The sequence below is a fragment of the Aristolochia californica genome, unplaced genomic scaffold (assembly GCF_029961685.1).
Source record: "Aristolochia californica isolate CCGP_79_NKW_82.1479 unplaced genomic scaffold, dmAriCali1.0.hap1 SCAF_11, whole genome shotgun sequence".
NCBI lineage: Eukaryota > Viridiplantae > Streptophyta > Magnoliopsida > Piperales > Aristolochiaceae > Aristolochia > Aristolochia californica.
Genome location: NW_027181782.1, coordinates 2,445,907 through 2,517,182, shown reverse-complemented (window position 1 = coordinate 2,517,182; position 71,276 = coordinate 2,445,907). Strand labels below are relative to the sequence as shown.

General features: G+C 37.6%; 6 protein-coding genes across 7 annotated transcripts in view; 3 read left to right on the top strand and 3 right to left on the bottom strand.

The window, feature by feature from the left end:
* Positions 1-5,425: 5,425 nt before the first annotated feature.
* Positions 5,426-11,277, top strand: LOC137944368 (mitochondrial import inner membrane translocase subunit PAM16 like 2-like). Of its 2 annotated transcripts, none has more exons than XM_068790031.1 (5): positions 5,426-5,612; positions 6,617-6,687; positions 8,779-8,866; positions 10,212-10,345; positions 10,974-11,277. In XM_068790031.1, the coding sequence occupies exons 2-5, from the start codon at positions 6,685-6,687 to the stop codon at positions 11,094-11,096; spliced, it is 348 nt and encodes a 115-aa protein (XP_068646132.1). In that variant the 5' UTR covers positions 5,426-5,612; positions 6,617-6,684; the 3' UTR covers positions 11,097-11,277. The 2 variants fall into 2 exon arrangements, with proteins under 2 accessions (XP_068646132.1, XP_068646131.1); XM_068790030.1 differs by lacking the exon at positions 5,426-5,612 and adding an exon at positions 5,626-6,311.
* Positions 11,278-14,600: 3,323 nt separating this feature from the next.
* LOC137944111 (calmodulin-binding receptor-like cytoplasmic kinase 2) lies at positions 14,601-27,190 on the bottom strand. The gene is made up of 6 exons (XM_068789643.1): positions 26,834-27,190; positions 25,475-25,734; positions 25,199-25,367; positions 23,548-23,637; positions 22,443-22,741; positions 14,601-15,333 (listed from the first exon to the last, which is right to left on the bottom strand). Exons 1-6 carry the CDS (start codon positions 27,141-27,143, stop codon positions 15,088-15,090), a joined length of 1,374 nt encoding a protein of 457 aa, XP_068645744.1. The 5' UTR covers positions 27,144-27,190; the 3' UTR covers positions 14,601-15,087.
* A 22,791-nt stretch (positions 27,191-49,981) lies between these two features.
* Positions 49,982-58,845, bottom strand: LOC137944110 (calmodulin-binding receptor-like cytoplasmic kinase 2). Its single transcript, XM_068789642.1, has 6 exons — positions 58,490-58,845; positions 57,605-57,840; positions 57,334-57,502; positions 56,321-56,410; positions 51,103-51,401; positions 49,982-50,569 (listed from the first exon to the last, which is right to left on the bottom strand). The coding sequence occupies exons 1-6, from the start codon at positions 58,830-58,832 to the stop codon at positions 50,306-50,308; spliced, it is 1,401 nt and encodes a 466-aa protein (XP_068645743.1). The 5' UTR covers positions 58,833-58,845; the 3' UTR covers positions 49,982-50,305.
* Positions 58,846-61,275: 2,430 nt separating this feature from the next.
* On the bottom strand, positions 61,276-61,719 carry LOC137944545 (uncharacterized). The gene has a single exon (XM_068790229.1). It carries the CDS (start codon positions 61,717-61,719, stop codon positions 61,276-61,278), a length of 444 nt encoding a protein of 147 aa, XP_068646330.1.
* Positions 61,720-63,591: 1,872 nt separating this feature from the next.
* Positions 63,592-67,259, top strand: LOC137944371 (ribosomal RNA-processing protein 8). The gene is made up of 9 exons (XM_068790034.1): positions 63,592-63,963; positions 64,486-64,547; positions 64,772-64,823; positions 64,955-65,069; positions 65,180-65,274; positions 66,399-66,505; positions 66,603-66,717; positions 66,797-66,841; positions 66,941-67,259. Exons 1-9 carry the CDS (start codon positions 63,667-63,669, stop codon positions 67,010-67,012), a joined length of 960 nt encoding a protein of 319 aa, XP_068646135.1. The 5' UTR covers positions 63,592-63,666; the 3' UTR covers positions 67,013-67,259.
* Positions 67,260-69,604: 2,345 nt separating this feature from the next.
* Positions 69,605-71,276, top strand: part of LOC137944121 (serine/threonine-protein kinase STY13-like) — a 4,720-nt gene continuing 3,048 nt past the window's right edge. The window contains exons 1-4 of the mRNA XM_068789654.1: positions 69,605-69,748; positions 69,955-70,647; positions 70,766-70,898; positions 71,033-71,228. Of these exons, the coding sequence (XP_068645755.1) occupies positions 70,502-70,647; positions 70,766-70,898; positions 71,033-71,228 (475 nt within the window). The 5' untranslated portion in view covers positions 69,605-69,748; positions 69,955-70,501. The remainder of the gene's footprint in view (positions 69,749-69,954; positions 70,648-70,765; positions 70,899-71,032; positions 71,229-71,276) is intronic.

Genomic DNA, 71,276 nt, shown 5'->3' with positions numbered 1-71,276 from the left:
TCACCATGGCTGGACGTAAGCACTTCCGTTTACATTCTGAATATGAATTTCATGATGTACCAGCCAAGTGTGTAGCTTTAACCATAACCATAATTTAAGGTTTAAAAGAATTATCCACAACAATGTCTGTTCTCTACCCACTAATGAAGCAACCGTAGTTGTGAACTTTGGTGATCTTTCCCCCTTCATTGAGGCCCCATGGAGGTTTTCATATTCCTTGTGCTCAAAGTATGTACAAAAAGTGGTTACAAGCTTCTAATTTGGCTCATCTTTATCCTCCTTGTGAATGTAATACATTGTATAGCTTCTCCTTTCAAATAGAAGCTAACTAACCGCACATGTTGTTCTTCGCGGGTGTACTAAAAGAATTATTTTTTAATAGAATATTTCAACTATTGAACACATGCATAATTGCATTTGTCTGACTACGAAACACATGCATAATCTGCTATATCCAATATATAAGCTATCTTTGATGGTAGAAAAAGAAAGTCTAGAAGTTGTGGTTATCAATTGTGAATGCAATGGAAACTGCAATGAGTGAGATAGGTCAATCAAAGTTATGAACCATAAATCATTTGACTTTAACACCACTTATTTGTTCATCATTTTGAGCCAAATAGATTTGATCCTAGAATGTCATAGCATTATGTGTATGACATTTAGTATGTATTGATTAGCAAGTAATTTGGTTGTTGATGTTTTGAATCAAGTTTATTGTCATCTCTTTTCATTCTTTTTTCTTTTTGTTCCTCCATCCTCTTCGCTCGGTTCTTGTCACTGGGTTTCAGCACTTTACCCTTCTGATTCCCTTTTCAAGTTTCCTTGTGTTGCCTAATCAAATAACTACAAGGATTCTTTTCATGCTTTTTTCTTGGTCATGCTTCTTTCTTTTGGGCTAGGTGACTTCTCAACGGTTAAAAATATAGGATAAAATTTTGAGTATTGGATATGCAAGATAAATTAAGGAACTCAAGTAAAAAAGCACACACCACAAGGAGGCAAATATTTTTTGTTTTCATTGTTCCCCTAGTGGTAATTAACCTGTGCTCGAGAAAATTTCACTAAGAAGTTCTATTAGCTGAAATTATACGTAAAGAGATTTTAGCTCTCTTTAAGTCAAGTGTAATACAATATTACACAACCCAAATTTCTCCTAAAGAGATTGAATACAATTAGATTCTAGCTATAATGGACAATTTCCCTTCTAGACTTAATGGCTCTAGAAAAACCTCTTTGTTTGAAAGTGAAAATACCAATAGGAAATAGAAAACTTAAACAGAGAGATATCCCCTCCTAGAGTGTCTCCAAGCTTATAGTATTTTAGGCACAAAGATGAAATGATTTTTGAGTTCAGAGATCAAAGAATGCCAAGTGAATGCAAGAGGTTTGAAGAAATTTGAGCGGAAAATAAATTTTCTCTTGCAAATGCATAAGATTAGGATAATACACTTGAAAATGATTTTTGAGTGAGAAGGTACCCTTGTGTCAGTTGAGGAAATACGTCACTATCTCCATGCATAAAATCAACGATGCACTTATGTCCTTGATGTGAATCTCGTATGAGCTTTTGACTTGTTGTCCGTAAAACTCATAAATTACATTTTGAATCTTTTGAGGATAACTATTCTCACGATCCATTGGTCATTTCTCTTTTACGTATTGTCTCAGTCGGTGTCTCTAGGAGTGAGTTGAGCTCACTCATTGTCATTGAGATATCACTCTCTTGACATAAGAGTTGAATGACAAATTCCTTTCCTTCTGCTTCCACAAGGTTGAGGTTGGAGTAGAAAACTTCTAACATATTTAGAAAATTTTCCTCATCTATGTTGAGAATGTGCTCAAATGGACTGAAAATCTCCTCAAATTGAGGGAAATCCCTTCGACAAAAGCACAAATTCAATGTCTAAGGCACCACTATGCTACATTTAGCAAACAATTCCATATATCTGCTTCCTGAAACCTTTGTTTGAACATGCTCCTTCCAATTGGGATTTTGGGGAGGGTCACTCTATAATTCATATCATGTATTCAGCTTGGTCCTCACCATGGTAAATTTAAGGTTGGAAAATCACAAAAGATGAAGGATAAACTGAAGATAAGAGTTTACCCATGATGAAAAATGGTAGAGAAAGTGTTTGGGCACTTTGGAGAACCAAATCCACCAAGGATCACACTAAAACCACAGATTTTAGGCTAAGGCCAAGGAAGAATTTGAGGGTTTAAAACTATGATTAGAAATGATTTCAAAAGATAGAAATGAAGCCCGAATGACTTTAAAAACCCTCAATGTCAATATTGATCCATCAAGTAAAGGGGGTTGATCCATCATCCCAAGAATGGTCAATCAATCCAAAAAATAGTTGATCGATCAATTAGGGCATGATCAATAATGCATCTTAAATGGCTGACTTGGTCAAATGAAGATATTTTTTTTATTTTTTTTATTTTTTTAAAGTTAGTATAACTTAGATTGACCTAGCAGAATTGGGTTGTCTTTGTATCATATTTTTTATGAAGTAGTTCCACCACTTTTGGACGTCTACACATTTTTTCCCTTAGTTTAGTCATTGTAATTTATATAATAGTAAAAGGAATAAACTATTAGTCTTCTCTTTGTTCTCTATCTTTTACCGCATTGTGTTTTTATCTCTTTTGTTCACATGGTATCAGAACCATGTTACAAGCAATATTTATGCTCTCACTGTTAAGTACCTAGCCAATACTACCCAAAAGACTAGCTTGTTAGGAGCGGAAGACATAAGTACTTAACCCAAGATCATAACATCACACCCACCTTCACGAGCCGACGTCCACGGTGGCTCACTTGCGACGGCCCACTCCAGCGACACTGGCCTGACCCACCTTTTTGTGACCCTACCAATAATTTTAATTGAGCCTCTAGCGATAATGGCCCAACCCACCATTTGTGACCCGACCAGTAATTTTAATCCAACCTCTAGCAACACTGGCCCGACCCACCTTTTGTGACCCTACTAGTAATTTTAATCCAGCCTCTAGGTCGCCCCCTCCGCTAAGTTTGCTCATGTCGGGATTCAAACTTGCGACGTGAGCGCCTGCTTTGATACCAAATGTTACGCAACTAGCCAATACTATCCAAAAGACCAGCCTGTTAGGAGCGGAAGACATAGGTACTTAACCTAGGACCATAACACTCACTCTCTTTGAAAACCTGAGAGGAATACTAGTTGAGAAATCGACTAGTATTATCAACTTTTGCTATTATTATGGATTCAAGTAGTAGAAATCCTACTCCATTTGGGATAGAGAAGCTTGTTGGTAAAAATTACCAATACTAGCCTATGTATATAGAATCTTATCTTCAAGTTGAAGATCTATGGTATCTTGTGGCTGGAGTTGACTAAAAAATTCCAGTCGACACTTTGGAGAATATTGAACCGCATAAAAAGTTCAAGAACAAGTGCGAGAAAAATCTCTTTGCACTAATACCATAAATCTATAAGGAACATATTGACTATGTTTGTGACAAAACTACGCCATCTGAAGTATGGGAGACACTTGTAGATGTTCATTGATTTTGGCATCGTGAGCTCTTATTCTTCTTCTTGGAATTAGAAGGAATCCCAACACCTTTACAAGATATGCCTTCTTTCTCAAAATTTCGGTGTTCCTTTACTTTATTAGCTTTAGATGGATACTTGTTGTGAAAGTTCATACCAGAACCAGAGAAACAAATGTAGCATATTCTACATAGGTCCTCCATGAGAAAAGAAAAATAAGTAGGAAAAACACACCCAAATGACAAATTCAACACTCAAATAGCTGGGTCAAATGTTGAAGAACAGATATAAAAGAGTCTTACATGACTCTCACAATAAGAAGTCTCACAACACCAAAATTAATATGGTGGAGTCTTACATGAGTTTCACAGGAGGATGTTTCATAGAAGAGTCTCAGTTAAACGTGTTTTAGTTATGTTAGTCTTCTAATTATGTTTAGTTATTCAAATGTTTTAGGACTTAATCTTTTAGTGTTTAACTTTGGGTGTAACTGGGATAAGGGTAATTTAATTGTAATTGGATTCTACTTATTCCTTTTGTTATAAATGGAGGTTCATTGTACTCAAATTATAACAAGTCAATAAAGTTTTTTTCTTTTTCCAAAAATTGTATAAGAGTGGGTTTTGTAAGTTGACTCGGTCAACCCACAGAGATAATGTGATCCTTTTATGATCTATCATCTCTAGTAGTTTAAGTTTGTATTCTATATTTTTTATTTCATGTCCCAGTACTTGTTGTTTTCTTGGTGTTCACACCTCTATACTGAACTTTTCATATTTCTAAATTATATATTTATGAAAAAGTATTTGAGTCTACTTTTCCTCAAAAATAATTTTGTCAGTCGGAGTTTTCTGCAAAGAAAAATTGTTAGATTGCAAGAGAGGTTCGAATAGTAGTAGAAAACTTCAAATTTTAAGGCGTTTATGCCATTAAGAACGATACTTTATATGCATAATTATATGTCAAAAGATAGATATGTATATTTATTTTCTTACCTATTAAACCAATTCTCAATCTGAGTTTTCTATAAAGATATATTAATATCGGAAGAGTTAATGGTCATATTTGTCAAAGAAGAAAGAGTACTTAGTTTGGCCAGATTATAATGTTCAAAACCTATCAAATTTTTTAAGTATATGTTATAAAAAATATTATACTTGAATGAAAAGTATCGACGTCTAGTTTCATAAGGAGAAAATTCATATCAATTTGATCTATATGTAAGAAGATATTGGCATTGCAGTCAGCAACTATTAAGCTAATAAATGAAGAAAATAAAGAGGTTATTCTCCGTTGTAACATAATCATTGTTTTAAAATAATAAATATGACCAACAAAATCTATTAACTTTGTTGTAACATAATCATTGTTTTAATATATTAACTAATTTTATAATATAATAATTAATTTTAAAATTATTAATATAAAAGTAAAGCTCACTTACCCAAGGTGAGGGAAGAGCACTGTCCTTCAATTTTTTAAAATTTTAAATATTTTTAATAATAAATTCATAATTTTTTATTTCCTATTAAAACCTATTGACATATAAGTAGCTAAAAGGACCACCTTGATAAATTACCCTTCTAAGTATTTGAGGATTTGGGGAAAATTATATCCAAAAAACCATTTACATGGTCAGACACTCAAGACTCGTACCCACCCAGGGCCATGGCCATGGTCTAGTCCCTCGAAACTAATGGAGATTCCTGACCTCTCTCGAACTTCCAACAATAACGGACCGACCTGTGTGGGCCTTAAGAGTCGGGACCAAAAAGGCGGTGTGTCATGGTTGACAGACCCGGCCTGCCAAGCTCTGCCACGTTCAAAACCTCGCCCGGGTTTTCCTCTCAGACCTCCTACATTTCTCATCCTCCTCACCGGACTCTCTACTAAGGCAGGGAAACAGTGAAAGAGTAAAAGAAAAAATACAGAGACGCCGCGGCGAAGGAAAATAGGGGGAGCAGAGCATCTTTGCATCTGCCGAGAGGGAGCTTCGGCGAGTTTTGCCGTCGTCTCTATCGTTGTCACGGTTTCCGAACGCTGACCATCCCCGGAATCCGGCCAGAAGAGGTGGAGTTTTTCTTTTTCTTTCTTTTTTTCCGTACTCAGGCAGGAGAGCTTTCTCCGCTTCCTTCTCTGTCTGAGATGGAGGGGGAGGAAGGCCTGAGAGTGTGTCTGTGCGAGAGACTGAGAGTACCCAGTTCTCACTGCTAGAAGATGGGCGGGGCGTGGAGGGTCGAGTTGGTATTTTGAACCCGATCCGTCTCTATTGTAGTAAACCAAGCTGAAGTGGACCCACAAAGTTCGCGTGTCCGTTCACGAGAATTTCTTCCTCGCTCGGTCAGGCCTTCTCCCTCTTAACCTTCTTCGCCCATTCGTCTCGACTTGTCCCCTTCTTCGCGGCGCCGTGCCGTCTTTCCTTCCTAAGAGCTTTTCTTCTCTTCCTCCGAAGATTGGAAAATAGGGCGGTCAGGTCTTCTGTATAGCCCTCTAACCTACTTCGCCCATTCGTCTCGACCTGTCCCCTTCTTCACGGTGCCTTGCCGTCATCTTTCCTTCCTAAGAGCTTTTCTTCTCTTTCTCCGAAGATTAGAAAACAGGGCGGTCAGGCCTTCTGTATAGCCCTCTAACCTACTTCGCCCATTCGTCTCGACCTGTCCCCTTCTTCACGGCGCATTGCCGTCAACTTTCCTTCCTAAAAGCTTTTCTTCTCTTGTTTCGAAGATTAGAAAAACTGAAATCCTTGCCTTGCCGAAAGATTGGAGACAGGTATTTGCTTCTTACAGAAATAACCCGTCTGATATTTGATTATTGTAATGAGGAAGTTGAGATTTTTTATCCATAAGGGGAGTAGAGAAAAGAAAGGATTGTGGGTTGGGGCGGGCGTGTGAGATTCATTTTGTTACGTAAGGCAATTGAAGTTTTGTTACAGCTATCAGAATGGTTTGAGTTGGCTCGAGGTTTGGGTTAAGCAAATTAGTGCCTCTCCGCCGTTGCTAGCTTTAGTTCTTTTTGTTTTCTCCCTGTGCGCACATTTGTTTCTAATCTAATCTGATAGTATTCGTCACGAGCAGGAAATTATCTTCTGGGAGATCAAAGTCGATCTCTACATCAAATTCTCTGAGGAATAGGGGGCCTAAATATGGTACGTTACCGTCTATCCTCCTAATCATATGGTTTTGATTTTTTTTGTTCTCGTCGTATCAATATGTAACTTCTGTTTGGTACTAGTTGATTTTTGTTGGGTACTTCTTCATTGTTGTTCTCTCTGGAGTGGTTTGTGGTTGAGTAGTTTCTTTTTCTTTTTGGTTTTTATCCTGCTCATGCCTTCTTTCTACTTGAAATTTCGGTCAGTTTTTTTTTTTTTTTTTAAAGATTTTAATAAGGCATCGATTTGAATGCACTGGTGGAGATTTGATTCTTTTTGGTTAACATATGCTCTTTGACTTTTAATGTACTTGGCGTTTTTTGGTTCTTTTGTGCTACTTGTTTACTACTGGCGAAGATTTTCAGGAACCAAATTAAAGCGCCCCCCCCCCCCCCCCCCCCCCCCCATTTTTTCTTTCTTGAGAAGGATGAGAGTTAAGTATGCGGTGGTTATTTTTTGTCAGTAAGGACTTTGTTCTGACATGTTTATTATCTGTAGGAAGTTGTTGCTTTCCATTTCCACATGTCTAATAACTTTTGTCCTTTACTTGGTCTTTGGGTGAAAATTTTGGTTCTGTTTGTTTGTTTGGTTGGCAAAGAATATCCTCCTCCTTGGAGATTTATTCGTATTTTTATGAGATTGAGTATTTGTGTAGATCATTGATTGAACCTTGGGCATATGTCCCTAGAAGTGCTAACCATGTGCCAGAAAATTAACAAGAAGTAGTGTCTAGGCAACAACTTGTTGTGTGCAGTACTTTACCTCTAGTATTATTTGCTTCTTGTTTCATATGATGTATGTTATTTGTCTTTGGCTTGTATCTCTCCTTCAGGTGTTCATGTCCTTTCCTCGTCTTAATTTAATATCATTTTCAGGAATTCAAAACATAAATAAATAAATAAGTGGGTTCCTAGTAGTAAGCATGTTCAGGTAGGTTTGAATTGAAAAATTCTTTATAAACGTTATTCTCCGTTGCCTTTTCCTGCATATTTCACCTTTTTTGTAAAACAATGTCTAAAGGAAATAAAAGGGCTTCATTTGGCAGTTAGGAGAAAATCTGGTCAAACTATTGTCATGGACCTCATGGTTCTTTCTGCTCCTATACGAACTACTAACTCATCTGTCATCTTGGCTGTGATGTGTGCCCAGTGCTTTTTTCTACTATAGCTACATTTGTGTTGTTTGATGTCTGCTTCATTTTTCTTTGATTTGTGTAATAGTTGTTTGGGTGATTTTCAAACAGAACTTTGAAGCCTTTGTCTTTTCTTGTTGCATCAAATCTTTGACCGTGAAATTTTTTCATAATTTTGTAGTTCCTTTTCTATATCAGCTGCATAAATCTGTATTCTATATTGTAGTCTGGCATAGACTTGATCCATTATTAGATGGACTTTTCAAGTTTTTTTTGCAGCTTCCATTCATATAATTTTATGCTTTCCTCTAGTCCTTTCTGGACCATTGTGCACATTGGTATAACTTTTCTCATGGGTGTTCTATTTAGGCCAATGTGCAAATATCCCAACCTTATCTACTGGTCCTCTTCTCTCCACATTTCCTCCCCTCCCGCCTGGGCCAATCCCACAGACACATACACATGGAGGCTGATGCCACTCCTAAGCTTGTTTTCTTGTGTTGTTGCAATGTTTTATTTGTGTACTATCATCTTTCTATTGAGATTCTCATTTGCTAGTAGTATGAAGAGGGTTAACTGAGGAAGATCATGTGATCTGTCCTTCATTTCTCTGTTATCAGTAGATTTACTGCTAGTTTCCATTTAAGTGACAGTGATTAGTTCTCAAAGATCTGCATCTTAATATTCCTACATTTGCATTATTTGTTAAGATTGATGATTTTTTTGGATCTATATCAAATATCATGGCTTAATGTTGTTTGACCGTCTGGATTCATAAATGATTATAGTTCTGAAGCCTTTTTGCACTTCCATTTCAAGTGGAAGTTTCTCCTTTTTTATTTCCAATTCTTGTCATAGTACCAAGCACCTTTTGAATTTCTATAGTTAACATATGTAGTTGATGGATATGTTTTAGATATCTAAGTATTCCTTCTCTGTGGTGCTTATTGGTGCAGGCTGGAAAGATACTTGCAAACTTAATTATAATGGGCTCTGGTATAATGGCTAGAGCTGTGGTTCAAGCATATCGACAAGCACTTGCAAGTAAGTTTTAAGTTCCACCTGATTACTGTCTTCTTCAATTATGCAACAAAATGCTGTAAGTCAAAATGATATGGAAGAAATACCCCTATCTGGTACCTTTAAGTGCCTCATAGCTTTAATATTTATGGTGCTATTAAGTGCCTCAAACCTTTAATTATCTGGTGCCTATGAGTGTCTCATATATGCTGGTTTATGGGACTGCCAAAGTTGTTATGTGAGCGTTGCTAAAGCTTTCTCATAACTGTGTGATGAAGTTTTGGAATTTAAGCAACCATTAGAAGTAATCATTGAGGCACTGACTTGTTAACAACGTAACTGAAATTCAAGTAAACAGAATTCATATAGGATTTTGAAAAACAGATTGGTAGTTTCCTGCCCTGTCCCAATTTTTTATATGCTAGTAAAAACTTTGAATTAAAAGTTGAGGATAAATAAAAGGGGGTAAAACTTTATTTGACTTTTTATTTGCTAAAAACGTGACTATGTTTAACTCATTTTTTTATGTATTTTATATTTATTTTTTAAATATTGATTGGCTTATATTGTTGGAGGAAAATGATACAAAGAGGACCTCAGCCAGTAAGGGGAAAGAAGGAACCCATAACTAGAGATGGGCTACATACTCCCTTCTTTGCTAGGACATCAGATTCATTATTTGCAGTGTGAGCAGGGATTTTGGGGGGGGGGGGGGGGGGGGGGTGATGTTTTTTCTTTTTATCCAAAACTAATTACAATGGCTGAGCAAAGTGTATAGCTTAAGGACCTCAAGTAAAACTCTAGATTCTGCTTCAGCAGAGTAACTAATGCCAAATAGGGCCTCAAAAAGCAAGAAGAGTGGATCTGGATGGCCCTGGGTTTTCTTTTGAGTTACCGCCAAAAACAACCAAGGGACTCTGGCAATAGATGCTTCCCATGGGTGCTGGCCACTTACCAGTGGTTTCCAAGAGGATGATAGAGACTTTATCTGTTTTATTTGGAATCTTATATAAAAGAAGAAAAATACAAAGTGGAGGGAACGGAGCCTCAAGTCTTAGGAATCTTGGTAGGTGGTTGGTCTATAATATTGCACACACTTACACAGAAAGACAATGACACAGAGGAAGTTTGGGAATCTTGGTCAGTGTTCGAGAGATCGAGAGAGGGAGGGAGGGAGAACATGTTCATATAGAAATCGGCAGAATCGTTTTTTAAAAATTTGTCTTTGAAATGTTCAATATAATTGGTAGATGTATCAGATATATTTCAACTGTTTCTTGTGAGTTCAATTCATGGTGAAGGATTGTGTGAAGCTCGTTTGCGTCACAGATATGCATGGTTTGACGTGATTATGTGTTTTAAAACTCAGATGCATCAAAAAATGGTGTTGCTCAAGAAGCGGTACAAAATGCTATTCGAAGGGGAAGCAAAGGCATGACAGAGCAAGAAGCGAGACAGATTTTAGGTATAACTGAAGAGTCAACCTGGGAGGAGATCTTGAAGGTCAGTTTTGTTTCTGTACTTTATTGCTCCTAAATGTGTTTACTATTATTAAGGGGTAATCTATTAACTTGTCCATTCTAAGCAAAGAGGCTGTAAAAGGGCGCGGAGATACTATCTGCATCCATATCATTTTAAGTGGTTGTTTATTTTGTTGACTATGGCCAGACTCATCATGGATGCCTTTCATGTGACTTTTGTTTTATGTTGTTTTGGAATATTGAACTCAAACTCTTACTGTTTAACGAAGTTCCATACACATTACATTTGTGATTGGGCTTTTCTTTAATTATTTTACTTTTGATAGCTTTATTGAATAATAGGTTATTAGGATATCGACACGGTAATATATTTTACCAAGTATTTATCATACTCAAAATCCTGGATTAGCAAGAATATAGCCGGACCATGTTGTATTTCAGCGGTCACCCCGCTGGAAAATGGACTCCTTTGTCAAGCCTCTGGCATCCTTTCTTTTACTTAAGCTACCAATGAGGAAGCATGACCATGTCCTGAATATGTCAATTGAAGTTTGATTTGGAGTTAAAAGTCTGGTTGTCTTACATCCTTTTCAATTAATCCAATGTTTTACTGCTAAAAGCCTGACTGTTTTATGTTCTTAAATATGCAGAAGTATGATACATTGTTTGAGAGAAACACGAAGAATGGGAGCTTCTACCTTCAATCGAAAGTACATAGGGCCAAGGAGTGTCTAGAAAATGTTTATCAAGTGAAAGGTGAAGGAACAGGTTAAGGAGATCTAGCATTTACCACTAACACCAGAGTACGATGCCTATTTTCTACCCCTGTAAAATTAATCAGCTTATTGTCATTGATGGTTGGTTTTAGCTTGTTTCTCTGAATAAATTAAAATTGCAGCACATTTATGCTATTTTTTTTTTGAGATACAAGCATGAGGTTCAACTGTTTCTTAAGTTCTTGTGGTATGCAGAAGGGACTCTATGGGGAAGAGACAGTTTTGTTTGCTTCAGATAATCCTGTACAATAATAGTATTGACTGATCACTAGATCGTCCAGGGTATATTTAAGTGCCCATAAACATAATTTGAGAAGCCTGTATGATACTGAATTGTTTTTCTGCCTCACAAACCTCCTATCTTATTATGGCTCTGAAACTGATTAAGTCTGGTTTGGTGAAGCAACTGCCTAGAAAAGCTAATGTACATGACAGAAAAACTGAAGGCTATGGATCACTGGGTACTTTAGGGGGGGTTAGTGTCCCAAAGTGGATTCTTGAAGATCAAGTCATGTCCAACATGAAGATCATGTTATGTCATGTACATGAAGATCAGGTAAGAATTTGTGTTAGTGTTGACGACTTCATGTGCACTGGAAAACAGTTTCCAGTGTTAGTGCCCCAACATGAGAAAAACATAAAAAACAAGAGAATTTCTAAACCTTTACAGTGCACTTAATTACAATATAATCCTAAACCCCAAATTAGGTAAAACAACCATTATTACTACACGAATAAATTATTTAATGTATAATTAAATATACTAATATATTTATTAATTGAATTAGATATTTTATTGTACATTAATATGGTAATTACATGAGCCAATGAAATAACTACATGATTAATTACAAATAATAAATAAATAACATTATAAATAACAAAAACAAAAGTAATACGTTGAGTTATTAATTTATTAATAACATATGATATATTTTAACCTAAAAATGAATAATTTAAGAGAAAAAAATGATCTAATCATAACTTTAACACACTATATATTTGTACATAACATATTTTATGTATTAGTAATTATTAATATATTATCACAAAATTTAAAACTATTGGTTTAATTAACTATAGCAATCGGATAGTTATGCCAAAAATAATTTATCAAATATTTATTTTAACAATATTTTAATTATGACTATTAAATCACTATTTTAATATAGTAACTGTAAAATAAATATATTAAATAAATAAAAATAATTAATTATAAATAAAAACAATTAATTATAAATAAAAATAATTATTTATAAATAAAAATAATTAAACCATTGTCATCTTCCTCAGCTGCGAGCCAAAGGGCAACGACGATGGCGACGGCGGGCAACGACGATGGCGACGGGGACGGGCTAGTAGGCAACGGCGACGGCCGGCGACGGAACGAGAGAGGGCTGCGGCAACACCGAGAGAGGGCTCCGGAACGAGAGAGGGCTGTGGCAACACCGAGAGAGGGCTGTGGAAATGAAACGGCAGAGAGGGTGTGCGGCAGAGAGTCCCCCGAGAGACAGCCCCGCTCGCCGAGAGAGAGCCCGCACGAGAGTCATGTAGATGATTCTCAAAATCGGGCGGAAACATGACTCTCGTGCGGGCGGAAAGTTCCGCCCGTTACTTTTGAGACATGAACTCGTGATTCATGTATATTCATGTACATGACATGAATTTTGGCGCCCCCTAACGACATCAGGATATGAACTGCGTAATGCGCATGAAGATCATGTCCTGACTCACGTGCACTAACCCCCCCCCCCCCCCCCCCTTAATGCTTAAAATCATTAAAGAAAGTTATTGGAAAGGTCCCAAAATTTTCTTGCTGCATTTTGACTGCTGCGTACGCTCAATTCTCAAATCTCTCTTTATATACATCAACCCAGAACTCCCTTCTCCTATTTCGTAAGATTTGGAAAACTTTCAGGTGGTTTTTAAGATTTTCATCAATGGCAATTTTCTTTTTAATGATGTAACAGCTGCATTAGCATCGACAGAGAACCTCAGAGCTCCCTTCTTCCGTACTAGTCTGCGTTGCATCAGAAAATTGATAATCTTCGTGAGTCCTAACTCGAGCTGAATCCAGTTGTACATGGTTCAGCTTAAACTGTTGGAGGAAAGCCTGTGGGCAGAAGAGAACAGTGAAGTTCATTCCTTTCGTTAATTCTGCTGATGTTTCGATTTAGTCCGTCATCAATCAGATTTTCTGGGGCAAAAGTAAACAATCAAATCGTGAGAAAAAAAAATAAAAAAACATAAAGAATACCAGAATCCGCTCAACCTGGCCCCTTCTTGACGATTTTGATCATCCGAGGTTTAAAGCAGGCGCCGATCAGTCGATCAAGTATTCCATTCGGTCTTCGTACAGACAAATGCTGGCGGGAAGCATCGCATTCGCACCCTTCAGTTCTTGGCGAGACTACCGATGAGTCCGGAGTCCTGGGCCGGCCCTCGTAAATTTCCTGCGAGCTGGAGTCCGGGTGGGGAAGGCCGGGAGGGGTGGAAGCGCCTGAGGTCGTGAAATCCAAACTGGCTGTACTCGTCAGGCAACCTTCGTGTAGCTCTCGGGCGTTGGGACACTGCGTATTGGGAGAGCTTCTCCATCTCCAACATCGTTGAGACATGGCCGATTACAGATTCCATTAAAGCAACTCCAGTGGGAAATTTCTTTTAAAAAAGAAGCTGCACGTCGCACTGATCACTGACTCCCGAGACGAAAATCCAACAAACGACAACCCAAAAAAGAAAAGACTGCTTTCCAGGATGACAATTGACAAGACAAACATGTCCGAAGGCTCCAGATACGTAGACCTCTTCCTTTTCTTGATTATTTGGGGGTCTTAATTTTGCATCTAATTGAATTTTGAATGGTTTGATAAGTCCAAAAGATGTCCGAACTGTATTATTCAAACAGGATTAAAATCTGATTGCGATGCATTAAAGAGAATTAATTTTGGGGTCTTAATTATGTTGCAGAACAAGGGTTATGGTGATTGAGAGAATAGTTTTGCATTAATTTAGATTTTGAAAGATCTTGGGTTTGTTAACTAGAATCACTAATAATTTGACAAAAAATAGACTTCAATTAACAATAAATAATCAACTAAAAGAACAAAACATTGTTAACACAAGTAAGAGAGAGTATTTCTCATTCCTTTGAAGAAACTACAAGAATATTTCACATTCCCTGCAAATAGACAATGAAAGGAACAAAACAATGTAGCAGAATTAAGAGTATATTTCACATTACTTCCACAAAGACGACGAGAAGAATATTCAAATACTTTCTCCATTTCAACTATCTTAGGATAAGTTTAGTTTTTCCTTCCTCCCATTTTCATAGTAGTCCAATTTCAAGTTCAGAACAATCCAAGAAAATCACAAATGTTTGAGCACCCTTCTAAGAGGGAATTGTGTTTGAACTTTGTAGTTTCTCAATCAAATATGAGCACCATCAAGTAGCCTTAAAAAGTTAAAAAAAAGAGATCAATAATCTTAATCTGACAATCGTAATTAGAAAAATATTTTGTATGGTCATGTAAAAACAAAGTCAACTTCTTTTTTTTTTTTGGCTACCAAACTGGTCCCCAAGCAAGTTATAACCAACCCTTTACACTTCCATTTTTGTTCTCAGACACAAACAAGACAGAGCGCCTTCCTGGTTGAACACTCACAGGCTGCATTATTTGACTTCTCCAGAACTACGTCTTCAAGAATGATGTTCCAATTTGAACATAAATACTCATTTATAAGTTTACACTAAAAATATAGAATACAACCATACATAAGCATGGATCACCTTAACAAACCTCCCGTCATTTCCAGCTCATGACACAGCCTTTGCCTGATTCAAATCGTGATGGTCCTGGTAAGCAAATTCCAGAGCTTCCACTGCATCGAATGTTGCAGTGAATGAGAGTATGATTTCCACTTGAACATTGCGGAATGAATTTCCTTAATACAAGCATTCCTCCTTCAGGAATTCACTAATGGAGTCCTACCATCCATGGCTGAGAGCTTCCTGTACTCCTTGCGTATATTCCATATGATACCTGTACTCCTTGCGTATATTCCATAAGATACCTGCACATCTCCACATGGTTGGACGGCCTTGGCTGGTCGGAGACAAGCATTGTTGGGCTAGCTCAAGAATCTTATCCAGTGCCAAATTAGCAGCAGCATTCCTTGTTAAGCTTGGATCTAAAACTTGAATTGCATTGCCTTCGGCAAAGTTCTTCATTGCCTGTAGTAACAACACAAGGTCTTTCTAGAGTGAAATGGTAGAAAGTCTCAGTAACATATCCAAGTGACAAAAGAACATTAATTAGATAAGCACTTCTTTCCTGGACAAAGAACGGTTAGAAAATTTACTGAAGAGCAATTCTATCCTATTCTATGTGTTTAGTTTTATCTCTAGTCCAAGTTTCTTGTAATTTGAATATGTAAGGAGATATATAGGTTTAAGTATTTTTAAGTGACTAGGGACATTTTTGTAATTGTTTTTCAGGATTCTATAAAAGCTCTGGAGGTCAAACTCGACCCCCACAGAGAGACATTCCAGAACTCAGATTTCTTTCTCTTTTTTCTCTCTCCTTCTCCAAAACGCTAATGTTCACTCTTTTTCGTGGTATCAGAGCAGTAGGTCCTGGTTAAAGTCTTCTAGCTCTCTCCAGACCTTTCATCAAAGCCTGCCACTTCAGGACAAAGGATTTCCCAAAATCTGCCTCGACTGGTTGGTAAAAATCTGAATTTTTTCCTTCCTATCGTGCCATAACCCTAGGGTTGATGGCTTCTACTGTCTGTTGAGTGGTCCTGAACTACTGACTGATTGTTGATTGAGAAATATCACTTTTTTGGACTGTGCGAGCCCAGCACTGTCCTTTGGCCTGTGTCATCTCCTGGTTTGCCTGCATCAGTCCTGATTTGTGATATGTTACATGAATTTGTGTACTTAAGTTCTTAATCCTGGAATTATACATTAAAAGAGTGTTCTTTACTTGAATTCTCTCATTTTCCTTGTTGAGCAGCCTGTTACTGGACTGCACTGCCTGCATCATCACTAGGTTAGGTGAAGTCAGCCTTGAAAAGGATAAAATTTGTGATTTCTGCCAGAGGATTACCTATAGCAGAAAGAATTGTGTGTTAGGGTGAGTTGGGTCTTCCGATTTTCAAAAACCCTAATTTTTCCCTACAAGGTGGGGCCCACAACACTTGTGCACATCGACTTGTGTGCTGTTTTTCAGACTATTTAGAGATCATAATGGCTTATTCAGGTGAAATTTTTACTCCAAGGGAATCTGTAAGTTCAAAAGGAAGGGATACCATTGTGATAACTACTAAGAGTGAATAGTCAGAATTACTTAAGCTGGTCACGATAAGTTCTTCTATATTTGAAGGGTAAGAAAAAGACAAAATTCATTAGAGATGACCCTCCTATCCTGTTGAATGAAGACTGGGAAGCTAAAGATAGATTATGACCAGGATACTTAACGGTTTCAGCTTGACTTGAGAAATCGGGTTATGAATTGTGGAACTGCTAAGGAAATATGAAATTCCTTAGAATTTGTTTATGCACAAGAGAGTAACTTGTCCCGTGTTTTTGAATTATATGCCAAGATGTTTAGCCTCAGGAGAGGTCAGCGGTCTGTCACTACATACTACAATGAGCTTGTCAGTATATTACAAGAGATCAGTATTTTCCATCCTATCACCATGAGTGAAAGGGAAATAAGGAAACAAAATCAACAAGTTCACATTGCTAAGTTCTTGGATGGGTTAGGACCTAAATTTGATTCTATTAGGGCTCAATTATTGGCATCAAAGGATGTTCAATCACTGTCCACAGTATATAGCCGTTTTGCGTGCAGAGAAAGCTGTTGTAGCACCAGGAAATGCTGATGTGACCAACACCCCAACATCAGCCCTAAACTCGCAGGGTCCTTAGAATCATCTAAGGGCAGAATTGGAAACATTCTGATGTTTGGGGACCTTGTCAGTGCCTAGTATTTATGGTTTTAAGTATTTTGTGTCTTATATAGATGATTATAGTTGATGTACTTGGGTGTATCTCCTACAGGGAGAATTTAATGTGATGTGTTCAAACATTTTTATAGTGAAATAAAAATTCAGTTCAATACTTATGTTCGCACTAATAATGGCCTTGAATTTATGAATCAAAAACTTGATTTCTTCTATAAAAATCATGGCATTACACACCTGTCTGTGTGTTTTTACGCCACAACAGAATGGCATAGCTGAACATAAAAACTGCATTTGTTATAAGTGGCTCGTACTATGCATCTTCATATGCATGTACCAAAATCATACCGGGGTGATGCTTTCCTAACTGCCTACTTCCTTATTAATCGAATGCCTTCTTCTGTTATTGATGGAAAAATTCCTATCCAGACATTACTACCATCTATCACCTTGTTTTCGATCACCCCTTGAGTCTTCGGATGTATTTATTTTGCATACGTATTTGGGGCCTCTAGAGACAAGTTGTCACTTCGTGCTGTCAAGTGTATTTTTTTGGGCTACTCACGTAGGATAGGCCTTGGACCCAACTTTACATGGTATCAGAACAGGTATGTGGGCTTACACCTAAAACTATCCACCTGTAAAGCCATAAAAGAGGGCTTACACCTAAATTGTCCACTAGTAGAACCACAAAAAGAGAGCCTACACCTAAATTATCCACTTGTAAAGCCATAAAATAGGGCTTACACGTGAGGGGGAGTGTTAAGGAATAGTCCCACTTGGATTAGTGAGTACAAAAATCTTGAGTTTATTAGTTGAAAAAGAGGTTTTCTAAGTCAGCTAGTCATTTTGGGATGGGCATTTTTGGCTCGTATTCCAAGGCAACAAAGCTGCCCCTCTTCCAGAAATCCATTTTCTCCCCAAATCACCTATTTTTCAATTATTTTTTGGGCTACTCACGCACATAGAAAGGATATAATGCTATTGTCCATCTACTAAAAAAATGTTTATCTCTACTGATGTGACCTTTTTTTAAGATACTCCTTTCTTCTCTTCATCTTCCATTGAGGTCCCCCCCACCTGTCTCTATGCCTGAAGTTGTTGCCCCAGTTCCTGTGGATGATATCCCTAGTCCACTTCTTGATGTTACTGCGGAGAAGCCATTACAGGTATATCATAGACGAAAAGCTAATTAAGATGAACTGTTTCCCTCACTCCCGTTGGACCAAGAACTCCCCGTTGTCTATGGATCCTGAGGTAAGTGACCTACACCTGCCAATTGCTTTTTGGAAAGTCTTTTGGACTCTGAAGCCATTTTGGCATCAAATCTCCTTACTAGCCTCTCCAAGGTAAAACCCTGGACAACCTCGCCTGATACACTTATCTGGATCCGTTGCCCCAAAGGATCCTTTTCCATTGCCTCGGCTTATGAATTCCTCAGCAACCCCAACCCGCCTCAACCTTCACCCTGTGGCCATTGCTTGGACCCTACTTGCCCCTCCCCGTGCAAAATTCTTTATTTGGAGCGCCTGCGGAAACAAAACTCTCACCTTTGATTCCCTTATTCGGTGCGGAACCTCTGTCCAGGACCCTTCTTGCCCCTTTTGCCAAAATACTCCCGAAACTGCCACCCATGTCCTCCTCCTCTGCCACTTTGCCATGCTATCTGGACTACCTCCTCAATAAAACCGGTCTCTAGTATTGCTCCTCCCAATATTTATCATCCACTATTCTATTAGTTACTAGTGCTAGACTCCCAAAGCTCGGAAAACTGCTCATATCTTGTTGTGTAGGTCATATCCTATGGGCCTTATGGAAGGAAAGAAATAGTCAGAGATTCAAATTCAAATCTTCCCCTATTGAAATGATGATAAATAAGATTGTTGGGCAAGTTTCAACCTGGCTCATGACTCGAAGGAATTCAATACCCTCAACGGCTCTAATCTTAGAGGGAACTGGCAGGTGGTAGCTGGAATGATGCATCTCTCTCGTCCTCCGGTAATGGCAACATGGGCTCCTCCACTGGCGGGCCACTACAAGTTAAATTTTGATGGCAGCGCCTTTGGTTGTCCCGGTCCTGCTAGGTTTGGCGGAGTAATCCATGACGAAAATTGTCGTCTCCTTTTCTCCTTCACCGGGCCACTGGGAGTATCCAACTCTACCACTGCAGAACTCTCCGGATTACTCAATGGGCTTCGGGTCTTCCAAGACCATCTCGTGGGCCCCTCCTTATTGAGGACAACTCTAAGATTGTCATTGACTGGTGTGCAAAGTCAACCTCTCCTCCCTGGTGGTATTGGGATATTTATTTTGAAATATGTAATTTAACTTCTCTTTTGAACTGTATGTGGAACCACATCCCTAGGTCTGCCAATCATTTGGCAGACACTCAGGCTAAGCTGGGTGTTTTACTCCAACACCTTATTGTGTAGGAAGGTCCGCTTAGTTAGGTTTGTATACTTTCTCCCTCTTTTATAATAGTTTATGCATCCTTCTTAAAAAAAAAAAAAATTGCTCTTTTGAAAGGTGTTAGAAAAGGTACACGTTATCCATTGTCTCACTTTGTATCATTAGAATCTCTTTCTGACCGCTACAAATAATTTGTTTTGTCCCTGTCATCCTGTATTGTTCCTTCATCTGTGCAGGATGCTCTTTCCTTCCTTCAGTAGAAAAAAGCTATGGATGTTGAGATAGAGACACTATTGGATAGAGGCACCTAGCAGTTATGTGATCTACTTGTTGGCGCCATGATTGTGAGTTGTAAATGGGTATACACAATGAAGTATAAACCATACGGTTCTGTTGAAAGGTACACGGCTAGACTGGTTGCCAAAGGCTACAACCAAACATACGGGATTGATGTCTTCAAAACTTTTTCCCCTATAGCACAACTATCTTCGGTTCAGATTTTAATGTCTATTGTTGTTAGCCAAGGGTGGCCACTGTATCAACTAGATATTAAAAATGCTTTCATGTATGGTGATCTGACTGAGGAGATATATATGGAGCAACCTCCTGGGTATATTGCTCAGGGGGAGAATGATAAGGTATGTCGACTGAAGAAAGCTATATATGGTCTCAAACAAAACCTGGGGGCATGGTTTGAGAAGTTTAGTCAAGTGGTCATGTCAATTGGCTTTGTTAGGAGTCATTGTGACCATTCAATGTTTGTAATGAAAAGGTCGTTTGGCATTGTTGTGATACTGGTATATGTGGACGACATCATTTTATCTGGCAATGATGTCCAAGGCATTAAAAAGACAAAAAGCCATCTGACACAACACTTTTAGACTAAAGACTTGAGCTCTTTAAAATACTTTTTCGGCATTGAAGTACATCGAAACAAGGCAGATCTGGTACTGACTCAAAGGAAATATGACACCAACATATTACATGAATATGGACTATTGGGTGCTAAGCCGGTGGAGATTCCTATAGAGGTTGGACACATCCTTCATCATGAACAAAGTGATGAACTCCGAGACAACACAATGTATCATCGGCTGGTTGGAAAACTCATATATGCTACGGTCACCCGTCCTAACATGTCCTTTGCTGTGAGTGTTGTTAGTCAGTTCATGGAGTGTCTTTGCAAGATTCATCTGGAAGCTGCCCAACGGATCTTGAGATATCTGAAAGGGGCACCTGGAAAGGGACTATTCTTTAAACCTCACAATCACATGAAGATAGAGGCCTTCTCAGATGCTGACTTTGCTAGATCTAAACTTTGACCAAAAAATATACTACCGGATACTGCGTCTTCCTCGGAGGTAGTCTGATTAACTGGAAAAGTAAGAAACAGAAAGTTGTAGTTTATTTTAAAGCTGAAGCTGAGTATCGAGCCATAGCTCATACAATCAGTGAATTAATGTGGGTAAGGTCCGTGGTCAGAGAATTGAAACTACACCAAGAAGGGCTGATGACTATGTACTGTAACAATCAAGTTACCATATTCATTGCAAGAAACCCCGTGTTTCATGAACAGACGAAACACATTGAAGTTGGCTGTCATTTCATTCGAGATGTTGTGATGAAAAATGAAGTTATCACCCCCTACGTGCGGTTTGGTGATCAGATTGGCAACATGTTTACTAAGGCACTAGGCCAACGTAAATTCAATGTGTTTTGCAACAAGCTAGGCCTTATGGATATATATGCTCCAACATGAGGGGGAGTGTTAGAAAATCTATTGAAGGATAATTTCGTCATTTTACGCTTCCTACAAAGTCCAACAGCTACACTATCCTATTTTGTGTTTAGTTTTATCTCTAGTTCAAGTTTCATGTAATTTGAATACGTATGTAAGGAGATATAAGGGTTTAAGTGCTTTTAAGTGACTGGGTGCATTTTTGTAATTGTTTTTCAAGACTCCACAAAAGCCCTGGGGGTCAAACTCGACCCCACACAAAGACATTCCAGAACTCTCTCCTTCTCGAAAACCCTAAATTTCACTCTTTTTCAGCTTGATTGGTGATGAATTGATACTAGTGGGTGGAGCCAACCATCATGAATATCAACCTCAAGTCTCATATGAATGGACAAAATTCATATTAGCCTTGTAGAGGCAAAGTCAATGTGACGTAGCACAGTGGAGGAATTCAAGGAATAATGAAGTTGAAAACTCCGTTCAGAGTGCAGCAATCTAGAGTCCTGCAATCAACTAGAAAACTACAATTTGAACTATAGTTTAATGGGCAATCACTTTAGGTGTTACTTAGTTTAGGGGACTATGACTCCAAACTAAATTAAGAAATTGCAACTTGCAATGGACTTTCTAATTGAAGCTTTTTAATCAATATAGCAAATTTCCCTCAATTAAAACTTACAACTAAATCGAGTTACTAATTTTCTGAACATTTATTTTTATAACAATGAGAAAAAAGGATTCGTTAATAAAATTTCTGGGGGAGAAAAAAAAGGTAGTGGTAACTTCTATTTAAGATTCTCTATTTTAGAAACTTGAGCCTCCTTCCTTTTTTCCATAAACACTAGTAATCTTGGGATGATCTTGTGTCTGTAAGTATGCTTATGTTACGTCTACAACATCACAATGCTCTCAAGACTGAAACACTGCAACACTATGCCTCAAGACCTAGCCTTCACATGGCTCATTTGTATGGAAATTGCACTATATATTTGCACGCTGTTGTAAGTTTGTCTCTAGGCACAACCAGTTCATTGTGATCAGTGTCTAAGGAACTTGAACAAATGATAGGTGAGAACTGTTTTTCAAGTACAGAGTATTCATGTGGTGATCAAGATCACGTATATGCTCATGATAACAGGGGAAAGTATGCATGAATTTTTTCCTTCATCAATAAATGACAGTCATGGAAATTGAATGATTTAGGAAAGAAAAGAAAGAAAACACACCCATCTTACTGTTACGAATTCGTTTGCTTGTTTTTTTGGTTCAATTGGCCTTCTCCCAGAAATCAATTCCACTAGCAAGACCCCAAAAGAATATATGTCACTTTTCTCAGTCAGTTGGTAAGTTCTAAGATAATCTGGATCCAAATAGCCAGCTGTTCCTTTCACAAGACTTGCAATATAGGTTGCCCCTGTATATGTTTCTGCTGAGCAAGCAGACCAAAAATCAGCAACTTTGGCTCGGAACTTTTCTGTAAGAAGTATGTTTGAAGACTTAATGTCCCCATGGATAATAGGATCATCTGCAGCCAAAGACATCGTACCATGAATAAGCTTCTTAACTGAGGTTTTTTTCCTGAGATAAGAAACCACTCTAGAAATTACGTGCAATCAAACAGCCGAAATTTCTCAAGTGCTTCCAGGGTACTCACCAAAAAGGAACAAAGTAATTCCAGAGGAGAAAATACACAATTGTAATGGGTTATAGCTAGTCAAGCTGGTGGCATAAAATGAATTTGTGATTATAAACTTTAGCTCATCCAATCGAAGTCATGAAAACAAGAATGGACCAACATTCTACCTCGTATGCTAATTACCCAAACCACAATTACAGTACCAACTGGAAATTCGGTTACTAATATTCCAAGTAACTTGTTAAAGTTGGGTCAGTTCCTCCCAAATGATTAGCCGAAATCAAGAATTGTTTTCTTAACCAACAAATATAGGATCTTTAAAAGGCCAAACAAACGTAGGACTATTTTCCAACACACAACAACTCTACTACAGACAACTAGTCTAAGATGTAGATCAGGTAAGTATACTCTAGGGGGCTTTCTATCCTCCAACACTCTAACATCCAGGCCTAAACAGACAACTAACTTATGATGAGGAGCATATAAACACTAGGCCCTGTATAGAACACACACAAAGGCTACATAGCAACAAACATAGACTTGGATTGCCTCAGATTCCATGTTAAAACTAGGTTAGTTCCTTCCAAAATAACTAGTTGAGGTCTCTTCCCAACCGATAAGCATGGGATCTTTTCAAGCTCAATCTTGTGAAGGACTAATCTCCCGCACACAATAGCTCTTACTTAATTATTTACCTTTATACATATGGAGATATGTGATAGCATGAGCCACATCTACTGCAACATCTAGCCGATTGGCAAGGTTGAGAATTGTTCCACGTAAACCTGCATCAAAACCACAATGGAGAGCTAGTATTTAGTCTTGTTATTCTCAAATACTAGGGCCTCAGACAAAACATTCAAACTCAATTTATTACAGAATAAAAACAGAGCTAAAGAGAGGTGATTACTAATGCCAAAACTTATCAACAAATGCCAATCTCCCCACTTCGAAATCTAGCTAAAGAATGATTATTGTGACATGTTACAGGCTTTATTTTATTTGTCACCTTGAAATAAACTATTTTTAAAACATTATTGACTTGCCTCTTTCACCAACAAGTGGCTGTATGTTTAGACTGCTCACCCAGCTAACATGTACAAGATTTACCACTACTAGGCAATTCCAACAATTTCCACCAATCGGATGACCCATGAGAGTATAATCGTTCCAAATTAGAGTATGGTTTACTATCCCAAAAGTTCCAGAAGCCCAGAAAAGGCTTCTGACTTGTGTCTAGGTCATGTCTTTCAAAGGGCCTCAGTCAAGTTGATAAATGTGCTACTCATAAATTAACAAAAATATGAGTATTCTCCATGCTTTTTTTGTACAAAGAAGTATTTTTCATCTTGGTGTCACAGCCTAGGTGACTCTAGATGGCATAATCTGTGCTATCCGTAAAAGACCCCCCCCCCCCCCCTCCACCATATTCGTGAAATGGAAAGATAATAACAACTTTAAGTCAACATCACTTAGTCCATAGTGAAATCTCGAGATTAAAGATGGTAGAAGAGTAGGAAAGATAGAGAAGAAGAGCTTTGTTACTGACCCCAAAGAGAGCATTCTCAATAGATGTTCTAATTAACATCTGACCCTGTTTTAATAATAACTTCGTGAGTTGTAATGAAAAGACAAGAACACCCCTCTTCCTTCTAGACGTCAGAAAACATAAAATATCTACTGTTGAGTACACAAAAGATAGAAGAATTTCTCCTCCTCAACTTATGCCTACTAGGAAAAGCATAAGGCACCAACCATATAATCAAAATTATAGTTTTACCCTTGCACTTTCTAACACACATTCATTGGTGACCACTGACCACCTACAAAACTTAAAAGTAAAAAGCATCACCAGCAGATGTTGGTGACAGCTTGCCCCCATAGCGAGATGATCTTACCTTCTAGCTCATGATTAACCTTGATGTATTTTTTTTTGTTTTTCACAAAAAAAGTTAAGTAAAAAGAATTACCAACAAGATGTTGGTGACAAATTCCCTCCTTAGCAAGATGATCCTAAATTCTGGCTTATGATAAGCCTTGTCGTTCTTCTGTTTAACAAAATTCTTTGCCATATAAAAAAAATTACTAAGATGAAACATGTTCTTTTATAAACCCTGTTACATGACCTGAAAAACAGCCAAAGTGGAATTAAATTATTTATTTCAAGAGATCTAAACAAAAGAATTTTTATACTTTTCAAAATAATATATTTATATTTTTACCAGATAAAATAATATTTGTTTGTCAACCTCATGCAAAAAATATCTTAATCAAAATTAAATAATACTAATGAGAAAAAAAAACAAAAACAAGGAATGAACGCAAAGAGCAAACTGAAGAAGTTACCATCTAAATGCTCTCTGAGGGTGCCATTTGGGACATACTCTACAACAATAATTTTCTCATCTTCATGCTCCAAGTAACCAAGAAACTTAACCAAATTTAAATGCTTGATACGAGCAAGAGTCTGGACCTCACTCTGGAATTCCACATTCTGATGCTCATCATATGCAGCCTGATGCAGATACAGTAAAACTCTAGTTAATTATAGCTGGCTTCATTTACAGTTGAACAAATAGTCCTAACTGATGAAAGACATGAATCATTATAAACTTTCAAAACCTTCTTGGCACGTTTAATTGCTACATATGTTCCATCATTGAGCTTGACTTTATACACTGCTCCAGAACTACCTTGGCCGATTTTGTACGACAGAGAAAAGTTTCCTGTGGCTTTATAAACTCCATCAACCGTGAATCTAAAACTACTCTTTGCTGGATAGTCTGGCAAGAACCAGGGTGTCTGGATAGAATTGTATGAACCAGGGTTAGTACCTCCATCTGTATGCGTCCTTCCTTTGCTCCTAAAAGTTGCAGATGCAACTGACACAAATAAATGAAATGTACAGATCAGAGCTCTAGCTCATCAATTAACCCATGCTTCCAGAGAAAGAAAGTCAACATAGTTTCCCATAACAAAGTGTTCTAGTCATATTCTGCAACGACATGGCTTTCTCTTCAAATTTAAAATGACTACAATAAGTTTTAATCTCCTCCATCTGGTGTTTAATCTGAAAATAGGATCAGTCAGTTTTTAAAATCAATGGATCAAACTAGGAAAATGTAGACAAATTTCAACAGTGAACCACAACCATGTATCTGAAAATTGATCACCTATTTGAGCCTTTGATTGTGTAACCCAAATTATCTCAACTTGCAAACCACTGGATTAATTTTTAAACCCCTAAAGTTGCAAAATTCATCAATCTTAATATGATTAAATGTTTATATTTCATGCTGTTGTATAATGCATTACCCAAGGAGAGTATTTTAGTCTTTTTGCCTTAGAGCATAAGTGTATTGAAGCTTACTTCTCCCTTCGAGTCATTTAGTTAAGAGTCGCATGTACTGGTTTTATAATGTTAAGAGTGCTTCGGGATATGTAACAAGAGAGAAGAGCATTATGGTCTGTTTGTAATTTTTCTACTTAAGCTAATACAATCTGGTTAGGGATCATGGTTATAACAGAAAGGGTAGGAAGATTGATAGCTCATCTGAGAGAGCAGCCTAATCATTCTGACTCAGCAAATTACGAACCTGCTGAAACATCTTGAAATTATAGAACTGCCAGCACAGAGAGAGAGATTATGGATGGTTATAGCAAGGGTAAAATCTCGACTAACTTGCTGGAAACTGGAGGCGGACTTGTCTACATATTAGCACAGAAGTTGGGGAGCAGGAATTTCATTAGGTGAAACGAGCTTTTATCTTGTTTGTTCACTGAAATCCTGAATATCTGAACCTTATAAAAAGACTTCAGATTTGCGTGAAGCAGGTAGATGCTTCAAAGTTTGTTTCTATTAAGCACATAACTCAAACCCAAAGGACCCATTACACTTCGTCATTAATCAGAAATTCCGAGGAAAAATCAAACAAACGAATATGAGGAAAAAAAAAAAAACCGATCAAAAAGAAAAAATACCAGGATAAGCTCTAACGTCCGGCGAGCAATTCACTGTGTCCACATTTTCGATCTTCCAAGGTTTAAAGCATGCGCCCATAAGTCGGTGAAGTATTCCTTTTGGCCTTCGTACAGACAAATTCTCCCGTGATGCATCGCACCCATCAGCTACCACCGGAGTCCTCTGACGCCCTTCGTAAACTTCCTGGCAACTGAGGGAAGTGCCGGAATCGCCATAGCTTCTGGATAAATCGGAACTGCCTGTTTCTGTCTGCCAACCTTCGTAATTCTCTCGATAGTTGGGTATGCGTACGGTGAGAGGCTTCGCCATTTTCGCCACCGGCGATGCAACACAACTGACTCACGCGAAGCGACCCCATTATACGCGTTTGGGCAGGGTCCCACTGGAACTTTCCTTGGCAGGTTCCTAAAGAATGTACGTAGAGTGAGACTCTGTGGTCGCTGCAAAAGAACCTACGTCTCTCTCCTTCACCCTTCTTCTCCGAAAAACACTTGCTGACTTCTGTCCCGAGGGAAGTCGATGTTAGATAGAATTCATTTTACCCAGACCACAAAAACTGTTGACTGATGACATAAAAAATCCAAGAAAATATTGACTAAAAACTTTGGTTATCATAGAAAACATAAAATATTACTTGTTGACTTTACATCTAATCTGACCTAAGGGAACACAACAAAATTGATAGCTAAGATAAATACAAAAGGGAAACAATATATAAACTCACAAGGAAGAGCCTGCTGACCTCAAATCAAGAGATGAAGCCAACCATATCAATAGTCAAATAGTATTTTCTATGTTATCGTACTATACGCACAGTCGTATCGTTTCACGAACCGTCTCATCTGTACGTCTACGCATATGAAATCCCAAGTTGCGGCTCAATGACTCGTGGGAAATTTTCTGGACTTAGGTCTATAATTCAAGCGTTTTTTTTTCTAGCAAGAGTACCCCATTTACAATATAAAAGACCAAAAACAAGAACATTCTAAACCCTGATTCGTCCCATGTATCTAAAAACTTTTATGTAAATTCTAGTATTTGAACTCTGAACCTAAAGTCTTAACTCCTGTATTTTGCGTAATTAAAACTAGGGGTGGCATCGAGCCGAGCCGAGCCCGAACTTGCCTATGTTCGAGCCGAGCCTAAAATTGTTATCGAGCTCGAGTCCAAAATTTTAACCGAGTTCAAGCTGAGAGCTAACGTACGTTTAATTTTTTTTAAAAAAAATATATCAAATAAATTATATATAAAATTATGCATACATTTTACATAAAATTAGGCATGACCTCTACATAAAATTAGGCATAACCTATATATATAATACATGTATAAGATTGGACATAACCTCTTCTTAAAATTCAATATAATCTATATATATAATACCTGTATAAAATTCGGCATGACCTCTACTTAAAATTGGGCATAATCAATATAAATAATACTTGTATAAACACTCCATATAATTGTCTATACATTCCATAAACACTTCATAAAATAGTCTAAACACTCCATACACTGCATAACATTATAAATAAACTCCATACAATAATCAAATACAACAAAATTAAATGAAATATCACTATCAATTTACAATCACCCAAATAAAAACTATAAATCCATTATAAATTTACAAACTATAGTTGTTTCTCTTCATGCTAGAAAATAATATACGTCCCTACATGAGCAAAATCTCCACCTATGACAAAAACAAAAAAATAAAATTAGTTATTGTCAGATAAAAAAATACTCTTCCACTACTAGTTACTTAATGTCGTTAAAAATATTAAAATTACCATGATGAGAGAAACATGAAAAATCATGTAGCTGGTAGCATTATCTCTACACTCTTCTTCTCAGGCTGTAATCATAAAATAAAATTTTAATAAATAAAACTAAAAAATATACTAAAAAATATCATAATAAATAATTGATCAAAAAAATTCACCTTTTGATTTTACTTTACACCGTGAAGAACCCGAACCCAATCACTGCCACAAATCAAAGCTTGAACTGTACTTGGTGCCAAGGAAGAACGATATGAGTCTATTACTCTACCACCAACACTAAATGTAGACTCTGAAACTACTATAGATATGGGAATTACAAGGACGTTTGCTGCCATTTTAGATAATACCCGAAATTTTATATGATTCACTTTCCACCATTCTAAAACATCAAAATTATATTGTGAATTTTCCTCACAACTATATACACCTTCTTCAAGATAAATTTCCAATTCTGACCTTGGTGAATTAACTACATCCTTTTGTTTCATATAACTCATTAACTTTGACCAACCTGAACTTGATGAAGGCCTACTACGACTTGTGGAAACACCCATAGAGCTAGTACTTGAAACAATCTCTTCATTTCTAATATCCACATTATATAAGGATACATATTCATCGAAGATCTCATAAAAGGTGCGTCGAACTAAATTTATATTCATTGTAGCTTCCTCCTTAGAATATATCACTGGAAAACACATTTCGATCAACTTTAATTTGATCCTTGGATCCAAAACTGAAGCAACAGCCATCAATAAATTGCATTCACCCCAATACTTCTCAAATTTCGCTTTCATTCTACTAATCATTGTTCTAATGAAAATATTTTCATTTGTAGAATGAAAATCCAGAACTTTTACCCTAAACCCTAAACCCTAAACTGCATTAAAAACTTCTAAAATCTCACACACCATGTCAACCTTTTCCCATTCATCAAAACTTGGCAAACAATCATATGTTGGTTCTCTAACTTTAAATCTAGAGAATGCATCTTTGAATTTTAATGCAGAAGACAATATGTCATAAGTGGAGTTCTAACGAGTTGGACAATCAATAACCAACCTCTTTTCACCAAGTTCTAATTGTTGTACTCCCCTCCCCCCTTATATATTCACTCTCCCACTATCCTCTGCCCCACCCCCCTTCGTATTATCTTCCCCCACTCAGACACCATGGAAAACCCAACCCCCAAAACTTTCACCCCTCCCCTGCACACCAATACTGGAAAACAAATCGCCAACACCCCTTACCGGTATACCTATTCCAAAAAAAATGAAGAAGGGAAAAATAAAGCCAAAATCAGCAACCCTGCACCTTCCGAAAAAAAACACTGACAAAGATAAAATCAAAGACACTACCCCCCCACCTTCCCCCCCTTCAAACCCCCCTCCTGTCCTTCCATTGGAATTTCCCCCTGATTGGTACGATCTCCCCCCTGCTTTCCCCTCTGGAATCCCTCCAATTTGGTCCGACCTCCCTCCAACTATAACCTCTGAATCTACCCTAACCAAGACCTTCACTCCCAATCCGCGGGATGAGCTCCTCCTGTTTCTGCTGGAACAGGAACAAGACTTTCCACGGGAGGAATTTTCAGAAATGACGGAGCTCGCCAACATCTTTTGTGCGGGCTACTCTGAAGCTGGCGTCGTGGAGCGGAATATCAATACCCACCGTTCCCCATGATCGTTCTATCATGGAATGTTAGAGGTCTCGGCTCTCTGGCCAAGCGTGCCCTCATCAGAGCGGCACTTTTTGATGTTAAACTAAAAATTGTTATTCTTCTTGAAATTAAGATACAGTCTTTTGATTACTCAATTGTGTGTAATTTATGGTATGACACCAACCCAGCGTGGGCACATGTGGTTGCAATTGGCCATTCTGGTGGCATAATTGTCATCTGGGATCCAACTGCTTTTGATGCTATTTCCGTCATTCCGGGGCAATACTCAATCGGTCTCCAGCTCCTGGATCACAAGCTCGGTACTTCTTGGGCGCTAGCTGGCATATATGGGCCAACTCGTTACCGTGACCGAGCATCTTTCTGGGAGGAAATCTTTCAGCTTGTCCAATTGTGGGACCTCCCTTGGCTCATTGGAGGAGACTTCAATGCGACTTTACTTTGCTCTGACAAAAGTCCTCCTGCCTCCCGAACCTCATCAACCATGAGAGCTTTTTCTGACTTTATCAATAGTCTTGCTCTCTCCGAGGCTCCTCTCTCGGGGAAAAAATTCACCTGGACAAATTGTCAGAATCCCCCTATTTTGTCTAAATTGGACAAATTTTTTGCCAATATAGAATGGAACCTCCTATTTCCCAACACCTTTGGCCAAGTCCTAAACAAAATAGGATCTGACCATTGGCCTATCCAACTCAATTCTCGACCAGTTACATGGGAAAGATCTCCCTTTCGGTTTGAGAATGCCTGGTTATTAACTGAGGCTTTCATCCCTTCTTTGAAATCGTGGTGGCTCGAATTGGAAAATCATCCGAACCCGGGCTGGGCCCTCCCTCGGAAACTCAAAGCCCTCAAGACAAAGATCAGAATGTGGGATAAAAATCACCGAATTTCTGCTGCTTCCCAGAAAGATTCGATTCGCCGCCGCATTTCTGAGCTGGATCTACTGGAGGAACAGAGGTTAATCTCTCCTACTGATTTACTAATAAGAAATAATTTAAATGTTGAATACCTTACGTTTCTTCGTTCTGAATCTATCCGTTGGAAACAACGTTCAAGATTTCGTTGGATGGCTGAGGGTGATGGAAATACAAAGTTTTTCCATTCCATCGCCTCGGCCAGGAGGACTAACCGTATCACTGCTCCCTGAAACGGAGACAAAGTGGTAACGGATAGTGCCTCCATTTCTAACCTTTCGGTGAAGTATTTCTCAGAGCTATATTCAGAAGTCTGTTTCAGAAGACCAAAAATCCATCAGCTCGACTTCGAGCGCATCTCTGCTGAAGACACTGCTGATCTTGAAAAACCATTCTCCTCAGAAGAAATTGAACGGGCTGTCCTTGGCCTTCCTAAAGATAAAGCCCCCGGACCAGATGGCTTTAATGGTGAGTTTTATTATTGTTTTTGGGACCTGTTAAAAAATGATGTTTGTGCCTTCGTTCACAATTTTCACCAAGTGGAATAACTCACTCTGGAATTGGCGCATCTTTTATTGCACTTATTTCTAAAAAAACTAATTCGGAAGTTCCTAAAGATTTTCGCCCTATTAGTCTCACTTCCAGTTCATATAAAATTATTGGGTGTCTATTGGCTAATCGGCTAAAAGCTGTCCTTTACCAGGTAATTAATCCTTGTCAAAGTGCTTTTATCCGAGACAAACATCCTGGACTCTTCTCTAACAGCTCATGAATTTCTTGATTCTTTCAAAAAATCTTCCCTTCCAAGGTTTGTTCTGAAAATTGATTTTGAAAAAGCTTTTGATCGGGTTGATTGGAAACTGGTGGACTATCTTTTTGACCGTATGGGTTTTGGTACAAGATGGAAATTTTGGATGAGGAGCTGTATTTCCTCTCCTTCTTATTCTGTCTTGGTAAATGAGAAACCCTGAGGATATTTCAAAGCTTCTAGGGGGATAAGACAAGGCGACCCCCTTTCTCCATTTATTTTTACTCTCGTTGGAGAATACCTTACCTCTATGATCCGGTTTGCTAAACGTTCGGGTTGGCTCAGTCCTGTTTTTTCTGATCCAAACCAAAACGTTCCCATTCTTCAGTTTGCTGATGATTCTATTTTTTTTTTAGGAGGATCCATGAGACAAATCAAACACATGAAAGCAATTTTGAACATCTTTGAATTGATGTCTGGTCAAAAGATAAGCTGGGAAAAAACAACAATTTTTGGATTTAATATTGAAGCCTCTATTCTCATCTCAATGGCAAACTATCTGGGTTGTAAGGTAGCGTCCGTTCCGAATACATATCTGGGCTTACCTTTGACTCCGCTCCTGCCTTCGAAAAACTCCTAGTTTTCGGTTGTTGAGAGGCTTGAGAAGCGTCTGGCTTCTTGGAAAGGAAATTTTTTATCCAAAGCAGGTAAACTGGTTCTGATCAAATCATGCCTTCATGGAATCCCATCCTATTTTTTATCTTTGTACCATTGTCCAGCTTCTATTCGGGATAGAATTGAATTTTTGAAAAGAAGATTCCTATGGGATGGGATGGGTCAATGGGGAAAAAAAGTTTAATCTTGTAAAATGGGTAGATGTTTGTAAACCAATTGTAATGGGGGGCCTCGGGATTTGGGACATTGCTACCACAAACAAGGCTCAGCTCTTAAAGTGGATTTGGAAGTTCAACATGCAACCCAATCTACTGTGGCGCCAAATGGTTGCAATTAAATCCAGAAAAGATAATGGCTGGTGGACGGACGGGGGAAGATTTTACAAGTTATCCCCCATTTGGAAGAAAATTGCCAAACTCTTACCTACCTTCAAATCTGTCGTCAAATGCTACATTGGGAGTGGTACAGATACTCTATTCTGGTTGGATTGGTGGATAGGGGCTAGTTGTTTAAAGGAAAGTCATCCTCGATTATTCCAACTGTCAAGATCCTGTAGCTCAATGATTTCTGACCATTGGCAGTCTTCGGGCGGCTGGAATCTTCATCTCAGGCGAGCATTGAATGACTTTGAAGCTGTTGAAGCCACCTGTCTGGTCAATTTACTTTCTGGTGTGACCTTAAAAAACTCTGCCGATACACTCATCTGGACGCCCAACAAACAAGGTATGTTCTCTATAGCTTCAAAGTACCATCATATGATTTCATACCCGCCTCTCCACGCAGAACATCCTGCTGCTTTTGCATGGTCGCTCCCGATTCCTCCTCGCATCAAGTTTTTCATCTGGACGGTATGTCGTAAGAAAATCTTAACTTCTGACGCTTTGCAAAGACGAGGCATTAATACTCCAAATCCAGAATGCCCATTTTGCAACACATCTCCTAAAACAGCAGATCACACGCTTCTTCACTACGAATATTCACGATGATCAAACGAATCTTCTCTTCACTTATGCGGGTCCAATTGGAGTATCAGACTCTACTTGTGCGGAATTGCATGGCTTGTTTAATGGACTGAAGCTCTTCAAATAAAAAAAGGAGGGTGCTCTCTTGGTTAAAGGGGATTCTCAAGTCATTATAAACTGGTGTTCCAAGCCATCAAAACCTCCTTGGCGTCATTAGGAGATTTTTGATGAAATTTATAATTTAACTTCTGGTTTACAATGCACTTGGAAACATGTTCCAAGATCTGCTAATCATTTAGCCGATGTTCAAGCGAAAAAAGGTGTTACCCTCCAACATCTTGTTGTGGAGGAAATGTCTTTTTAGTTACAAGGTTTATAATTTTTCTTTTTAAATACATTCACACATCCTCTCAAAAAAAAATTGTTGTAAAATTTAGAAAAAGTGCGAAGTCTAGCCTCAGACAGATTTATGAATTTGACACTTTCACGCACATTATCAATGATATCCTTAATCTGAACAAGACCATCTTGGACTAATAAGTTCAAAATATGAGCACAACAACACACATAAAACAACTTTCCACCACACACCAAAATTTTTTTCCTTGAAAAATCTTGTTTCAAAACTCTGATACAAACATCATTATATGTAGCATTATCAAATGAAATACTAAAAACTTTATTTTCGATCTCCCACTCTTTCAAACACTTGTAAATAGCATCTGCTATATCAACGCTACGAGGAGGAGGAGGAACATGCACAAAACTCAAGACTCGTTTTTGTAGCTTCCAATTACTGTCAATAAAAGGCCCAGTAATAACCATGTATTCAATTTTTTGATTTTGAGACTTCCAAAGATCCGTGGTAAGACTAATCTTGTTAATCTCTTTTAACAAAATTTTCAATTTCTTTTTCTCTGCCTCATACACCTCCATACACTCCTTCTTAATAGTCTTACGGGATATTTTCTCATAATTCATATTTGTCATCTTCATTACAAAATTAAGTCCCTCCTCTTCTACTATCATGAATGGATGCTCATGCATAAGAATCCAATGGGCAATGAGTACTCTCATTTTAGCTTGATCATATTTTCTCCAAAATCCATAAAAGGAAATCCAGATGAACTCTGATCAACATTAGACCCCGCTCCCACTGGTTGAAAGTTTAAGGTTTTTTGTTTTCTCATTGCCACTTTTCTACTAGTGCAACATTTCAAATGTCGACTGATATGTGTGGTCACTCCACTACTAATAACACTCAAATTGATTTTACAATGAACACACTGAGCCTTTTTTGTACCATTAAGTGATACTTCTTTGAATTCCAACCACACATGAGACTTTTTTTGTCTTTTTGAAGTATATTTCATTTTCAGAGTTGCAGAGTGGACATATGGGATCCACTAAGGGATGACATCTTCTTCTCAATACGGCTACCGAGAGAATTTTACCTTGACAGGCACTCCACATGAAGAACTTTACCTTTGGAGGGGCACATAAATGCCATACAAATTTGATTTCCTTCACCCTCCAAGCCGAGTTACCGCTGTTTAAAAAGCCATATCTTTATGAGACCGTGAAGGAGCCCTTTTTGTCTGGCCACCAAATGAGCTTGTCAGCCTCCAATGGACGAATTTTAAATGAAGCAACAAGGTCCATCAATCGACTGGCCTCCAGAGCCTCACTATCCGAGAGACCTCTTCTAGGATGTATATTCATATCCCCCCCCCCCTCAAAAGCTTCTGCTATTGATATCTCTCTACGAGTAGTGAGAAGATAAAGACTCCTGAATGCAACCTGCATGGGTACTTGTCCAATCCACAGATCATCCCAAAACTTGAGCGAGCTACCATTGCCTGCATAGAATCTGCTAGCCGAATGGAATTTAGGAAGCAGAAGATATAATGCCCTCCATATTGGGGAGAGGGCTCTACGATTCCCACCAGACATCCACCAGTGGGGGTCCCCACCCAACTTCTTTCTACCCTTAACATGCATTTTGACAGACTAAGCCCAATTAAAATAATTAGGCACTGCCAATTTTTTCAAAGTAATCATGATGGTATCCTTTCCATCAAACCCAGAATTTACTTTAGCCGGGGTATAAACTTCTCCTGTCATAGCCATAATACTAATATTTGATCACAAAATAACCAATTCAAGCTTCCAGACAATTTCCATATTTATCACCAAGGTGGGCCCCACTCACACAATTATGGTTAGGCATAGAAACAGGATATGCGAACTTCAACAATCTAATAACCAACAATTATCAGTTATTTTAACCAATATCATGCAAAAGGGGTAGCAATTAGAACTGACGGTATCAATTGGGTGATGACGCAGGCATCCAACATTGGGTTGGGTGACGCAAATCTCAAAAAACTCAATTAGGGCAATCAAAATGTAGAGAATTCTTCAATGATTCATAAAGACAAGTAACCTTAAGGTTATGGCAGAGAAAAAAAAACTAACTTTGATGAACCAGCATTAAAACTTTGTAGTTTTTTTTTTCTTCCAGCAGATCGTCCTCTTAAAAAATGGCAAGAATCTGTAGTAGAATACTCCTAGCAATGATCTACTACTCTAATACCATGTAAAAATCCAGATTTGGGTAAAGGAAGAGGAGAAAATTGAGAGAAAAAGGAGAAATGAGAAAAATAAATTTCTAAAGAGCCTGAAAGGCTTAGTTGGGAACTTTGCATGAATTCCCAGACTTCTTATATAGGTGTTTTGAGTTACAAATTACAAAAATCCCCTAATACACTTAATAAACCTTAATCTCCTTATATCTCCCTAACTACACATCCTATGTACATGAAAATTTAACCACTGATATAATTTAACATGCAGAATAAGATTACATGAAGAAAATTAACCACTGAAGTGATAAAATGACCAAAATACCCCTGGAGGGTAAAATAACCAAAATATCCATGGATGTATTTTCTAACAAATTTCAAGCACCAGATTATAAATCCATACCTGTATACATATGGAGGTATGTAATAGCATGAGCCACATCTATTGCAACATCCAGCCGAGCAGCAAGATCAAGAATAGTTCCATGTATACCTGCATTGGAATCGTTAGTGAGAAAGGCAAGACATAATTTTTTTTTTTTTTTTTTTTTTTTTTTTTGCTATGCAACTGAAAAATGAAAGACCACAGAAGAGATTAACTAATATCTAAAGTTTTAAAATATTTTATGTAATTAACCAATACCACTTTCAAGATATGGTCATAGGTCATGCTCTTTCAATTGGCACTTTCAAGATATGGTCAGGGCTACTCATAGATTAACAAAAACTTCAATATTCTCCATCTTGTGTCACGGCAAAGGTATAGTTATAATAACTTCATCAAGCTGGCATTATCTGCTATCCATAAGTAAGCAATTATGACATCCTCCAAAGATTCACTAAGTGGTTGGATAATAACTCAGAAGTCAACATCTCTCTTTTGCATATTATTCACAGGTGGCACACCTACACAAACTCAATGTGCAGGCCTCTCGTTTAGAAAAAATTCACCAAGGCAAACCTTGTTCTTTTATAAACCCTGTCACATGACCAAGAACAACACTCAAATTAAAAGAACTCATTCCTTCGAGAGTCCTCAGCAATGGAATCTTTATTTCCATTTGCATCAGATAGAATTATTTTTCATTTGCTGCTTTGATGCACAAAATTATCTCAATAATAATGAAGTGGAAGAACAAAAATGAACACAATGATCATGCTAAAGAAGTTTACCATCTAAATGTTCTCTCAGGGTGCCATTTGGGACATACTCAACAACGATAATCCTCTCATCTTCATGCTCCAAGTAACCAAGAAACTTAACCAAATTTAAATGCTCAATACGAGCCAGAGTCTGAACTTCACTCCGGAATTCCACACCAAGATGCTCATCATATAGAGCCTGTAAGCAAATAGAGAAAATACCTTAGTTCCTTGTATCTGGTTACATTAACAGTTGATGAAAATCCAAACCTATAAAAGACACGAGTTATTACAAACTTCCAGACCTTTTTGGCCCGTCTAACTGCCACATATGTTCCATCATCAAGTCTCCCTTTATACACTGTCCCAAAACTACCCTGGCCAATTTTGTACGTTGGGGAGAAGTTTCTAGTGGCTCTGTAGATTTCAGAGACTGTGAATCTAAAACCTCCCTGTTCTGTCTTGGTAGAGTTGTAGGAATCAGTGAAAATACCTCTACTTGAGCGCCTTCTTTCAGAACTCCCGGAAGTGTCAGATGCAACTGATACAAGTCAACAAAATCTACATATGAGAACTTCAGTGGTCCAATAAAATTATCCTCGAGGAATAGTACGCATACCAATGTTTTCATAGTCAAATACTGAGGCAACATGGCTTTCTCCAGAAATGTAAAACTACTATAAAACTTAACATCTCCTAAATTTAGTTTGAAATCTAGAAATAATATCTCTCCAATTCTAAAACCAACGGTCTAGAATGTTGAATCTCGGAAAAATGAAAATGAAGATCAACTGTAATACAATAATTTTACAACTTCTGGCCGCTGCAAAAACGGATCAAACCTTTGCAGCCAAGAGTTGAGAAACGAAGAATTTCCTGCTTTGTGATTTTTTACTAAGAATCTCTTAACAGCAAAGTAAAGGGATCCTGTTCAATAAACTCGATCAAATCCACCAAGGCCGAGCAGACAATCAGCACTGAAATCTTTGGTTGCAGCAGCCAGCTCACGCAATGTAAAAGTCTGAACAGAAAAGGGCTCAAATCCATCTTTGGAGTTACCTTTCAATTTCACAAAAAAAGTAAAGAGATTGAGTGCGTAATCAACAACAAACAAAATTATCACATTAAACACAGAGACCGGCCGAAACTTGGCTTATCTAGGAGAAGTTGATTTCACTGGATCAGAGAAAGAACAACACCATTATTACTGCTACCCAATAATGCTTTCATCAAAACCATCATTTACTGTCTTGGTTTGTAGGAAATCATTTGCGTGTGAAAAGCAGAGATCATGAAAAGAGGACCAGTTCCAATATCAGAGTGGGATTCTGGAAAACGAAGTTTAGGCGATTATATTCCCTGCATCAGCTGCAGATGGGTACTCACCGTCCACTACCCGTTCGTTGTCGGCGATTATATTCCCTGCATCAGCTGCAGATGGGTACTCACCGTCCATTACGCATTCGTAGTCGGTGATTATATGTCCTGCATCAGCTGCAGATGGGTACACACCGTCCACTACGCGTTCGTTGTCGGCGCTTCTGAAGGACAGCTCCGACAAGTCAGGAGTCCTCAATCCTTCGTAAATTTCCCTAGCGCTAGAGGAGGGACTCATGCTGGGTTCGGACGAGCTCTCCGAGAATTTCGAGCGCTCCGACGGCGTCCGGCAGCCTTGGTAGATTTCCGAGCTGGTCAACGCCGCGAAGAATCCCCTCATAGCGCCGGTAATTTCTCGGCAGATGAAATGTGGGCAAGTCTGGGGAGCGCTATATGCTTTATGCAGGACGTATTGAACCAGGGAGTTCACCTTTGGGAGCGGAATTTCCAAGAAGAGTCACGGAGAGCGAAATTCGCGGAAGCAATGACAAAGTAATTACATGAAAGAAAATGGAAAGAAACCGTTGATTAATATCACTCGCGCTGATTTTCATTCTCGCTGATCTTTGATTTGTGGTTTGACGGCTTAAATTACACGAAAGAAAACGGAAAGAACAACCGGGCGAACACCTATTAAACAAAAAAGACTTCGTCAGACTCCTCGGGTCTTGCACCTATTAAAAAAAAACAAAGTCTCCTTCTGTGTCTGCGTGCTTCGTCAGCCTCCTTGGGTCTTGCTTCTTCGATTTCATTCTCTTTCATTAATTCATATCGTTCTCTCTTCAATTTCTCTCTCTATTTGGTCTTCTCTGTTGTTGTCCTTCTGGTTAATCTATCTTAGCTTTCCAAATATTGCTTCTCGGATTTTTGGTATTAAGAGATGCTCGGTTATTTCTGCTTCGGATAGTATGCGAAGTGGAAGCCGACTGAGATAGAGTTGTTTGAAGATGGGTTCGAGTGTGAATGGACTTCCTTAATTGAATGTTCTAATAGACTCTGCTCATCAAATTAAGATAAGTTTTGAGATATTCTCAATTTTCTGTCTTTTACAATATGAACTATAAACGTTATTGCATGATGACAGTTAGAGCAAGGAAGAATTATGAGTGGCGCTGCTGCCTCGATCTACTCCCGTAAGATGAACGACAGGAAAGAGAATAAAAAAGGACGAAAAGCACCCAGACATGCTCCCTGCGCTGCTCCACTGCTTTCAGTGCAAATTCATTGCACGCAAAGAACAGCAAGTTTCTTCTCTGATTCATTTCATTTCCTTGGTTTTTCTATTTTATGGTTTTCAATCTCTTTTTTATCTAATTCAATACGTTTTCAGGATTTTCTGCCTGGTGTTTCATTTCGTTTCATCTCTCTGTTCAACCGTTGTTGTGACTCGTGCTTTCTTTTGCAGGTGTACACACGACTTTGTTCTCTATAAATTTTAAGTTGTTGCATTTGTCAAAGATGACTTCTTTGCCTAAACACCGGCACACCATCACCAATTTCACTCCATCGTTCCATGCAAAACCACGACCTACGTCCTTCTATTTCCTTCATGCTATTTTATGTTTCTGTCAAATAAATTAAGTTCTTCACCAACCTTTAAAATTTACGGACATCCACGTCATTTCTCGATTCTGCATATAATTTTACATTTGTCTACACCCAAATATTCTGGTTTCCTCCAGTAAATTTAATACATATTGTTGGAAGATGGGTTCAAGTTCACAAACTCAAGGTTAGAAGCCCATACGTCAAAGGAGTGGCCAAGTGGTTATTTATGGTATATTCCATAAGTATGACATAAAGATGTAAATACATTGTCTTAATATGTCTTTTAATCTATTGAGTTGTAACCCTAAGGGCTTTGTAATATTATAAATAAGAGCATTGGCTAAGAGGTAAGGTATTCAAACCTTTTCCTCTCTTTGGAAAAACGTCCAGCCACCCTCTTTTCTCCCATGACGTATTTTCTCTTTCCTTTAATCCAAACTATCATCTCTAACATCCTTCTCCTTTCTCCCTCTTCTCTCTCTTCTCTCCTTTTTCTTTCACGATAACCTAGAGTCATTCTCATGGGGTCATAACTTCTACATGGTATCAGAGCTTGGAGGTTAGGATCCATATTCAAGTAATTATGTCATCCATTCAAGAAGTTGTATATAGAAGGAGTTCTGTCGTGAAGAAATAGGCAAAATCTATTTTTTTTTTTTTTTTGCATATTCTCTCTTTACGATTACAATTTTTTTTTCTCTTCTTGAATTCTTGATTCATGTCAAGGCAAGGTAATCTTCATAAACATTGTGAAGATCTATCTTGTATGACTCAAAGGATATTGTAGTCTTGATCATCTTGTAGCAAAATTACATGATTGATCAACAATTATTTTTTTCGGTTTGTTATTTGGATTCAGTTACCTTTATGTAACGGGAATCACACATTGTTGATATGGGATTCCAACATATGTTATTGTCAATTCTATAGTCGAACGTTACTCATGGGAGTGTGTTATGTTGTTGGATGTCCGTTACATGTTTGATAAAATTCCATGTCAAGGCAAGGTAATCTTCATAAACATTGTGAAGATCTATCTTAGTTCCTCTGCTCTTCCTTCTTTTAATGACATCAGTGCTATGTTGTTACGGATTCCTGATCCATCTCCTCCTTCTCCGATTGATCCTCCATCAGCTATGTTCTCTAGTAATCGGGGCACATCATCCCCATTTTGAGGACGCGGCAGAAATACAAGAGGAGGCCGCAATAGAGGTGGTCGAACGGGTTCGACCCATTTCCGCACTGAGCCTCGATTGTGCACTTACTGTGGTGGTCAGAACCACCATGTGGATTCATGTTGAAAACTCTATGGTAAGCCTGATTGGGCGACAGCCAATCCAGCCTCAGTTAATGTTGAGAAAAAGGAGGATAGGACTGATTCTCATTCAGGGAATGTGACTATCTCTGCAGAAGACTATGTTGTAATTCAGAAGTTGAAATCCTTATTGGATCAGTCCTCTACTCCACCAAGCCCTACTGTTGCGACTACCATTGCCTCAGGTACTTGGATCATTGACTCTGGGGCTTCCGAACACTTGTCAGGTAACAAACACATGTTTCATTCATTGTCTCCATGTCTTCCTCATAAATTGGTCACTATTACTAATGGTTCCCAAACCAAGGTGCTTGGCAAGGGTTCCTCCTCTCTTCCAATATCTATTCCTCTCCAAGATGTGTTCCGTTAAATTTGCTCTCCGATAGTCAATTAACCAAACAATTGAATTGTTCAGTCACCTTCTCACCATCTTCGTGTATATTCAGGATCTAACTACGAAATAAGTGATTGGTGGCGGCCATGAAAAATGGGGTTTATACTATCTTACTCTTCCACCAGTAGCTGTTATTTCATCTACTACATCCGATGCTCAACTGTGGCACAACCGGCTTGGTCATCCATCTACCTCATCACTTCAGTCTTTAGTTCCATCTCTTAAATCTTTGTAAAATTTTAATTGTGAAGTATATAAATTAAGTAAGCATGTTAGGAGTACATATTCTCCTCATCTTACAAGTACTAGTACTGCTCCATTTGCATTAATATATTTTGATGTATGGGGCCCTTTAAAGGTCTCTAACATTTCTCAGGTTCAATATTTTGTTACTTTTCTAGACGATTTTGCCCGAGTGACTTGGTTGTGTTTGTTTAAAGAATGATCAGAAATTCTTTCTATTTATAAAAATTTTCATGCAATGGTTCTAACGCAATTTGGAAATAAAATTTCAAATCCTTAGATCCGATAATGCTAAGGAATATTTGTCTAATGAGTTTAAATCGTTTTGTGAGGGTAATGGGCTTCTTCATCTAACATTATGTGCCTATACCCCTCAACAAAATGGTGTTGTTGAAAGAAAGAATAGTTACCTCCTTGAAGTTGTTCGGGGTCTGCTATACTCCATGAAGGTACCCTACTTTTATTGGCCTCATGCTATTCTTACAGCTCATCAATAGGTTACTTACATTAGTACTTAGAAATCAAACTCCGTATTATGTTTTGTTTCATGGTGAAGATCCATTTTCTCTTCCTCTTAAAGTATTTGGTACACATGTTTTGTTCATGATACTTCACCACATAAACGTAAACTTGATCCTCGATCTCTGAGGTGTATTTTTTTGGGGTATTCTCGAACTCGGAATGGATATATTTGTTATAATCCTACACTTCGTAGGTTGATGGAATCTCGGGATGTGACTTTCTTTGAAGATACTTCCTTCTACTCCTCACATGAGGCTTCTCCAAGGTTTACATTTCCTATTACCACTCCATGCCCACTTGTGCCATTTCATGAAGATATTACTCAACCCCTTGAAGAATCGGTCGTCCACTCACCTGTGGACTTGTCCGTTCCACCTGAGGTAAGTCTTTCTCCTCCTCCTATGTTTGGGCCTGAATTTGATACTCGACCTATTGCATTACGAAAGGAAACCCGTTCTTGCACTAATCTCATCCAATTTCCAATTTTATGTCTTCTCATCGCTTATCTTCTCAGTGTGTTCAGTTTATTTTTTCTCTTTCTTCTGTTTCCATACCACAATCCTATCAGGAGGCCCTGAAGCATCCAGGATGGAAGGCAACTATGGATGAAGAAATGCATGTATTATATGAAAATCAAACATGGACATCCGCATCGCTCCCAAAAGGGGAAAGACCGGTTGGTTGTAGATGGGTATTTTCGGTGAAACACAACTCAGACGGGTTGGTTACTCGCCTTAAAGCACGCCTGGTTGCAAAAGGTTATACTCAGTGCTATGGGATAGATTATGAAGAGACTTTCTCGCCAGTTGCAAAACTGAACTCGGTACGTATCATCCTCTCTATTGCTGCTAACTCATCTTGGCTAGTATATCAGCTCGATGTAAAAAATGCATTTTTAAATGGTGATATACTCGAAGAAATTTATATGGTTCAACCACCAGGATATGTAGTTGAGGGAGAGTCCGTATGTCGGTTAAAGAAATCTTTATATGGGCTTAAACAGTCCCCTCGGGCCTGGTTTGATAAATTCGGTCAAGCGCTTCTATGATTTGGCTTTCATAGGTGCTCGATTGATCACTCAGTATATGTTAAAGATACTATCAAAGGGAAGATATTATTAGTCGTGTATGTTGATGATATTATCTTGACTGGAAATGATGCTCATAGTATACAAGAAGTGAAAAATATGATATGTAAAGAGTTCAAGACTAAAGATTTGGGTAAGCTCAAATATTTTTTGGGTATAGAAGTCCTTCAGTCAAATCATGGAATAGTATTGTCTCAAAGAAAATATGTCTTAGATCTTCTTGAAGAAACAGGAATGAAGGGTTGTAGACCAGTTGATACACCTATGGATGCGAATGAAAAATTGTGTGCCACAACTGGAGAAGATGTTGACACTAGCAAATATCAAAGACTTGTGGGAAAATTGATCTAGCTCACGGAAACCAGGCTAGATATATCATATGTTGTGAGTGTGGTAAGTCAATTCATGCATAAACCACAAATTACTCACTGGCAAGCGTTGGAGAGAATACTACGATACTTAAAAGGTGCTCCAGGAAGAAGATTGTTATATAAACAATATGGTCACTTCAATATAGAAGGCTTCTCAAATGCAGATTGGGTTGGATCACCCGATGACAGAAAATCTACGTCTGGGCATTGTACCCTTGTTGGGGGGAACTTGATCATATGGAAAAACAAAAAGCAAAATGTGGTTACTAGATCTAGTGTTGAAGCAGAATACCGAGCTATGGCCCACACTATAAGTGAAATTTTATGGATAAAGACTCTTCTTACCGAATTGGGATTTTATAAAGGAAGCTCTATGGGCCTACATTGTGATAATCAAACAGCTATTCACATTACGTCAAATCCAGTCTTCCATGAAAGAACTAAACATATTGAAGTGGATTGTCATTTTATACGGGAAAAGTTTCAAATAGGAATAATTTCTCTTAAGTATGTTTCATCTCAAGAGCAATTAGCTGATATCCTCACCAAACCGGTAACATCCAAAATTCTATCTTATATAGGTGGCAAACTGGATATTTATGATGTATTTTCTCCTCTAGCTTGAGGGGGAGTGTTGGAGCCCACAAGTTCAAGGCTAGAAGCCCACATGTCAAAGGAGTGGCAAAGTGGTTATTTGTGGTATGTTCCATAAGGATGGCATGAAGATGTAAATACATTGTCTTAGTACGTCTTTTAATCTATTGAGTTGTAACCCTAAGAGCTTTGTAACACTATAAATAAGAGAATTGGCTAAATGGTAAGGCATTCAGGCATTTTCCTCTCTTTGGAAAAACATCCAACCACCCTCTCTTCTCCCTTGACGCATTCTCTCCTTCCCTTAATCCAAAATCTCCTCTCTAACGTCATTCTCCTTTCTCCCTCTTCTCTCTCTTCTCTCCTTCTTCCACGTTAACCTAGAGTCATTCTCATGGGGTCCTAACTTCTATACATACTTTTTTTTAGATAAAACAATACCATACTGTGACTACAACACTTTAATTTGAAAAAAATATTTTAATAAACCGAGATCTTTAGTTTGGAAAACTTTATACAATCCCTTCTCTATATGGTGAATACTATTTAGATCATTCTCAGTGAGAATGATATCATCCACATAAACCAAAAGAATAACATCATTATCAGTATGTTTAACAAACACAAAACAATCCATCTCGAGCTTCTTAAAACCAAAACCACAAACGACCTTGCTGAATTTGTAAAACCATGCTCAAAGAGATTGCTTAGGGCCATAAATTATTGACTTTACAAACTTATACATCTCCCACTTAACCACAAACCCCATTAGTTTGACTAAGTTTAGAGACAATGGCCCAAACCCCTCTATAAACAACGAAAGAAAAAGGGGGAAAAAACAAATTATAGAAGACGAAAACTCGAAAAACTCCGATTTCATGTTGTTGTAACTCTTGATTTCATCTAGCCTTCTATTTGTGTAAATGGGATGAACTTGAAAGCACAAATGTGGGACTTGCACTCTCCACTCTATTAGCATGCACCGAGAAATAAAAAAAACTTCATGAGAAAGATAAATAATTTTTTTTTGTAGTATATTAATTTGTAAAGACACTTACACTTGCAGCTTATTGAGAAAGCATTACAAAGAGTTCTTACATCTGATGCATTTGATCTTGTCGCTCTTTATCTTTTATGTCTCTTTTTTTATTTCTTGCTTCTATCATTTCATATTGTTCTTATCTTTCTCTATCTTTTGATTTTATAATATTAATTTTCTCCCTTGCACTTTAAAAATCAACAATAAGTTGTTGAAATTTTTGTTGACTTCTAGGACTTTCACATGAACACAATGAGATCCCATGGGAAGGAGAGGGTAAATGTATTATAACTCTTGGGAGAGAATGAGAGGACAAGTGGAAGAAAAAAAGGACGAATTCCAAGAGGGGAAGGAGGCTCAAAACGCTAGAGCTTCCTTATGCCCATTGGATTGTATTAATAGTTATAGAAAGATGTTTATAATGTCAATAATGCCCTTAAGGCTACACCTCTCACATGTAGAATTTACTTTTCATCGAATGATTCCTTCTTCCTTTCATTCTTTCTTCTTTCTTTCCCGTCTTCTCGCTCTTACCAGTATTTCTTACAATTATCTCATCCTAAATCCATTTTTTTATAAATTTCATAACACTTTATAAGATTATACTAATAAAAAAATATTCCGTTACATTTTCTATATGACACACTAACACAAAAATCTGCATTCTCTAAGGAAACTAAATCACCCTAGAATTTGCATTCTCTTTCTCTTTTCCTCATTATCTAATTTTCAAGAGTACTAACCCCCTTATATGTTCTTATTCATTTAATTTTATATAAGAGTTTATAGAATATTAGGATTATATACATAGTCATAAACTTTCTAGCAACTGACTTGTGCCAAATATTGCTCGAAAAATATTTTTTTCTTACTTTGAATATAGTGTCTTTTGAAAAAATATCCGTTAAATTGTTCACTTCTCCATGTCGACATGTGGAGATTGTAATTTTTCTTTCCTTCTCCAAAACCCCTTGCATTCTTGGATCAAATATTGTCGTACATTTATTAGAAAATACACATGGTATATATACCTATTCCTTTCTCCAACTCTTTTAATATTTCTCCATGTTAAAATAGTAATGAAAAAATGAGATACTTTTTAATACATTAGACTTTTTTTTAATAAATATTTTTTTATGCACCAAAAAGAGACCATAGAAATAAGGTTGAAAAATCAACTCGATTGCAAGGACCAAGGCAAAGACAAAATTGTTGGGTAATATTGTGGGATGTGTATGCGGTTGGAAAAATTAACCCCATCATGGAATAGGGGAAGGTGAGGATACAAGACAAAGTTGGTTTCTCTAAAACCTGACCCGAACATATTCTGTTACCATTCCCAGTGTGAAGCATTCATCACATACATTAAAAACGGATGATGTTTCTTTGTTGATTAATGAAAAAAAGGAGAGAACTTAGATGATTAACAAGAAAACTTGCTGAATTGACTTCAACCTTGGCTCCTCTTCAAGACTAGCCGAACCCTTTGTTGCTTGAAGGCTGAATTGAGTGTCATTTCCACTAAACTTTCACAACTTGATCAATTTTAATTTTTAACCCTATAATTCCAGCTATGCTACCATATTGGATTCTAGGGTTTAATCCATAGGTAACTTGGTTTGAGAAGAGGAAAAAGAAGAAGAAGGAAGGAAGAAGCAGAAGAAGAAAGAAAGAAGTTAAGAAGAGAAGGAAAGAGAAGGACACCAGTTTGAGGAGAGATACTTAGGGTTAGGAGAGAGCTTCTCTATGAGCTTCTCCCCCTCTCTTTTTTACTTATATAGGTGGGGCATGAATGCCCTATTACATAAAAAAAAACACTTAAACTAAGAACTAATTATAGCTTATGCCATTCACTCTCATAATTACATAAAATATCACTCAAACTTCTTCAACACTTTCAAACCCTTGTAAATAACATCAACTATGTCAACACCACAATGAGGAGGAACATGCACAAAACTCAAGACTCGTTTTAATACTCTTTGATTATTATCAATGAACTACCAAATAATAACCATGTATTCAATTTTTTTATTTTGAGACTTTCAAATATTAGTTATAAGACTAATTTTGTTAATCTCTTTTAATAAAGTTTTAAATTTTTTTTCTCCAACTCATACACCTCCACACACTCCTTAATGGTCTTATATGATATTTTTCCATAATTCACATTTGTCATCTCCATTAAAAAAAAAAATTCATCCTCTTCTACTATCATGAATGGATATCTACACATAAGAATCCAATGAACGATGAGTACTCTCATTCTAGCTTGATTATATTTGCCTCCAAAATCCATAAAAGGAAGATCATATGAATTATGATCAACATTAGACCCCATTGGTTGAAAGTTTATGGTTTTTTGTTTTTGTATTATTACTTTTCTACTGGGACAACATTTCAAATACCAACTCATACATGAGGTCACTTTACTACTGTTAATATTCAAGTTGGTTTTACAATAAACACACTGAGCTTTTTTTGCACCTTCTAAACATGAGATTTTTTTTTGAATTCTAACCACACATGAGACCATTTTTGTCTTTTTATACTCTATATAGAATCACCTTCTTCCTCATTTGAGGTACCTCCATCTAGGATCCCTTTCATTGAGTTAGAAGTTTGCAAGGAACAAACTCTATTGGGATTGAGTCTATGGCTACACTAGAACTAGTATTAGTTACAAATGTCAAATGAACAGAAGATGTTGATATTTCTACTTCTACAAAAAAATATATATAAATAAAAAATAGTTATCCAAACAACAAAGATAAATCCAAACAAAGAGATAAATTGCGAGCCCGTCATCTTTAAACTCATTTATATTCTTCAAAAACACTTATTCTCTTTCCAGTTTCAGCATATACACCTTTTAAGAAGTTTTGATGAAAGCTTTTTCCAATTTGTGCTACAGTAAATAATTTTTCCTGAAAGTTTTGATGTCACAAAAAATTAGTTGCTACGAAACTAGAAATTTCATTTGTAGCAGTCATTTTTGCTTTTTGTCGAAACACAGTCTAGGATCGTAATATAATTTCAAAGAAAACCATCAAATGATAAATAATATAAAAAGAAACGGACAAAATTAAAGCATCTATAGGATGTGACAACCCGTGAATAAAAGAAACTATTGAAGACAACCATATGCAACTTCAAAAAATAAATAAACAACAACAATCTCACACAAACTAAGCAGTGATTAATATTCAAAAAGGCATAAAAAATCAAAGAAAATATTGACTACAAACTTGGTTATCATAGAAAACATAAAATATTACTTGTTGACTTGACATCTTATCTGACCTAAGGGAACATAACAGAATTGACAGCTTAGATAAATACAAAAGGGAAAAAATATAAAGTAATAGACAAAACTCACAAGGAAGAGCCCCAATCACAATGTACTTATGTTTTAGAACACTGAATATGAAACTCTAGTGTAAAGTAACTGAAATTGATTAGACAATGTGCAATTTTTCTGCATCTTTTTCAATGGGATAATTTGTAAAGATCATTCCAAATTCCCATAGTAGGTTATTTGACTTAAGTGGGAGCAACAACAATGACATCAAATACTACTGTTCTATGGGCTATAGCTAATGTCATAGACCAACTAGAATAGAAAAGTGCCTCCGATAAAACCATGGTGAAAACATGTATCAAAGAAGATGGAAATATTAAAACCTTAGTCTTGCACAGCCCTGAAGTGGAAATTGCTTATGGTATCAAAGAATCCACTTGAAACCTGAAGGTCTGCTCTAATCATATAGAAGGGACGCATACTTAGTGAAAAGTGAAAAGAGGAATATAGTGGGAATAACGGTAGAATAGAATCGAAAGCTTACCTTTTACTGCTATTATGTTTTGTTAGCAACACACTGACTGATGAAATAACGGTAGAAATAACGGTAGAAATAGGAAGACGTTGAGCAATGAAGAACATACTACTACTAGGGCAAACGACGAGTTCGAACTCAAGTGAAATTTGAAGGATTTTCAAATCTCTCAAGGTGGTTAAGGAAGAAGTGGAGAATCCGGAGTTTGGTGTTTAGTATGAGGACAAAATGTAAACTAGAACAGAGGCATTTTGTGTTTACTGAACAGAGGTAACAAGAATAAACTCCACAAAAAAATCAGTGGCTCCTCACGCCAATATAATCTCCTACAAATGCATGCAACCTTTATTTTCATTTTCATTTAAGAGTAAAATCCAGAGGAGAGAGAGAATGATGTACATTTATTGCATCAACAATTGGAAACAACTGCATCCTCAAGAATGATGTACAAATCTGAAACAGAAACACTTATTTACAATTAAACCTTACAGACATGCAGCATACAAACATAGGGTGTGCTAACAAACCTCCAGTCTTCCTACCTGGGATCAGTTTCCCATAGTTCTAGCCCTGTTGGCTAGCAAAATCCAGAGTTTCCTTACCATGAATGTTTCATTGGAAGACAAAGATGATTTCCACTTCATCACTGCCTATCAAACTTCTCTCATTGAAACATTTCTTTGGGATCCTGAGGACAGAGACCTAACGTCCATGGCTAAGAGCTCCCTGTAATCCTTGCGAATACTCCATAGGATCTCAACACATCTCTTCATGCCTGGACGGCTTTGCCTGGTTGGAGCCAAGCATTGTAGGGCCAACTCAAGTAACTTTTCTAGTGCCAAATTAGTAGCTGGATTCCTTGGTAATTTTGGATCTAGAACTAGAATTGCATTCCCTTCCGTGAAGTTCTTCATTGCCTGTATTTTGAACAAAAGGACTTTCAAAAGTGAAAAACATCAGAAAAAACAGAGAAACAATTTGTGACAGGAAAAATGACGACACAAGGACTTTAATGCAGATGTTGAGAATGAACTAAAGATTGCTTGGTTGGTGATGACACAATTAAGCTTCTACATTCTCAGACTGTGACATGTATCAGACCTCAGATCCCATAAATAATGAAGCAACTTCAGATTAGCCTTGTAGACATTGAGGTTAAGCCTCAACGCCTAGAGTTGAGGGTTCAGATTTGTAGATTTGTCAGCTGTCACAAAGTTAGTGTTCAGTTCGTTGTTGATCATTGTTAAGGAATGTCTTAACTGATGAAAGCTTACAACTGTTTTCCATGTACATATTTGTATGATGCTCCCCGATCAGCATAGGCTAACAAAAGACTGGGAACAAGCGGATGGATTTGAGAAATTTTGCATGAAATTATGCTCATAAACAAATGACAGGCAATGAAAATGGAAATGTTTGAAAGAAAAAAGAAAAAGACAAGAAAACATACCCATCTTGCAGTTATCCTTTCTTTCATTTCCTTTTTTGTTTCTATTGGCCGTCTCCCAGAAACTACTTCCACTAACAAGACCCCAAAAGAATAGACATCACTTTTTTCAGTGAGTTGGTAAGTACGGAGATATTCTGGATCCAAATAACCAGCAGTTCCTTTAACTTGGGTTGAAATATGAGTGGCCCCTGTATCATTTTCAGCCGAGCGAGCAAACCCAAAATCAGCAACTTTAGCTCGAAAGTTTTCCGTAAGAAGGATGTTTGAAGACTTAATATCCCGATGGATAATAGCACGATCTGCAGCCAAAGACATAGATCCATAAATAAGATTCTTAACAGAATAATTCACAGCAATAAAAAAGACCTAGCAATTAGGCACAATCTTCAACTATAGCAGCTGAAATTTCATAATTGTTCTCAGATGACTTCCTAAAAACAGAAACAACAAATAAATAAATAAATTCCAAAGGAGAAAATAAACAATTTAGTGGTTACTTTTTTGTGAAGCTGGCAATATGTCAGGATTTTATGATCGTAGACATAGCTCAGCTAAATAATCACATGACAACAAAAAGGGTCCAATAACCACAACAACCCTATACACAATGACAACACCCAATGGCAATCCAGTTGCCAATAATCTACACAGAATTTTGTAAAAATCCAGATTTAGGTGAAGGAAGAGGACAAAATTGAAAGAAAAAAAGAGAAAGGAGAAGAAAAAATTTCTGAAGAGCCTGAAAGACTTTGCTGGGAACTGTGCACGAATTCCCAGATTTCTTAAATAGGTGTTTTGAGTTACAAATTACAAAAATGCCTCTATATACTTAATAAACCTTAATCTCCTTATATCTCCCTAACTACACATCCTTTGTACATGAAAATTTAGCCACTGATATAATTTAACATGCAGAACAAGATTACACAAATCAAATTAACCACTGAAGTGGTAAAATGACAAAAATACCCCTGGAGGGTAAAATGACAAAAATACCGCTGGATGTTAACACTCCCCCTCAAGCTGGAGCATATATATCCAGGAGTCTCAGCTTGTTGCAGAATGATATTAATTCTCGTTTTCCAAGGGCCTTGGTGAAGACATCTCCAGACCGAACAAACGGAGTCACTACTTCCTTTTTCATCACCGCATCTCGAATGAAGTGGTAATCCACTTTTATATGTTTAGTCCTCTCATGGAAAAGTGGGTTAATTGAAATAAAGAACGTAGTCTAATTATCACAAAACATGATGCTCATCCTGGTTGAAGCCCAACTCTTGTGAGACTAACCTAACCCACATCAACTCACTCATTGTGTGAGACATCACCCTATATTCAACTTCTGCACTAGACTAGGCGACAATATTCTACTTTTTACTTCACCAACACACCAAATTTCCTCTTTGGAAGACACAATATACAAAAGTTGATTTTCTTTCTAGTTTGGACCCAACATAGTCTGCATCAGAGAAAGCCTCTATCTTCATTTGATTGTTAGGTCTAAAGAAAAGACCTTTTCCTGGTGTTCCTTTCAAACATTTCCCTCTGAGCAAACCCAGTGGCAGCCAACAACTTTGGCCCTAGATGGTAGATCACACAGTTGCCAAGTGTCCCGATCTATCAAAACATCCATAGCTTACTTCCAATGAGGAGACGAGAAGGCCTCCTGCACTGAAGAAGGGATAGTGCAGGTAGAAATGGACATTAAAATTTTTATAGGAGTCAGATAAGGAACAAAAAGACACATACTGAGATAACGGATATTGCGTACCTTTACCTTTCCTGACACCCTTCCTGAGTTCAATAGGAAGATGTAGATCATTACCTTCAGGATCTTGAGATGAAGTAGAGTCATGGTCCGATGAGAGAGTCGGCGGTGATACTTCTTTCCGGTGTTTATATACCTATAGTGGTTTCTCGACAATGACAACTTGTGACGGTCCAACGAGATCATCAACTGGTACAGGTGGATAACTTGTGCCAAATCAAGTGAAACAACAGGATCAAAAGGTAAAGACATAGATGAAGAGAATGGTACATCCTCAAAGAAAATAACAACAGTGTATACAAATGTTTTTTCTAGTGGACAGGCAAAAACATTTGTACCCCTTCTGTGTACGAGAGTACCCCAAAAATACACACTTAACTGCTCGGAGAGAACTTATCCCTAGAAGACCCAAATACATGAGCAAAGCAAACACGTCCAAATACACGGGGAGAAATAGCAAATAATGGAGTGGACAGCAAAAGAACCTACATGGGAATCTTTCCTTTTAACACAAACGAAGGTATTCTATTAACCAAGAAACAGGTTGTAAGAACAACATCACCCCAATAAGGTTTGGGCATGTGCATATGTATCATCATTGTCCTAGCTACCTCCAGTAAATGGCGATTCTTACGCTCAGCTACGCCATTTTGCTAAGGGGTAAAAACACACGATGTCTAATGAATAATTTCATGTTCTTGACAAAAGACTTGGAATTTATGACTCAAGAACTCAAAGCCATTATCAATAAGCAAGATATGAAACGAAACAACAAACTGATTTTTTATTTCATTGAAGAAAAGTTTGAATACATCAAAAGCCTCATATTTTTCCTTAAGAAGGTAAATCCAAGTACACCTACTAAAATCATCGATAAAGGAAAAAAATACCTATGACCAATTTGACTAGTCACATGATAAGGACCCCAGATGTTTGAGTGTACAATCTCAAATAGATGACTCGTTTTATGAGGCGAAACTAGAAACGAACTTTCGTGATGTTTGCCCAGTTGACACGACTTGCACTAAAAAGAAGAACTAGACGGAAAGTCAGGAAAGACTTGAGTCAGTTTTGCTACAGACAGATGACCTAGCCGCAAGTGCCATTGTAGAGGAGGATCTGCAGTATGTAACACTTGAATACTATTTTGCCGATGGTTCTCCAGGTAGTCTAGTCCATTTCTCTCACAAGCGGAACCAATCATCTTCCTCGTCGCAAGATCCTAAAAAACACAATGAGTAGGATAAAATGTGAGGGAACAATTCATTGACTTGACTACCTGAATAACTGACAACAAATTTAGAGGAAACTTGGGAACAAAAAGGGCTGACTGAAGAGACAAAAAGGAAGCAGGAATAACATTGCATACTCCTTGAACAGGAGAGGTAAAACCATCTGCAAGATTAACATGTTTGTTACACAAAGCCTCTTTTAAATCGGAAAACAATGACAACATACCTGACATATGTCTAGAGGCTCCTAAGTCAAAAACCCATGATAGTGACGAGTGAACATGATAAGCTGCCATACCTGAGTCAACACTGGCAGAACTAGGAACTGGGATAGAAGCATGAGCTACAAATGTTGAGGTCGAAGCAACAGAGATTTGGGCCATGCGCTGAGCAATCTGCTGCTACTGCTGTATCAATTGTTGCATCTCATCTAGAGCATCCGATGTAACTGACATAGAAGAATCTAAACTCCCACTTCCACTATCAGGAGTTGTAGAATTAGCCCATGCAGGCTTCCCAAACTTAACCTAACATTTGTCAAAATAATGATTATTTCTGCCACAATGAACACACTTCCTTTCTGACTTACCATCACCACGTCCTCTACCTCTGCCTAGGCCCTCTCTACCTAGGCCTCTACATCTACATCTAGAAGAATCTGTAGGGGTTGATGTAGTGTTGGAAGCATTAAGAGCAGTGGCTTCCATTATCTTACTTCCTTTACCTACTCCAGGTACAATAGTATTCTCAGCCCTCATAATCCGATTAAAAGTGGTAGAGAGAGCAGGGATTTCATCTGAAGCTAACGCCTAGGCTTTAATAACATAAAATTTTGCACCTAAAAACTTTGCAACAAGCAGCTGATTTTGTTATTTTCTCAACTCATTTTCATTGTAATAAACGGATGATATATATATTGATCTCCTGCCATATGCCAAGGAATGCAGTATAATATTTTGTAACAGTTCGATGTCCTCTTTTCAACCCAAAAAAGTTTATATACAGCTCATAAACTCGAGAAAGATTACTCTCTTATACATATAAAGATTTTAGAGATAGACACATAGCCTTTGCTGTCTCACAGTTCATCACCTGATTTCTAAGAGTAGAATCAATACCATTGACAATCCAGGTCATAGCCTGACTGTACTTTGCCTCCCAATCATCATCAAGAGGCACTGGAGGATCATCTCAGATAAACTTTAACTTATTTCTACCCTTAAGATACATTTTGACAGACTTAACCCAATTAAAATAATTAGGCCCTGTCAATTTTTTCAAAGCAATCATGATGGTATCCTTTCCATCAAACCTAGAATTTACTTTAGCCGGAGTATAAACTTCTCCTATCTCAGCCATAATACTAATATTTTATCACAAAATAACCAATTTAAGCTTCCAAACAATTTCCAGATTTATCACCAAGGTGGGCCCCACTCACACAATTATGGTTAGGCACAGAAACAAGATATGCGCACATCAACAATATAATAACCAATAATTCACAGTTATTTTAACCAATATCATGCAAAGTGGTAGCAATTAAGACAGATGGTATCAATTGGGTGATGACGTAGGCATCCAACACTGGGTTGGGTGACGCAAATCTCAAAAAACACAATTAGGGCAATCAAAATGTAAAGAATCCTTCAATGATTCATAAAGACCAATATCCCTAAGGTTATGGCACAGAAAAGAAAAAAAAAAAACTTAACTTTGATGAACCAGCATTAAAACCCTGTAGTTTTTTTTTCCTTCCAGTAGATTGTCCTCTTAAAAAATGGTAAGTAGTAGAATACTCCCAACAATGATCTACTACTCTGGTACCATGTAAAAATTCAGATTTGGGTAAAGAAAGAGGAGAAAATTGAGAGAAAAAGGAGAAAGGAGAACAAGAAATTTTTGTAGAGCCTGAAAGGCTTCGTTGTGAACTTTGCACGAATTCCCCAATACACTTCTTAAATAGGTGTTTTGAGTTACAAATTACAAAAATCCCCCAATACACTTAATAAACCTTAATCTCCTTATATCTCCCTAACTACACTTCCTATGTACAGGAAAATTTAACCATTGATATAATTTAACATGCAGAATAAGATTACACAAATAAAATTAACCACTGAAGTGGTAAAATGACTACCCCTGGAGGGTAAAATAACCAAAATATCCCTGGATGTATTTTCTAACAAATTTCAAGCACCAGATTATAAATCCATACCCGTATACATATGGAGGTATGTAATAGCATGAGCCACATCTATTGCAACATCCAGCCGAGCAGCAAGATCAAGAATAGTTCCATGTAAACCTGCATTGGAATCGTTAGTGAGAAAGGCAAGACAAAAAATTCATTTTTTTGCTATGCAACTGAAAAATGAAAGAGCCACAGAGAAGATTAACTAATATCCAAACTTCTAAAATATTTTATGTAATTAGCCAATACCACATCTATCCATTTAGAAAGCTAGTTCAGGGTGATTGTTGCACATGTCTGAGCCATTCATCTACTTCTTGTGTGAGTATTTTATAGATACTGTTGTCATCTAATAAAACTTTTTGTTTATGGGACCTTAGAATGGATGTCTTGACTTGCCATTTTCACCAACATGTAGGGCTTAGCCTGCTCATACTTCTACCATCTACAAAATTTTCCACTGATGAGCAATAGAGTATAACTGCCCTACCAGAAAATTTCAGTTGCCCACAGATGACTTTTTCCTAGGTCATGCTCTTTCAATTGGCACTTTCAAGATATGGTCAGGGCTACTCATAGATTAACAAAAACTTGAATATTATGCATCTTGGTGTCACGGCAAAGGTATAGTTATAATAACTTCATCAAGCTGGCATTATCTGCTATCCATAAGTAAGCAATTATGACATCCTCCAAAGATTCACTAAGTGGTTGGGTAATAACTCAGAAGTCAACATCTCTCTTTTGCATATTATTCACAGGTGGCACACCTACACAAACTCAATGTGCAGGCCTCTCATTTAGAAAAATTTCACCAAGGCAAACCTTGTTCTTTTATAAACCCTGTTACATGACCTAGAACAACACACAAATCAAAAGAACTCATTCCTTTGAGAATCCTCAGCAATGGAATCATTATTTCCATTTGCATCAGATAGAATTATTTTTCATTTGCTGCTTTGATGCACAAAAGAATCTCGATAATAATGAAGTGGAAGAATAAAAATGAACACAATGATCATGCTAAAGAAGTTTACCATCTAAATGTTCTCTAAGGGTGCCATTTGGGACATACTCAACAACGATAATCCTCTCATCTTCATGCTCCAAGTAACCAAGAAACTTGACCAAATTTAAATGCTCGATACGAGCCAGAGTCTGAACCTCACTTCGGAATTCCACACCAAGATGCTTATCATATAGAGCCTGTAAGCAAATAGAGAAAATACCTTAGTTGTATCTGGTTACATTAACAGTTGATGAAAGTCCAAACCTATAAAAGACATGAGTTATTACAAACTTCCAGACCTTTTTGGCACGTTTAACTGCCACATATGTTCCATCATCAAGTCTCCCTTTATACACTGTCCCAAAACCACCCTGGCCAATTTTGTACGTTGGGGAGAAGTTTCTAGTGGCTCTGTAGATTTCAGAGACTGTGAATCTAAAACCTCCCTGTTCTGTCTTGGTAGAGTTATAGGAATCAGTGAAAATACCTCTACTTGAGCGCCTTCTTTCAGAACTTCCGCAAGTGTCAGATGCAACTAATACAAGTCAACAAAATCTACATATGAGAACTTCAGTGGTCCAATAAAATTATCCTCGTGGAATAGTACGCATACCAATGTTTTCATAGTCAAATTCTGAGGCAACATGGCTTTCTCCAGGAATGTAAAACTACTAAAAAACTTATCTTCTCCTCCATTTAGTTTGAAATCTAGAAATAATATCTCTCCAATTCTAAAATCAACGGTCTAGGATGTTGAATCTCGGAAAAATGAAAATGAAGATCAACTGTAATACAATAATTTTACAACTTCTGGCCGCTGCAAAAACGGATCAAACCTTTGCAGCCTATAGTTGAGAAACGAAGAATCTCCTGCTTTGTGATTTTTTACTAAGAATCTCTTAACATCAAAGTAAAGGGATCCTGTTCAATAGAATTTATGCGCAAAGCAGACATTCATCACCTACAAAATTAATGATTCAAAGAGTTTATCCTTTCATTCGGTAAAAGACACTCGGTTTTCCGCATCAAATTCGAAAAGTTCGAATGTCATTCACCAAATTCGAACTCTAGAAATCGTAAATTTTAATCATCCACTAAAAATTCAATTTCGACAACAACATCCAATCCTCCAAAACAAACTAAAATCACGAGAAAAAAACAGAAAAAAAAATAAAAAAGACTACCAGAACGAGCTCGTAGGTCCTCCGCATCCCGGTCGCCTTTACCCGATCTGGTCTCTGGCGGAGTGAAGCACGCTACTATCGCTCCAGCAAAGATTTTCATTGGGTTCCGCTCGGGCATATACTTTTCGCCGCCAAACGCATTAGAGCCAGCAGAGCTGATTGAAAACTCCGACGATTCTGGCGTTTTGGGAGTTCTCCGACCGGCGGAGGAAGTCTTCAGACTTCCAGAGTCGGAGGAGCTCAATGAGAACTCCGAGCCGTCAGGGGCCTGGCGGGCGTCTTCATGGCCATCGCGGCCGGCGTTTGCCTTCCGGCTTGCAAACGGGTAACCTGGACTCCGCATGGTGGAATACTTTCCTGAGTAGGACGAACAACCGTATAAATGACGGCGGCAACTACCACCTAAAAAAGCCCATAGAGAAATTCTGACGAAGGTTCTAACAGGCGCCGTAGAACATGACACAAAAACCTTAACACGAGACGCACATGAGACGCTGTATTCGGCTGATCACCTAGGTTGGATGGAGGTATTCGTTATAGAGAGAAAATAATTTTTTTATCAGAATATTTAATTTATTTTCTCATTTTAAAATCAAATATATTATACGTATTTGTGAGAAAATTGTAAGTGAAAATGTTGGATATTAATTATTAATAAAAAATAGTAATATTTTATATTTTTATGATTAAAAAATTCCCCTTTATTTATCTTTCTTTTCTTTTCTCTCCAAATTATTTGCTTTTGTGAGAGAAAGTGTCTCTCATTGTGTTTTTTACTCTTTGAAAATCTATTATCCTTTATTTTTCCCTTTATTTCTCTCCAAGGTCACCGCGTCTCAATCGTATCTCACGTCAGTGAAATCTCTCGAGAGCTATTCAAAAGTTAAAGAGTTAGTTGACTGGGCCCCACTCCTTCATGAGTCTCGAGTCTCGCGTCTCGAACACTTTACACAAAATTACAAAAGAAGAAAAGCTGTCAGCAATTTCTGATTTGGCCGGCTTTCTACGGGAGCAGTTTGACTTTTAACTTTTTTCAAACGAATAAGCCACAAGCCCATGTCTTGGCGCAGGAGCCAGTACATGGGCTTAAGTGGGCCTTGAAATTTATAAATTTTTTCCTCGTTTTAATTAATCCAAAACTCCACCGTGATTAATAAGGCTTAAAGAACACATTAATTAAAGAATAATCAGGGATTTTGTTAATTTTTTACTAAGCACTAATTGTTAGCATAAGAGACGGGATTTCCTGGCTGCATCTCAGTATAAGATGGAATCAGAATCTTTTTTTTTTTAAATATGGATTTAATATATCCAAATATTATTTTTATCATTTCTCCCTTAAAAAAATGAGATATAAAAAATTAAAAAAAATTAAATAAGTCAGAATAATTAGGTTAATGGTCAGGTTGTTGATACCATTACGTGGCAAAATGAAGGAGGTTGAAACCTTAAACTAGATTTGATTAGATGTCCTTTCTGGTTAGATGGACTATCTTCCGTTTGTGTCAAGCCATTTGGAAAAAAAAGAGGGGTTAGGTGTTGGTTTGGTTAAAGGGGCCCACTTTCAAATCATAGATCTACTGGTGGCCGACCTTGCCTTTGAATGGGCTCCATGAACAACTGGCTTGTATTTCAAATTTTTTTAAATAGGAAAAAAATATTGATTACTGATAGGGGTGTCATTGAGTCGAGTCGAGTCGAGCTTGAACCAGTATATGTTCGAGTTGAGTTCGAGTATAAGTTTGGGAATTCGAGCTCAACCTCGACCCGAAAATTGGAATCAAGTTCGAGCCCAAGAAGTTTAACTGAGTTTGAGCTTGAACTCGAGATAGGTTTGAGTTTCATTTTACATTTAGAACTTTGCATAAATTATATGCCAAATAAATTGTACCCTCTATGAAGGTATATTATTTTGAATACTAAACTACTAGAGTAATAGCTAAGATCACCAAAAAAACTGGCACAGTGATGGTGAAAACCTAAAAAGAAAGAGTTATAGAAGAATGAGTTTTCAAAAACCCTAACTCCCAAACTTAAACCTTACTAAAATGGAAAATCCAAAGACTTAGACCTCCGGTCTTTAAAACCTATTAACTACAACACTTACCCTAACCAAGAATCAGAAGAGCAAATCTCATACCCCGACCGACTTTGGAGCCACCACTCGGTGCTCCAAAGTAGAATTCACTTATTGCACACCAAACTAGTCTTATTTCTATGATCACCACAAGTGAACTATGTCCTTGAATCCTATGTCATGAAATGCAAAGTTTAGTGTATTTAAAAGAAACATAGATCATACAATCTAGACATATAACAGACAATCTAGACATTCGACAATGAAGATGGAGATGGCATTGTTGAAATAGGGCATCCCTCGAAGTGGGAACGGAAGAGAGATTGACAGGTGAAAGCAGCAATTTTTCCGTCTTGTCTTTGCAATTCACTACCATTCCGATTTTGCCGAAGTTGAAGAGTGATGACCCAGAAGACCTGAAATAGTTAAAATACCAAGCCCAAAGCTTGGTCAAGCTCGGCTCATGTAACTAAACGAACACAACCTAGAATTCGAATTCGGTTCGAGGTCGGGATTAATCGAGTAGAACTCAAGCGGCCGAGTAGAATCGATCGAAGGGTGACGTTTTTTGGGATCAAATAAACAATATACTATTAAAATTTTAAAGCAAATTCAAAATTGAAGCACAGGCAATCTTTATTTGTTTCTTGTATTTTTCTCTTTTTTCTCTGTTTTTTTTTTTTTTTTTTTTGGGCTTGCTCTTACGTAATTATAACTGTTCTGGTCGTTCTCTCTCTGAAATGCTCCTCCAGAATCCATTGTTGTAGAATTTGCTCCACATCTCCTTCTCCACCTCGAACACGATAACCGACGGTGATCTCTCCGGGGACCAGGGGATGATGTCGTTGATGGGGTAAATCGGGTCCTCAACTTCCAGCTGCTTCAAAGAGAGGTGACCGAGTTTCTTCGCTCGTTTCTTCCTTCGGCTGTTCCTGATCGCCCTGTAGCACAGCCCCCCCGGCAACTTCACGAACGTGGTCACCACCAAGTCGAGGAGGCCGCATGGGCAACAGCAGCAAACGGCAGCGCACTCCGCGGCAGTCACCCCTGCCGTCTCAGCGATCTTTGAACAAGTCGATTGGGACCGGCGGGGCAAGAGAGACTGCCGCCGGATAACCATCGGCGCCTCACGGATCACGATCTGCTTCGTCATGATCTTCGTCGTACGTTCCCTTCACTTTGCCAGAAAATCAAGGCTTTTGCAGGGTTCGAGGATTCTGCCGGGGCTGGTAGGGAAAAGGATGCTCCGGCGAGGATCCGAATAGAAACAGCCGAGGCAAAGATGTGACGAGAGGGCAAGGATTCGATTTTTTTCTGTCGGGGCTTGAAAATCAGAGTGGAGGAAAAAGATAAACCATTCGGAAAAGCTCCACTACCAGCCTCCGGCGGAGGCTGTGATTGCCTCGCTGAAGAGTTAATGGACAGAGGCTTTAACGTAAATTTCTATGTCGACGAGCCGAGACAATTTCCCCGCCTGAAATACCGTTCGCCATTGACGCAGCCTTCCAGCGTTGAAAAGTCTTTACCGATCCACACCATCCGATGCATTAAAAAATTAAAAAACCCAAAATGTGAAATCCCTAAATAGGGTGTTACTTTAATGATAAATCTGGACGGTTCCATTATAAGCCGGGTCATCTTCAACCTCAAGAAAACCTAACGCTTTCCTTTCCTTCCTATCCCCCACTGTTCTGTTCAATTGTCTCGTCTTCAAAACTCAGCAAACAAATATCTTAATGGAATGTTTATCAATCTCTTGTTGTGATCAAACAAGATTAATGAATGAAGAGATGATGCTTTGGTATCTAGGGGGATGTGGAGTCTTTGTAGTCTACCTATTAGCGTTGTTGTTGTAGGATGTCGGAACTATTGATCAATAAATAGCTAGATTGGTAGCCAATGGCTATACAAACACCTTTGGAGTTTATATATTTGAAATATTTTCTCCAATTGCTAGACTCACCTTAGTTCGTATTTTGGTTTTTATAGATGTTAACAAAGGATGACCTTTGTTTCAATTGGATATTAAAAATATCTTCTTACATGGTGAACTAAAGGAGGGAGTTTTTATGGAGTAACCTCTTGGGTATGTTGCTCAGGGAGAGACAAGGATGTTGTATCGATTAAAGAAGACCATTAATTGACTTAAGCAACGTCCTAAAGTATGATTTGAGAAATTCGGCAATATGGTAGTGTAGTTTGTTTTTTTATAAAAGTTATTGTGATCACTCTATGTTTTTGCCAAAAACAAAAAAATTGGGATTATTGTTTTAGTTGTATATGTTGATGACATTATTTTGTCTTGGAGTGACCTCAAAGGGATTGAATAGGTAAAAATATATTTGGCTGCACATTTTCAAACAAAGGATTTAGGTCAATTAAAATATTTCCTTGGGATTGAGGTGGCTCGAAGTAAACAAAGTGTTGTTCTATCTTAGAAGAAGTGCATCTTAGATATGTTAAAAGAATATCGTCACTTAGGAGCACGACTTGTAGATACTCCCGTTGAGGTCAATGTACCCTTCATGATTCTTATAGTCATATACTTAAGGACAAAACACAATACAGACGCATGGTGGGTAAATTAATTTATGTCATTGTTACCTAACCTGACACATCATTAGCAGTGGGAGTTGTAAGTCAATTTATAAAAAACCTAAGGAAAATACATTCAGAAGTTGCACAGAGAATTTTACAGTATTTTGAAAGGTGAACCTGACAATGATATTTCTTACACTCGTAATGAGAAGATTAATGTGTTGGGATACTCTGATGCAAATTATCATGGCTAAAAGATGGATAAAAATATCAAGTAAATTTCTTACATTTTATTTATATTATAAAAATACTTTGTTTGGAAATATTTATAATAATTATTTATTATTAATAATAAATAATTATTACAAAATAAAGTTTTCATTTATTTCTAATTCTCCTTTCCAAAGAGATCATACTCTTATGTTTCTCCGCAATCCAAATAGACCCTAAGCTGCTAAGCGCGAACTTACTTGCGGTCCGGGCTGGTTCAATCTTGAGGTTGGATTACCACATGGCCTGTGAAACAAGGTAATGCTGCTGCCTTCTCTGGTGCTTTGGAGTTATGGTGTTATCGGAGCTTACTGAAGAGTTGAAGATGGAGGGAGAGATGGTTGATTTGGGGAAAAGGAAAAGGTACGCGGAGAGTAATATAACACCTCATGCTAGCAGTGGCATTAGAAAGAAGAAGACACGACGAAAGGCCAAATTTTCCGATAATAGAAGCGCAATATCTTCTCCAATAGAGAAAGAGAAAAACCCAAAGCAGAGGAAGAAAGATCAGAGTCAGGATGAAGGACCTTCGAACTCGAACCTCGGCTACCCTCTTCGCAAAACCAAAGCCACCTCCTTTCTCGATAAAGTAAAGTTTTGATTTTATTTATGTCCTATCGTTATTTTACTTGTTTCCATTCTGAGGTTCATCAAATTTAGGCTAGTGTTATCTTTCAAAGAGAAAAAAATAAAGAAACAGAGTTGGACTATATTTCGAGGCGCTGGCAAGGTTTTTATCGGATGTGGAAAGCCTTGTTTTTGTGTTTACATAAATCAAAGGAAAAAAGAAAAACTGTGAACCCTATTTGCTTTGAGGGCTCAGTTGTAGCTTTACTGGGTTTTAATCCTTGAAGGAGAAGGGCTTGGTGATCATCTGTTTTGTCACAGGTAGTTTAAACGTGGAACATCTCTGTGCATGGTTTAAAGTCTAGACTGTAGCATGATGTCGTTTGCAACTAGGAAATTAATGGTGCTGTAATGTAAATGATTTGAGAATAAAAGGGCAAAAACTGATTTTGAAAATGCTTGAACTAATTTCAGTTTTCGAATCTACTATTTATTATGTTTGGTGTAAGTGCATTTGACAAAAATAATGTCAACGGATATGTAGATGAGGTCTAGATTGCGTGGAGGCCATTTTAGGATGATCAATGAGAAGCTATATACATGCAAGTAAGTTTTTCCTTTCGTTTTTTATTTCCCTTACTGGTTATTACTGGTTATTGAACTCTTTGATTCTTATATCTAACTAGGTTTTTATCACATAATAACAAGTTTACCCAAGCTTAGTTGTGTTTGTTCCATTAGGATTGTGAAATAAGATATCAGATTTTTATATTGCGATAACATCATGATTCACACTCTTTTCTTTTATCCTGTTCCTTTTTTAATTTTAGTGGAAATGAGGCACTTCAATTTTTTAAGAAGGATCCGACACTATTTGATGTGGTGAGTCTTTCATTTGTTCCTTTCTCTAGTTGGTCATCAAAAAAGAAGATAGTTATATATAAACATATATCTTGATATGTTATTTGAAGAAATAATATCATGACTTACATCTCATTGTCATGAGTCTTTAGTATCATACAGGGTATCAAGAGCAGATGTCACATTGGCCTCAGCAACCTGTTAACATTATCATCAAATGGATTAAAAATCACAGCCCTTCCTATGTTGTGGCTGATTTTGGCTGTGGTGATTATCTCCTTGTTAAATTCAATATTTGAAGTATTCATACTTCTTAAGCAATTCACCCTGTACCCATCAAAGTATAGTAATCTTATTCTTCAATTACAATATTTCAGGAGATGCTCGAATTGCAAAAAGTGTAAAGAATAAAGTCTTCTCAATTGACCTTGTCTCCAGTGACTCATCTGTAATTGCATGTGACATGTCGAAAGTAAGTTCAAACACTCAAAATTGTTAATCCACAGACAGTAGTATTGATTTCTTATTTAAGCTTTATCTGTGATGTGGAATGTTGTTACATGATCTGTAACATTTATACGTGCTCTTAACTATCGTATTTGACATGAGTACAGTTGGTTATAGTTTCCTTTAAAGTTTTGTCTAGTTTATTTCTATTGGTGGGAACTATATTCTCCTCAAACTTGCCTAGTGTTGTGTTAATACTATAATCTGCTTCCGTTTCCATAGTTGCTAAATTTCAAGATCCATGCCAAGTAGCTGGTGTTTTTAAACTTGCAAGAACGGGAAAAGATAACACAAAATGTAAACTCTTCAAAGGGGTATCATATAAGAAAAAGAACCCATCAACAATTTATGAAAACGGGCTCACTTTTATGCAGGATATTTGTGACAAAGGTTTGGCAATTTAGTAGCTAGTCCTGTATGTCATTATCGGTAGATGATATGCAAAAGTACTTCAAGATGCAAAACTGAAAGCAAGTTCAATGACAGTTGAGCTACTTAGAAATGAAGTTGTACGACCATGTAAACTTCAACAAGTCATTGCCAAGAGAAGCCTATCCAAGCAAACTGTCTCGTATAAAGAGCCCTAGGGTATACAAGAGAAGCCCATCTTAGGCAAAAGGGTATATGGCTTAGAGGAGATGGTTTGAAATTGGAAACGAGATCCAAGATTTCACTCTTGAAAGATTTTGAATGCGATTCTAGTTTCTGGGGTTTTCCTGTTCATTGATGCAAAGCAATTCATTATTTAAAAAAATCATATTCCTGCTTTATTAACTTAAAATTCTTATAATTATTTAGAGTCTGGAAACACTCATAAGAAGCAGTTCTGTATGTCTTTGTCAATTGGAATCACACCCTGATTTTGTGTGATAGTCCCTGTTGAGAACCTGGATCCTTCAAAAAACTCTTGTGAACTGGGAATGTGCACATCAACCTTGTTTCGTTTCTTCTCATAAATCCTTATTTGTGTTTCTGTACGGATCCCTCAAAATGCGACGAATGGAGTAACCTGTTGATTTGGACCTTATTTGGTCCCCTATTGGTTACAGCTGATGTATCTCCCTTAACACACTATTTTTGTTAACTCAGACACCCCTCAATACTTCATCAGTAGATGTTGCAGTCTTCTGTCTTTCGTTGATGGGGGTTAACTATCCAAATTACCTACAGGAAGCACGTAGAGTTCTCAACAAATGGTTTGTAGACCAATTTTTGCTTTTTATTTTCCACCTTTCTGCACTTACTTTTCTGTTTCCGGAACCGAACTCACTCATTATTTAAAGCATTTTGCAGTGGTTGGCTTCTAATAGCGGAAGTAAGAAGCAGATTTGACCCAAACAATGGAGGAGCAGACCCAGATAAATTCTCCAAAGCTGTCCAGGAGCTCGGCTTTACTCATGTGTCTCAGGTTTTCTTTAACATGTGATTTTTTACATCAAGTGAAATGTTCTCCTGTATTAATAGTGACAAGCCCTTGTGTTATGCAGGACTTCTCGAATAAAATGTTTGTTCTATTTTTCTTCAAGAAAAAGGTATATTGGTTACTGATGCTGGTTTTATTTAATCTTCTTTTGGTCATTTTATGCTATTATTGTGATGACATTGTTTGTTTTCATCGATGATTGTCACAGGAACAACAAAACAAAGAGAGAAAGAGAATTGAATGGCCAGAGTTGAAGGCTTGTATATACAAACGCCGCTGACAGTGCTGACTGCAGACTCTTTTGTTTGAGCAAACATACTAGATTTGTAGCTCCTCTCTCCAAATAGCAATATGTTCTGTTCTTGTCAGGGAGCAGTTTTCTTTGCTCATGATCATTGTGGTTCACAGTTAAATATTTTACTAGCTTGTTTTTAGAATTTGAGTCAGTCATTTATTACCTGTTTATCCGTTGATAAATAAAAATGTTACAGAATACCCCCTTTTATCTTCTAATGAAATAGGTAACAAAATCAAAACAGGTGATGGGACACATTTTTGCTGGCTCCATATCTAACCCAATTTGATAGAACTTGACTAAGCTTTGTTTTACTGGAATACTGTTGAAAACTAATAGATATTGAGTAATAGTTTGATAGATGAGCATCATGGATTTACAAAGACAACTTGGAGATTGATGGAAAAGGGGGTTAAAGGAAATGAGAATCTGATTAAGTCAAATAACCGGTGGATGCTCTCAACCATGAGCTGGTGAAGATAAGAAGTCTCTCCCCAGTATAGAGAAGTGGAGGAGCCTCTTTCCCTTCTTGCACAAAGAGAGCAATGTGGGGATGTGGAGACTGGAATTGCCTCCCCCCTTTTTCTCTGTGTAGTGTACAGAATAAAAGGCAAAGGAATCTCCCAAGTTGGAGAAGAGGCAAAAACCTATTATCATGTTTAAAGAGAAAGAACCAATTATATACATAATTTTAAGGTGTATATATGATTGCTCAAGAAAAGAAATATAGAGCCTTTAAAACATGAGTTTGTGATTGGTTCCTTAAACAGAATCTATTCACATGGACTGAATGAGTTTTGACATGGATTTTGAAGTTGGGTTACAAAAACCTGTCTTGAATCCCACCCTTGCCCTTCCCTTTGAATTAAGCTTAATTGAGTCAAAGTACAATATAATCTAGTTTTTACACTAACGTTATTTCAATAAATTTTTTCAAGTAGTATGTCCACCAAATGTTAGCTTCTATATTAAAGTTCTCCAGATGACTCTTCTAAGCAATATGTCCACCCAATCCCATTGTTCCTCAAGTTGCTCATAGGGGTAGACATCAAGTCAGGTTTTATGGAGAATTCGATCCAACCCAACCCGAAAACTGCAGGTTCGAGTTTTTGGCTTCACCTCACTGGTCGGGGATTAATGAGAAAAAAAAAACCGGTCGGGTTTTGGGTCAAAGACAGGTTTTCTTGAATCCGATCCGTGGACGAGACAACGATATAAAACGGAGTTGTTACATGCCAAACATGGGTTGAGCTTTAAGTTAGGTTTAACTGATGGGGTGGGGACGATGATCGGATTGGAGTCGGGCTTGATGATTCAGGTTTGGGTTCAAGTTTTGGGAAACCGGTCCCCTACCAGACCCGTGCCCACCCTTAGTTGCTCAAGACATTATGTTAACAATTTCATGAGATTCCCCTAGTAAGCAACAAAGAACTTATTAAAGAAAAGCAAAGTATGGATGCTGTAAGCCATCAAAGTTACTTAGCACTTAATTTTTAGTTCAATCATTATATTTTTAATTAAATAACTTAAATCTTAATTTCTTCTCATTCTACATTTATTTTTATCTTATTTATTTAAGATTGATATTTATTTCAATTTTATTTTTTATTATTTTTTGAAAAAACAAAGATAATGATATTCTTGTAAATATTATGACTTTTCTCATGAAGAAAAAGTTGGTTTTAGCCATTTAAGTCTATTCTCCTTTCCCTCTTTTATATTTAGTAGCAATTTTGAAGAGAGTCATCCACTTTATAAGGCAAAAAAACTGAATATAAATCAAAAGTTCATATTTGTGCAAGCGATTTTTTTCACTTATTTTCAATTATCCCCAAAAAAATTAAAAGAGTTGGAAAATAAATTTCTTGTTGCTCTCTGTGATATACAAAAAATCAGTCGAAGAAAATTTATTTTCCTAAATGAAAGTTCCCTGTGATGGCACGAACAGTCCTTTAACTTTAGTTTCCCAATTCACTAAGCTTTCTCTTAAAACTACCAAGAGAAATCTGTCAGTTCGAGCCTCATGATGCCTTCCGATGCAACAGAAAGAAAAAGATAAAGGTAAAAACACAGAAGCAATGCCTCTGCATCGTAGTTTCTTTTCTATCCTAAAAGATGCAGGTGAGGAAACATTATTTCTGACCGAAACATGGGTTTGCAAAGAAAAGATAGCCTTCTCAATTATAGGAGTGGAGTTATTGCAGTTGTCCCCATTCATGAAAGGCAAGATACAGGTGAATTTTTATTGACTTTATCAGTTGCGGAAATGGTTTCAAATCCCAGAGCTCATGCCTGCATTTCTCTCAAAGCTTTCTTTATCAGTGTTCACCGAGCTGTTGCATGTGACTGTCATTTCAAGATGAGTACAGTAGCAAAGTACTAATGTACAGTGTCCAATAATTCTTCTGGACAGAAACTGCCCAGACAACCAGTGAAGCTTAGTTCTTAGAAATACTGAAGTAGGCCCAAGACTGTCCAGGTACTCTGTGAGTAGTATGGCTGTTAATGTTTGTGCTTGTTATCTTATAAAATAGATCTGCATAATTCATTTCATTACATGAACTCACAAGAATCTTAACAACCCATTAAAGAATTTTTTAAGCATTTCTCGATTCAGAATTTGCCGGGAGGATAGTTCCTCATAGCTTCAACGGTGGTGAAGCCTGGGAAAAGTGAAACGCAAGGAAGTTAATGAGAAGTTGAGGGAGGGAGAGAAAGAGGGTGAGCATCTATTTAATTTATTCAGGAAATATCTTGTTTATGTGTGGGTTGTCCCCATGTTGAGGGTCAGCTTGCATGTGCCCATGAATTGTTTTTGGCCTCCAGATTTAAATATGATAACCGATATGTGCAACATATCTTCATGGCCTCCTCTCCTGTCTTGCCTCTACATCTTTTCGCATTAATATATGGTATATTATCTGCAGTGAAGACGGTGCTCAGTGCTTCTTTTCTCTCCTTTGACAAATGGGCTGAGTGCTCGTCTACTTAGATTGTGCAGATAATGAGTGAAGAGGGTGAGTTACAAGATCCAACAAGATTTTTGCAGCTTTTCTGGGTTGAGTAGATCTATTGTTGGAAAGGGGTGGCGCTTCCGTACTTGGGTTTCAGGAATTGGTAGATATCTGGGTGCTGCTCTGTTGTGGGCATTGCTCTGTTCCCGACACTTCTGCTTATGTAACTTCTCTTCCCTAGTTCCCAAATTCTGAGATTGTTTTTGGAAGCTTTGGTTTTTGTGTGATTGGCCTGCATGTGGGTTCGTCTATATCTGTCTGGGTTTATGAGGTCTGATTTGGAGAAGGTTGGCGGTGTTGGGAAAGCGGCCATGGGTACAGAGCATGTTTTTCTTCTGCCTCGTCTATAAAGGGCGTTCGGTTTTATATCGTTGGTCCGATAAACACATTGGCCCCGTTACTATGAGTGGGCGATGCTGGTAGGTAGGTAGGTGTTCAGTGCTTCCTTGATCTACTAAAAATGGAATCTGGGAATGCGAACAGAAGTGGCTTCTTCTCTGCTGCAGACGAGTTTCAACTGGATCCAAAGTGCCTTATAGACCCGAAGCATCTGTTTGTTGGTCCCAGAATTGGAGAAGGAGCTCATGCCAAAGTCTACGAGGGCAAGTAAGTATAACATCTGCTCTCCAAACTCTTATGATATCGATAAAAATACACAATCTGGCTTTGGAAATTGAAGTAACCATTTTGTAATCTGGGTCTGGTACATGGAACAATTTCGCAGATACAAAAACCAGAATGTGGCGATAAAAATAGTTCATAAAGGAGAAACCCCGGAAGAGGTAGCTAAGCGAGAGGTCCGATTTGCCAGGGAAGTTGCAATGTTGTCAAGAGTTCAACACAAGAACTTGGTCAAGGTTAGTCTGCAGAAGGTCTAACAGTGTGGACCTTCTGAGTTTTAATTGATTATTGGTTTGGTTTTTATGCGGAAGGGCTGTTTGGTTGTTGAAGAGTATTTGATGGTGGCTATTCCTATATTTGTGTTCGACAGTTCATTGGAGCTTGTATGGAGCCGGTCATGGTGGTCGTCACTGAGCTTCTGCTGGGTGGCTCCTTGCGCAAGTACTTGCTGAGCATGAGACCCAGGTCTCTGGACATGCGTGTGGCTGTTGGGTTTGCTCTGGATATTGCTCGAGCCATGGAATGCTTACACTCACATGGAATCATCCACCGAGATCTCAAGCCTGGTAAGAGTTTTATATTATTATGGGTTATAAATTGCTGTCCTGGGAAGC

Excerpts from the sequence above, each read along its gene's own strand:
- LOC137944368 (XM_068790031.1), top strand. Across the intron at positions 8,867-10,211 it reads ATATCGACAAGCACTTGCAA|ATGCATCAAAAAATGGTGTT; the intron begins GTAAGTTTTAAG and ends TTTAAAACTCAG. Across the intron at positions 10,346-10,973 it reads CCTGGGAGGAGATCTTGAAG|AAGTATGATACATTGTTTGA; the intron begins GTCAGTTTTGTT and ends TTAAATATGCAG.
- LOC137944111 (XM_068789643.1), bottom strand. The coding sequence starts at position 27,143 with ATGGCGAAGCCTCTCACCGTACGCATACCCAACTATCGAGAGAATTAC. Across the intron at positions 23,638-25,198 it reads CCTCAGAGAGCATTTAGATG|GTTTACGTGGAACAATTCTC; the intron begins GTAACTTCTTCA and ends GTTTTGATGCAG. Across the intron at positions 15,334-22,442 it reads AATTCGTAACAGTAAGATGG|GCAATGAAGAACTTTGCCGA; the intron begins GTGTGTTTTCTT and ends TTGTTACTACAG.
- LOC137944110 (XM_068789642.1), bottom strand. The coding sequence starts at position 58,832 with ATGCGGAGTCCAGGTTACCCGTTTGCAAGCCGGAAGGCAAACGCCGGC. Across the intron at positions 57,503-57,604 it reads CAGTTAAACGTGCCAAAAAG|GCTCTATATGATAAGCATCT; the intron begins GTCTGGAAGTTT and ends ATTTGCTTACAG. Across the intron at positions 56,411-57,333 it reads CCTTAGAGAACATTTAGATG|GTTTACATGGAACTATTCTT; the intron begins GTAAACTTCTTT and ends ATTCCAATGCAG.
- LOC137944545 (XM_068790229.1), bottom strand. The coding sequence starts at position 61,719 with ATGACGAAGCAGATCGTGATCCGTGAGGCGCCGATGGTTATCCGGCGG.
- LOC137944371 (XM_068790034.1), top strand. The coding sequence starts at position 63,667 with ATGGTGTTATCGGAGCTTACTGAAGAGTTGAAGATGGAGGGAGAGATG. Across the intron at positions 65,070-65,179 it reads TGTGGCTGATTTTGGCTGTG|GAGATGCTCGAATTGCAAAA; the intron begins GTGATTATCTCC and ends ACAATATTTCAG. Across the intron at positions 66,718-66,796 it reads GCTTTACTCATGTGTCTCAG|GACTTCTCGAATAAAATGTT; the intron begins GTTTTCTTTAAC and ends TGTGTTATGCAG.